The sequence below is a fragment of the Microtus pennsylvanicus genome, chromosome 6, assembly GCF_037038515.1.
Source record: "Microtus pennsylvanicus isolate mMicPen1 chromosome 6, mMicPen1.hap1, whole genome shotgun sequence".
In the NCBI taxonomy this organism is placed as follows: Eukaryota; Metazoa; Chordata; class Mammalia; order Rodentia; family Cricetidae; genus Microtus; species Microtus pennsylvanicus.
The window spans coordinates 49997276-50068109 of NC_134584.1; the positions used below are offsets into that span (position 1 = coordinate 49997276).

General features: G+C 42.4%; 2 protein-coding genes and 1 pseudogene across 3 annotated transcripts in view; 2 read left to right on the forward strand and 1 right to left on the reverse strand.

Moving 5' to 3' along the window:
- The first annotated feature begins 834 nt into the window (after positions 1–834).
- On the forward strand, positions 835–42376 carry Ocln (occludin). The gene is made up of 9 exons (XM_075976204.1): positions 835–1261; positions 12605–12720; positions 15074–15740; positions 19589–19750; positions 32703–32851; positions 34594–34809; positions 37142–37313; positions 40834–40875; positions 41328–42376. The coding sequence occupies exons 2-9, from the start codon at positions 12671–12673 to the stop codon at positions 41427–41429; spliced, it is 1560 nt and encodes a 519-aa protein (XP_075832319.1). The 5' UTR covers positions 835–1261; positions 12605–12670; the 3' UTR covers positions 41430–42376.
- Positions 37792–39307, reverse strand: LOC142852676 (guanine nucleotide-binding protein G(I)/G(S)/G(O) subunit gamma-5 pseudogene; annotated as a pseudogene).
- A 5955-nt stretch (positions 42377–48331) lies between the features above and the next one.
- Positions 48332–70834, forward strand: part of LOC142851960 (general transcription factor IIH subunit 2) — a 22883-nt gene continuing 380 nt past the window's right edge. The window contains exons 1-16 of one of the 2 annotated variants that reach the window (XM_075976205.1): positions 48332–48477; positions 52134–52219; positions 52870–52947; positions 53243–53279; positions 53471–53557; positions 55030–55080; positions 55419–55473; positions 56866–56971; positions 58261–58351; positions 58496–58583; positions 59021–59128; positions 61657–61720; positions 63648–63751; positions 64505–64607; positions 66407–66446; positions 70815–70834. The exon at positions 70815–70834 is cut by the window's right edge and continues 380 nt beyond it. In XM_075976205.1, the coding sequence (XP_075832320.1) occupies positions 52164–52219; positions 52870–52947; positions 53243–53279; positions 53471–53557; positions 55030–55080; positions 55419–55473; positions 56866–56971; positions 58261–58351; positions 58496–58583; positions 59021–59128; positions 61657–61720; positions 63648–63751; positions 64505–64607; positions 66407–66446; positions 70815–70834 (1088 nt within the window). In that variant the 5' untranslated portion in view covers positions 48332–48477; positions 52134–52163. Of the gene's footprint in view, positions 48478–48536; positions 48727–52133; positions 52220–52869; positions 52948–53242; positions 53280–53470; positions 53558–55029; positions 55081–55418; positions 55474–56865; positions 56972–58260; positions 58352–58495; positions 58584–59020; positions 59129–61656; positions 61721–63647; positions 63752–64504; positions 64608–66406; positions 66447–70814 lie in introns of those variants that run through there. The other variant, XM_075976206.1, reaches the window with a different exon arrangement.

The window sequence follows — 70834 nt, forward strand, 5'->3', positions numbered from 1 at the left end:
AACTCTGCCATCGTTTACCGGCAGCGTGTATGAGTAAAAAAAAAATGCTCCTAGCAGTCAGAAAGGTTTTGTTTTGGAGCCAAAAAAGAATACTGCGAGGGTTTAAAAATCCCTTTTGCCCCTTTCGTGTTCTTTATTTTTTTTTTATTTACCTTTTATTCATTTCACACGCGGACCACAGTTACCCCTCCCTTCCCTCCTCCCGCTCCTCCCGCCCTCCCTCCAACCTCTCCACAGAGAGGGTAAGGCCTCCCACCGGGAATCAACAAAGCTGGCGGCACAGAGTTGAGACCTGACCAAGTCCCAACCCTTTGCGTCAAGGTTGAGTAAGGCATTCTCCCATCCCTCCCCCACCCCCATAAGGGAATGGGCTCCAAAAAGCCAGTTCAAGCACCTGGGATAAACTCTGGTCCTGTAGACTCGATCACATGGTAACTACACTCAGTGCGCGCGTGGGCAGGGGGCCCTTTGACCTGGTGACTCTGCGTGCAGAACCGGCCCACCTACAGTAGTCCCCTCCATTTGAACCAGTTCAGAGGACGGTCTTTTCCCGAATCCACTGATTCCGAAGGGGCTAGAAATTAGCCCTTCTGAAAATGTTCCCAATCTTTCGTTGGAAGAAGCAATAGGATACTGCTTTCCAACAAACATTAAATTAAACCCTGGAAACAGGATAGTGAAGTGAGAAGTCTCTCTCTCTCTCTCTCTCTCTCTCTCTCTCTCTCTCTCTCTCTCTCTCTCTCTCTCTCTCTCTCTCTCTCTCTCTCTCTCTCTCTCTCTCTCTCTCTCTCTCTCTCTCTCCTTCCTTATCAGCGATCCAGGCACCCAGGGACCCTCTCTTTCACGACCCAAACAGCTCCCGGCAGCCCTCTCCCGGAACCAGCACTCCGCAGGGTCCCTAAAGCAAACAGACCTCCGAGCACCCCCAAGGTGGTCCGGGATCATCCACCCTTTGCCACCACCATCCTGAGCCCCTCCCCTCCCTGAACCCCAGTCCCCTCCAGCCAAAGCGTCGCTGTTCCTTTAACTCCGCTTGCTGGGGAGGGTGAGCCCGACTCCGTCCTCCCGCCTCCTCCGCCGCTCCCTCCCTCTCCCATCGGAGTTTCAGGTGAATGGGTCACAGAGGGAGGAGGCCCGCCACGCCACACCTTGTCGCTCGTGCCCACCTCCCGCTCCCTCCTTCCTCAGGCGACGGAGGAGCGGTGGAGTTCAAGGAGATCTGGCCAGCACGCGGCCGAGCAGTCGGCCCGGGGCGCAGCAGGTGGGTCCCGGAGCGCGCAGCCCGGGCAGGCTTGGCCTGAAATTGGTGCGCATGCCCGGGGGCGGGGGAGTGGGGGAAGGACCGAGCTCCGGGCTCAGTGCGAGCCTTTGGCTGTCACTGCGGGCGGCGGCAGGTGCACCCGCCAGGTGAGCACTCGGGGTTTCCGCCGCCCAGGTGGCCTGGGCCTTGGCGACTGGGTGCGAGGCAGGTGCGGCACCGGGGGTCCCCTCCCCAAGGGCGACAGCGCGGCGTCTGGGAGGCGCGGGGAGGGCGCGCGGAGTTAGTTTCGGTGGCAGTTTCGCCCTGGACTTGGGGTTCCCGGGAACCGGAGAAGCGCGGGTTCTTGGACATAGCGAGGGAGGAGTTAGGGTCTCTCTGTCTCTCTCTCTCTCTCTGTCTCTCTCTGTCTCTGTCTCTCTCTCTCTCTCTCTTTCTCTCTCTCTCTCCTTTCTGTCTCTCTGCCACTGTCTCTCGAAGCTGCGAGCGACACCCTCTTCACCACAAATACCTGGGCAACTTTCTGCAATTACAGAGGCGGGCGCCTCGTGGGCCGAACCCACGCTCAGCTAGGGCGATAGAGAACTGTGGGCTTCTCGGGGTCCCTAGTTAGGGCTGGAGAGAGGTGATGCAGGACGACCTAGATCCCCGTGGCCCTCCTGGTTTCTGCCCCTTTGGGTAATTCATCCTAGGGAAAGGGGAGGCCAGGGGTCTTCTGCAGTGTCCCCAGAGTCTCGGCGTGTATTACTTGGCTGTTTGAAACAGGGGGCGGTGCGTGCGCCCTTATTGATTTGAGCTGTCGGAGTTCTTTTCGAGTGATGCTGGATTTCGAGGGAAGCTGCTCACACAGGACATTCTCATCCGTGACCGCGAGCTGCGGATCTGCCCCGGGGCAGATCCTGCTCGGCCGCGCTGCCCTGGTCCGGCTGCTCGCGAGCGTAGAGCCGCCGTGGGGCGCACGCACGGTCGCGGGGTTCCCGCAGCTTGCCTAGGCTATCCACTTTGCAGATATCCCGGGCAAACCCGGCCCCGCGAGTACAGCGGCGAGTGGCCAGCGTTGGAGGAAGTATGCAGGGACAAGTGGGTGGGGACCAAAATGGCCTCTGCGTCTTGGCGCCGTAACAGCTCTGAGCCCCTTTCGTCCTAGGTGGAGCGACTGAACCCCAGCAGGAGTGGCAGTATCCTTCGGTCTGCCCCGGGCTCACCGGGCAAAGTGCCACCAGGGGAATTACCTGGGGCGGGAAGGAGGCAGTTTTCCAGGCAGGTTAGTAGTGTGTGGCTCTCTGGCACAACAGGTGTGTTATGGAGATCCCGGGAAAAGAGAAATGGTTCCCAGTGCGGTGCTTTCTGGTGAAGCCTTCTGTTGCTGGTGGGCTGTTGAGCTACACGTCCCTGTGTGTAACAGTAGTTCCTTAAATTTCCACTGGTGGTGTTTTTCTCTTTTCTTCTTTGGATTTATCTACTTGTTAGTGCTTCCTTTGTTAGGTGATGGGATGGCCAGATCAGCGAGCTAACTTTGGGCTGGGGGGGAGAGGGGGGACACTCTACCTTATGGCGACTTCCAGGAAGCACCTCTCTGTATAAGGTTCTTTGTTAAAGCAGATCCTTCTAGACCTTTCTTGTAAGAGTTTGGGGTGGGACATTGTTCCAGGGTTGGGTTTTTTTTTTTTTTTTTTTTTTTTTTTTTTTGGTTTTTCGAGATAGGGTTTCTCTGTGGCTTTGGAGCCTGTCCTGGAACTAGCTCTGTAGACCAGGGTGGTCTCGAACTCACAGAGATCCGCCTGCCTCTGCCTCCCGAGTGCTGGGATTAAAGGCGTGCGCCACCATCGCCCGGCTCAGGGTTGGAATCTCAGCACGAAAACAAACAAGCAGCAACAGAAAACCCCAAACCAAAACAAAACAAAATGCCTCAAAAATTTACAGAATACAGAAAACTTAAGCCAAGCCATAAGGACTAGTTAACCCTAGAGAATTCCAGAGAAAATGTCTACTATAGCGAGCCGAGGAGGCACCTTTCAATTCAGCCTGTTTGTACACCTGGAGATTTTGGTGTGTCACTGGATATTGAGAATAAGTTTGCACTTTGGGGAATACAGTTTAGGGCTCTGCTAGCAGTATAGCTCAGCTATGTCCCAACTCTCAAGCAAGCTTGTGTTAGTTATAGTCTTCTTGGCTTTTGTATGTAGCACCTAGGGTTGTTTTTTTTTTTTTTTCTCTGAAATACTTGTGACTTGTAGTTTGGGATGGGGCCTTTCATTCTTCCTTTCTAACAAGCTCACAAGTTGAGCCTATACTGTTGTGTGTTTGTCCCCCACCCCCATCTCAGAGTGTAAGCACGGACTTTCACCTGACCTCGATTTGATATATTTACTGTTCACGTAGTTCGCGTAGTTCAAGAGATTCACTGCCGGGCTGAAATTCCAGCTCACTAAAATGGAGCATCGGCTTTATTATCCAAATATTGATGGGCCATCCCTTTGTGCTCAGGACCAGCAAAGCGACTAGGGAAGATGATGGGGAGGAGAGGTCAGGCCTGAGGTCAGGGATGGAGGAAAATTACTGAGTGGTCTGGAGAGCATCCCTAAAGCTACCTTTGAGCTGTGAGCTGAACTAGGGAACTTGACTGGCAACATCAAGATCCTCTCAGGGGGTGGAACATAGTGTCACAGAACTTGGGAGACAGAGGCAGGTGGAGCTCTTGTGAGTTCTAGGACAGCCAGTGCTACATAACGAGATCGTATCTCAAAAAGAAAAAAAAATTTAATCCCAGCACTTGGGAGGCAGAGGCAGGCGGATCTCTGTGAGTTCAAGACCAGCCTGGTCTACAGAGCTAGTTTCAGGACAGGCTCCAAAGCCACAGAGAAACCCTGTCTCGAAAAACCAAAAAAAAAAAAAAAAAAAAAAAAAAAGAAAGAAAAAAAATAAGTTTTGGGGCTGGAGAGATGGCTCGCTCAGTGGTTATTCTACTCTTCCAGAGGACCCAAGTTCACTTCCTAGGAACCACGTGAGATGGCTCACAATTGTCTCCAGCTCCTGGGGGATCTAGCTGCTGGCCTCTGTGGGCACGGGCACTCAAATACACATGCCTAAACACAGATACATACACATAACTAAAAATAATAAAAATAAATCTTTACAAATCCTCTTTGGGCTCAGTGGGTAAAGGCACTTGCCAGCAAGCCTATGACTTCAGTTGGGTCCATGGAGGGAATAGACTGCCAAAAGTTGTCTGACCTCGCATGCCATGAGACATGAGTGTAAATTAATGTAATTAAAAAAGACTTAAAAATATTCTTTGGGGGGCTGGAGAGATGGCTCAGTGGTTAAGAGCATTGCCTGCTCTTCCAGAGGTCCTGAGTTCAATTCCCAGCAACCACATGGTGGCTCACAACCATCTATAATGAGGTCTGGTGCCCTCTTCTGGCCTGCAGGCATACATGGAGGCAGAATGTTGTATACATAATAAATAAATAAATTTAAAAAAAAATATTCTTTGGGCCGGGCGGTGGTGGCGCACGCCTTTAATCCCAGCACTTGGGAGGCAGAGGCAGGCGGATCTCTGTGAGTTCGAGACCAGCCTGGTCTACAGAGCTAGTTCCAGGACAGGCTCCAAAGCCACAGAGAAACCCTGTCTCGAAAATCCAAAAAAAAAAAAAAAAAAAAATTCCTTGGGGGGCTGGAGAGATGGCTCAGAGGTTAAGAGCATTGCCTGCTCTTCCAAAGGTCCTGAGTTCAATTCCCAGCAACCACATGGTGGCTCACAACCATCTATAATGGGATCTGGTGGCCTCTTCTGGCCTGCAGGCATATACACAGACAGAATATTGTATACATAATAAATAAATAAATATTTTAAAAAATATTCTTTGGAGTTGAAGATCTAATTCAATGTTAGACTGCTTGATTAGAATGTATAATGTCCCTAGGTTCAAGCCTTAGCAGGGGGAAGATCCTAATTGGAGTCCTTAATTATATATAGAGATTTTTTTAAGTTCTTTTTTTTCTTTATATGTATGACTGTTTTTGTCTACATGCATATATGTGTATGCACATGTTTGCCTGAAAGCAGGGTTGCAGATGGTTGTGTATCGCTATGTGGGTTCTGGGAATCGAACCCTGATCTTCTGTAAGAGCAACAAGTGATTTTTTAAGCTGGTCAGTGGTGGCGCACACCTTTAATCCCAGTACTTGGATAGGCAGAGGCAGGTGGATCTCTCTGAGTTCGAGACCAGCCTGGTCTACAAGAGCTAGTTCCAGGACAGGCTCCAAAACCACAGAGAAACCCTGTCTTGAAAAAACCAAAAAAAAAAAAAAAAAGAGTTCCAGGGTTCCAGCACAGACTCGAGCTACAGAGAAACCCTGTCTCAAAAACAAAAACAAACAAAAGGAGCAACAAGTAATTTTTTTTAACGTTAGAGAGAGATTCTTAATATATTACTTTAGATTTTGTTGTTGTGGTCTGTTTTTGGGACAAAATCTCTCTGCTAGTAGCTCTGGCTGTCCTGAACTCCCTCTGCAGACCAGACTGATCACCAGCTCACAGAGATCCACCTGCCTCTGCCTCCCAAGTGCTGTGATTAAAATCATACACCACCACACTTAGCTTAAAAAACAGTACGTGCACACATATGCGTACATACACACACATAAAAGCATTAGCTGGGAATGCTGGTTTTCTGTGTAACATGTTCTGTAAGGATTTGTCTGTCCTCCATTAGCTAACTGGTCTTCTAGCCCTGCTGGTCTTGCTCTGGTGATGAAAGAAACCAGTGGGGCCCTTAGGCCAAGCCCTAGAGGCCTTTCCACTCCCTTTTCCCCTCTGTGCGGCAGAAACTAACTGTTCCTTGCTCTTTAGCTGCTGGTTGTGTTTGTCACTGATTTAGGGACCTTGAAGTGGCATCCCTAAAGTAATACTAAGTATCTCCTGCCTTTGGGCAGGAACTGAAATAGTTATTTGTTATTCCTGGAGGGGGTGGAGTCAGGGCCACTTCCCACTAGGGGAAACTTCCCAACATTGAGATGAAATCCGATCCTGCGGTTTTGGGTGTTTTGTTTTTGTTTCAAACCATTTCTAGGACTACAAAGACAGCTCTTAAAATGTTGCAGGTCTTTTAGAGTAGTCTAAAAGGACATTAAAATCATCTCATTCTCCAGGTCAAGTTCTACAGGACAAGCGTTTCCTGTTTTCCAGCTATTTTCTTAAGACGTGTTTGTTTGTTTTGTTTTGTTTTAAGATCCTGAACTGTTATAGTCGCTGTCCTGGATCTGTACCCAGGGTGGAACCTGATGTACAGATTCAGGTTTTGTTTCTTTTCATTTTCGGGGTTAGGGCTGGAATCCAAGGCCACCGAGCTCCAGCCCCAGCTCCTGTTGGTTCCCTTACAGCATTCCTAGACACTAACACTGTTTCTGAGTGCTCTCTAAGATTTGGACAGCCTTTGCTAAAATTTAGCAAAGGAAATTAGCGAAGGAAATGTTCTTTTTGCTGGGGTGGGGTATGTGCCTCTAAGATTGAACAGAGACCAAGTCGGATCCCCTTTCTTCTGTATTCTCATATAGATTTTTGTGAATTAAGTTTTTTATTTTTCCGTCTCCTCTACCACCCTCGGGCTGTCAGTTTTCAGGGAAGCAGGCAGTGGCAAAATCTCTGGGCTTTAGCAGCAGGTTTGCTGTATTTTTTTGGTGCTGGGTATTGAACTTGGGACCTTGTGAGTGATCTCACTGAGCTACAGCTGCAGCCCCGAGTGTTCACATCTAAGTGACTTATTTATGTCCCCAAACACCTGAGTGCCTGAGCGCTTACCTTACTCACCTTTCAGGGAACCAAGGAGTATGAATGCATCTGCTTCTTATTTCTGCTTTATTTACCCCAGTCAAGGTCAGGAGCTGATGAGCTAATGAATGAGGCTGATGGAACTAGTTCGTGTCTTCAAACTCATTTTGATCTTGCAGAGAGACCTTGCTCATTCTCGATGGATTCCTAGCCCTTGGGTTCTTAGTTATTCTTTCCAGTGTTTGGTCAGCTGCAAATCTGGATAACCTTGTCTGCGGTTACCACTGGAGACCTCACTCCAGGTGAACATAAATGCTCCATTCTTTGTGCTAATTAGATGTTGTTATTTAGCTCCCTGGGTCTCTGCCCAATCCTACAAGTTTGTACTCCAGATTCCCTGGATTCTTTCTCTGTGCTCTTGCCTGGTAACTTTCTTCAGAGGAGAAACCAAGGTGTAGCAAGAGCTGTCTACAATCCGCTTTCTCAAATTGTTTCAGTTTAGAAATCCTCCCTGTTGGAGGAAACATGACAGCCAAACTCCAACCTCTAGGAAATAACACTTAGAAAGGGATCTTGTTTGAACTTCTGACAACTAAAACTTGAATTGGAATTAATTTAGCTTTTTTTTGGAGGAGTTTTGAGACTAGGTTAATTTAGTTTTTAATAATTGATATAGAGCCTGGAATTCGGGGTAGTCGTTGTCAATCTCCTCCTCCTCTTTTTTTTTTTTTTTTAAGACAGGGTCTTACTATGTAACCTTAGCTGCCCTGAAGCTTGCTCTGTAGACCAGGCTAGCCTTAAACTCATAGATATCCTCCTGCCTCTGCCTCCTGTGCTGAGACTAAAGGTGCATGTCACCAACCATTCCTGGCTCATCTGTTGAATTTTAAGAAAGAAAAGATGTATTAACGTGTAGGTGTGTGTGCCAGGATATGTTTATGGGCACCACACGTATGCTGGTATCTGAAGAAGCCAGGGAGTGTTGGGTCCCTGGAACTAGAGTTACTGGCACTTGCTGCCTGATGTGGAAACCAAACCCAGTTCTGCTAGAGCAGTAAGCACTTTAAATTGCTGAGCCATCTCTCTAGCCCCTGTATTGCCTTTGTGTGTGTGTATGTGTATGTTTTGAGACAGGGTTTTTCTGTGTAACAGCCTTAACTGTCCTGGAACTAGCTCTGTAGACCAGGCTGGCCTCGAACTCACAGAGATCCGCCTGCCTCTCTGCCTCCCAAGTGCTGGGACTAAAGGTGTGCTCCACCACTGCCTGGTTCTTGTATTGTCTTTTGAGACAGAATCTCATGCTAAAGCCAAGTTGTACTCAACTTATAGCCCAGACAGACCTTGAACTCATGCCTCAGCCTCCCAAATGCTGAGATTTCATAGGCTAGCCACCATGACTGGCTTTGGGAGTAGTCTTGAGTGACTGAGTTGTAGGTCACTTAGATCACTTAGAAGATCTCTTAGAAGAGGAATCACTAAGTTTCCTCTGAGGTCAGTATTTGTCACTATCAGCATCAGTCTTACATTTATTAATGTTTGAAGTTTTCCTTAATGTTTTTTTTTCCAAACATCATTTAGGAAGTCCAAATGGGCTTGAATTGCTCATATATGTATTTCAGCATGAGATGAAGAAGTGGACCGTGGGCTAGTTACAGGGCTGCACACACAGGATTTAGATGTTTGTTGTGCATTGGCAGAGTGGTTTTAAAGAAACAAATGACTGGCGGAGGCACTCTAGTTACTTCCTGGACTCTTGCCTCTTGTTTACCCGCAAACTATTCTTCTTTAAAAAAATAAAGTGAAGAAGTCGTCTTTCCTGTGCTGCTGCCATGTTGGTATTACCTGGATTTTCATCTTGGAGATTTTGTCTGATGTTCAGAGAGTTTTATTCTGAGATTTGGAACTGACTATTGAGTGGCGTGGAAGAGAGTTACTATCTATGTAGCTTACACGACACATTTAAAAGTTTAAATTGACTTACTCCTCCTGATGGAGCAATGGACAGTTGTACAGACTTTACTTGAAAATGAAAAACAAATTTTGCTTCAATATACTCAGGTCATAGACCCTTCTTGACTGTTATTTGAAGGCAATACTCTGTCAAGTTCTGATATTTTCTCGTCCCCTTCAGCCTGAAAGCACATGGGACAGAAGTACCCATGGTCCAATCTGATCCATGTAAATGTTGAGCAAATATTTGCACATCTACTGTGTGCCAGGTGCTGTTTTAATCAGTGAACAACATGCAAAGAACTGTTTACATGGAGTTTACCTAGTGGATCTAAAGTTCTCTTCCTTGTAATCAATTACTAGTGTTGCTCGGAAAGAACTTAGTGTTGCTTCCACATACCCTACCCGAGGGACAGGAAGTGCTGGAAACTGAGTTGGGTGGTGCTGATGCACGCCTTTAATCCCAGCACTCGGGAGGCAGAGGCGGGTAGATCTCTGTGAGTTTGAGGCCAGCCTAGTCTACCAGAGCTAGTTCTAGGACAGGCACCAAAGCTACAGAGAAACCCTGTCTCAAAAAAGCAAAAACAAAAACAGCCCCCCCCAAACAAAAACAAAAAACAAAAAAGAAAACTGTAAAACTGAAGTTCATTTGTTTGCTCGCTCCTTCCTACCTTCATCTTCTGCACACACGTGTGGGCAGAGGACAGTATGCAGGTGTTGTTTCTCTCCTTCCACCATGCAGGTCCTGGGGACTGAACTCAGGTCCTCATCGCCGGTGACAATCCCTTTACCTGTTGAGCCATCTCATAGGCCCTTTCTTGGCTTTTCTGGCACTGGATTTTCTAGGATAAACTTCAGCTTTTGAGTCTCACCAAGATCTCTTGGGTGCCATGGCAGATCGTGCCTAGATTCACTGCTTCATGAACATTAACACCACTTGTCCGCTCCAGGGAAACTAGCATATTCCAAATGAAATGGACTGAAAATCTGCGTGGAAAGGGTAGGGGCTGTGGGTCAGATGACATGTCAGTGACTCATTGACTTCTTTATGGCATTGGGCACATTGCTCCCCATGTCTTTCTCATCCTTTCTGTGTTTGTAAAAATGGGTAACCAGGGTGCTTTTGAGTCTGAATTGGAATTTTGTGCTAAGTGCCTGGCACGTGGGTAGGTACCCAGTGTGGCTTTTCTCCTTCTTCTCCCAGCTCCTCAGCCCAAGCTTCACAATTCCAGGGCGTGGCGGCAGCTGTTTCTGGATGCCCTTTCCTACCCGTCCTTATACATCCATTGCTGAGGATCATAACTCGTTTATGAGTGAGGAAGAGACTCTCCATGCACTTTGTCCTCTCAGCATCATCTTATTTTAACAGATTAACAATGTTTCTATGCAGCCCCACCCCCATGTCAACACCTCACCAGCCTGGATGCGCATCCTTCTTCCCAGCTGATGGTCTTCATCACCTTTGTTTTTTTTGTTTTTTTGAGACAGGGTTTCTCTAGCTTTGGAGCCTGTCCTGGAACTAGTTCTTGTAGACCAGGCTGGCCTCCAACTCACAGAGATTCGCCTGCCTCTGCCTCCCGAGTGCTGGGTTTAAAGGCACGTACCACCACTGCCTGGCATCACTCTTGGTCACATAGTTCAGCCTGGAGACGTTCCTGTTCTGTGTGTGTCTCGTACTTCCACAGGCTCCGCTGTGTAGTTAGTTAGGACCTTGGTAAATAAATGTGCGTTGATTGAGTGAAATCGCCTTTCAGGTGTGCAGACACTCTGCTTTAAGGAATTCTAGAACACAACTGCTCTGCTTTTTCTCCTCTGGAAGGACTCTTTAATATGTATTTTCTTGTTTTGTAAAAATGATATTTTTGGAGACTTAGAGAAGGTGATAAGAGAATGGGATAGCTCGAAATTACACCATCTGTGCCTATATCTTGCAACCACCTTTTTTTTTTTTTTTTTTTTTGAGACAGGGTTTGTCTCTGTAACAGTTCTGGCTGTCAGGGGCTCCTTGTAGACTGCGCTGACCTTGAACTAGCAGAGAGCCAAAGTCTCTGCTTCCCAGTGATGGGGTTAAAGGTGTGTGATGCCACCACCTGGATATTATCACTTTTAATAAGGGCACACTTTTAAGTTGTGCTTTAGGTAATTCTGGAGCACTAACAGGTGCTGCACTGTCATGTGCACGCTCATCGTATGTGAGCATTAAAGGTAATAGGAAGTTACCTTCTTTTCAGTGTTGGGGATCAAATCTAGGACCCTGGACATTCTAGGCAAATTCTCCGCTACGGAGCTATAGTCCTAGCAAATCCTCCATTAAGGAGCGACAGTCTTTGGCTTTGTTTGTTTATTTGTTTTGTTTTATTTTTGTTAAGGGTCTTACTGTATTGGCTAGGTTGGTCTCCCACTTGAGATCCTTTTGCCCCAGATTCCCGAGTAGCTGGGGTTTCTGATATATACTACTGTACCTGGCATTGAAATTATTATCACTTTGTTTTTGAGACAGGGTTTCTATTTATAGCTTTGGAAACTGTCTTGGAACTCTTTCTGTAGACCAGGCTGGCCTCGAATTCACAGAGATCCACCTGTCTCTGCCTCCCAAATGCTGGGTTAAAGGCATGCACCACCAGCAAAATTATATTATTTGTTTTAGAAATTTAAGGGGCTGGAGAGATAGCTGGCTCAGTGGTTAAGAGCACTGGCTGCTCTTCCACAGGACCTTCGTTCAATTTCCAGCACCCACATGGCAGCTCACAACTGTCTATAACTCCAGTTCCAGGGGATCCAATACCCTCACAGAGGTAAAACTCCACTGCACAAAAATAAGAGAAAATAAATCATTGAGCCAGGCCTGGTGGCACATGCCTTTAGTTCCAGCACTCAGGAACCAGAAGCAGGTGGACCTCTGTGAGTTCAAGGCCAGGCTGATCTGCAGAGTGAGTTTCTGGACAGTCTGGACCACACAGAAAAACCAAAAAACCAAAAGCAACAACAACAAAAAAGTAAATCATTACTTTTTTTTTTTAATTTAAACTTAGGGTGTGTGTGTGTGTGTGTGCTTGCCACGGCACACGTGTGAAGGTGAGAGAACAACCTGCGGATGTTGGTTCTCTCTTTGTAGTATGTTATTCCAGGGTTTGAATTTAGTCGTCAGACTTCGTGGCAGACACCCTTACCCACTGTGCCAGCTTGCTGATCCATAATAATAATAATTTTGTGAAATAAATCCTTCCTTCTCTCTTCCCTTTTCCTTTATCTTTTTGAGACAAGATCTCATGTTAACCCTACATTTTTCTTTTTTCTTTGTATGCCTTTGTTCTTAGTAGTGACTGTTTAATTTTTTTCCCTTCTATATTGTAAAGTGATGTGAGGTGGTCATTATTGTAGCTCAGAATTTTAAGTTTAAAGATACTTGTGTGCCAGGCCATGCAGAATGCAATACTGGCGCCAGGAGAAATGCTATTTTTTTGTGCCTGCGGAATTGAAGGTCTGCCACGTGGAAGTGGCAGTGGAACAGAGAATTAACGTGGGGTGAGCGGGTGCTTGGAGACTGGATTCTGTACGTTTCTTGGTGGTGTAAACTCCTCTGGTCTCAGCAGTAATTCCATCGGCCTACTTTTGTTGCTTAGGTTTGCTTATCTTGGGAGCCTGAAGTCTTGCTCATCATAAAGATCAGGTGACCAGTGAGATCAGCCATGTCTGTGAGGCCTCTTGAAAGTCCTCCGCCTTACCGACCTGATGAGTTGTAAGTAACTCAATTTTCTTTCTTCTAATGGGGCTTGTTATATGTAAAAGAAACTTCCATCCATTAAGTCTTTGTTTTTAAAGATTAAGCCAGGGGATTAGGGCTCTAGCTCAGCATTTGGGCCCAAACCCATCCCCAGTACTGATTCCTCCTCCCCTGTCCCCCTCCCCCCCCATCACACACTTTGAGGCCGGGGACATGGCTCAGTTGGTAGAGTGTTTGCCTAGCAATGATTCAGGTGGTGGCTGGGTTTGATCTGTAGTACTGCATAAGCCAGGCATGGTGGCATACACCTTAATTCTAGCATTTTGGAGGTGGAGGCAGGAGAATCATCCACATAATGAGAGTGAAGCCAGCCGGGGCCACGTGTGATCCCATTTCAAAACAACAAGCAAGCAAGCAAAAAAATCTAAGCCCAGGATGGTGTGCACACTCGCAATCCTGGTGCTTCCGAGGCAGAGACAGAACGATTACCATACATTTGAGGTAGTCTGGGTCTCTGTGTAGATCACAAGGCTGGTTAGGGCTATGGAGTAAGACTGTCTCAAACAATCTGAACAGTTTGCACTTAATGATGTGAATTGTACCATAGATTTACAATGAAAAGTGAATTTCCTTCTGCATAACTTCCAAAATGGTCTGTAGTTGCCTGTGGAGGCAACTATACCGTCTATTTTTAATATTTGCCTCAAGATACTGTCTAGGGCTAGGTGTAGTAGCTTATGCCTTTGATCCTAGCGCCTGGAAGACAGAGGCAGATTCAGGTAGATACCTCTGTGAGTTTGAGGACAGCCGGGGCTATGTAGAGAGACTGCTTCAAAAAAAAAAAAAAAAAGAGAGTAACACCCACCAAGATATTATGTAAGGCTCAAAGTTCTTAGGTTCAATTTGGTCAAATGACAGTGGTTCTGATACAAGTTGTCAATTTATAATTAAATTATTGGAATGTGCAGAGTAATTTTTATAACGGAGATTCTTAGTGTAGAATTGGTTTACTTTGCCACTGTTTTTTGTTTTTCAAGACAGGGTTTCTCTCTGTAGCTTTGGAGCCTGTCCTGGAACTCGCTCTGTAGATCAGGCTGGTCTCAAACTCACAGGGATCCACCTGTCTCTGCCTCCCGAGTGCTGGGATTAAAGATGTGTGCCACCACTGCCTGGCACTTTGCCACTCTTGATGGAATTAACTATAGATTATGTAGTATTTTGCTCAATATTTTACTCCTTGAGTAATAAATATATAATACATATTATAAATAATTTATGTACCACACGCGTGTGCACACACACACACACACACACACACATTCTTCTTGATGGTCCTGGGGATTGAATGCAGGGTTCTACCTCTTGTTATATAGCATGAATAATAAAAAACCCAGAGACAGATATTGGGATTCAACCTGAAGATCAGAAAAGCAAAGCAGCTGAACCACTAGAGAGCTCCTACCTCTATGAAATCTTCAGACTGAAGAGAGTGAGTTCCTGTCTCATCCCACCTTATATTCCTCTCTAGTGCTGGGATTAAAGGCGTGCACCACCACCACCTGGCCTCTATGGCTAACTAGTGTGACTGCTGGATTAAAGGTGTGTGCAACCACTGCCTGGCCTGTATGGCTGACTAGTGTGGCTGCTTTGGACTGATCTTCAGGCAAGCTTTATTTTTTAAAACACAAATAATATATGACTGACTATAATACTACATCTCGTTTTTCCTCCTTTTCTAACTTAGGTCTTTCCACTGCCAAGCACAGTGCCCAACATAAGCCTGCCTGGTAATTCCAGCAGTTGCCTTCAGAGACCAAGTCCTGAGAAGAACAGGACTGCTAGGAACTGCACAGGACACCCAATAGGCTGGTGTGGGCGTTGTGTTTAAATGCAATTACCTTGTGCCACATAGACAAAAAAAAAAAGCTTGATATCATTGTTCTGAAGCTGTGTGGGTCCCACCCACACATGCTGTGATTTCACTGATAAGATGTGCAGCCTCTGAGGTTTTTTTCTCTCTCTCCCAGTACTGGGAGTGGAACAAACATGGCCCTTACCAGGCATTACTCTACCACTGAATTACATCACCAGCCCCATTACCTGACATTTTGCATGTTTCCAGATGATCGTTATATGGAGCAACATCTGGAGAGCCATTGCCCTTTAATGTCGTAGAGTGGTTATTGTCCAGTACGTTTCCAAGACCAGTGGTGCCTGGATCAGCCGGAAACTCAGTCCATCTCAGATTTGTCCTGCAGAGTCAGCTGTGCCCCTTTAGTCTTCAGCGGGACATTTGAAGTAGTTTCATCCATGTGGCTAATTTTATTCCAAGCAGTCTTTCATTTGAGATCTTTTATTTCCCCTTTAGCAAACCCAATCATTATGCACCAAGCAATGACGCCTATGGCGGAGAAATGCACGTTCGACCAATGCTCTCTCAGCCGGCATACTCCTTTTACCCAGAAGATGAAATTCTTCACTTTTACAAATGGACGTCGCCCCCAGGAGTGATCCGGATCCTGTCCATGCTCATCATTGTCATGTGCATCGCCATATTTGCCTGTGTGGCTTCCACGCTCGCTTGGGACAGAGGCTATGGAAATGGCATCTTTGGTGGCTACCCTTATGGAGGAAGTAGCTTCGGTGGCTTTGGAACTGGCTATGGCTATGGTTATGGCTATGGTTATGGCTATGGAGGGTATACAGATCCAAGAGCAGCCAAAGGTTTCCTGTTGGCCATGGCAGCCTTTTGCTTCATTGCCTCCTTGGTAATATTTGTTACCAGTGTTGTAAGATCTGGAATGTCCAGAACAAGAAGGTTTTACTTGATTGTGATCATAGTCAGCGTTATCCTGGGCATCCTGGTGTTTATTGCGACCATCGTGTATATAATGGGAGTCAACCCAACCGCCCAGGCCTCGGGATCTATGTATGGTTCACAGATCTACACCCTCTGCAGTCAGTTCTATACTGGAGCTACTGGACTCTACGTGGATCAGTATCTCTACCACTACTGTGTGGTGGATCCCCAAGAGGTATGAATTGCTTGTTGGTTTTTCAAGACAGGTTTCTCTGTGTAACAGCCCTAACTGTCCTGGAACTCGGTCCATAGACCAGGCTGGCTGGGATGAAAGGCGTGCGCCACCACCTCCTGGTAGTATGAGTAGTTTTTGTTCTTTCCCATAACCCATCCTTCTCTTCATGAGATTAGAGACGCTCAGAATAGTGAGTATGGGAACATTTAAAAATAATGTCTGAGGCCCTACTTTTAATGATGCCGTAATGTCGGGGAGAGACTGGATGTCATTGTTAAGGCATGGTTAACATACCGTCTGTCTGTTTAGAGAGTACCTCAGTGGTTGGCGCAGTCACAGAATTGGGCAAGCATCCCTACAGTTGTGGAACATTTTCACTGTCTCCCGAGGCAATGTCTGTGTCCATTAGCGTTTGCTCACCATTTTTTTGACCCACTCTGAGCAGCAGCCCTCTGCCTGTCCAGCTTGGCCTGTTCTCTGTTGTTAAGAATTTTCACAATATCTGGCCTCTTATGATTGGCATCTTTCACTTAGCATGATGGTTTTTTAAAATTTAATTTAATTTTTTTTATCTGTGTTTTTGTCATGGTAAGTCCTTTATTTCTTTTTATTGATGAATGATTTAAGAACATATATCACGTTTTATTTACCCATTATTTATGAACATTAAGGCTACCTCTGCATTGTCTGTGACTTCTGTTATTAGGATCCTTGATGCACAGGTTTTTGTGTGACTCCTAATATTTCTTGAGTTGTGAGTATAGCCGCAGGGAGAATTGATGAGCTGTGTGTGGCTCTAACTCTTTGAGGTACTGTCTGTTTTCCAAAGAAGCCATTTTACAGTCTCTCCAAGAAGCTTGTGGGTCGTAACCGTCCCCTGCCTCACGTAAGCCTGTTGTCAGTCTGTCTGATTCTAGTCATGTTAATGGGTGTAAAATGGTACCTCATTGGGCTTTTTGGGTGTGTGTGGTTTGTTGTGTTTTTTTTGAGGTAGAGTTTTGATATGTATCTCAGGTCATCCTTGAACTCACAGCATTCCTGCTTTAGCATCCTGAGCCCTAATTATGGGTGTGCTCCTATGCCCTGCTTGTATTTTGATTTGTTTTCTGTGATAGCCAGTGGTACTGAGCATATTTTCATACATGTATTAAACATTTATCATCATTGTATAATCAAAAGCTTACTTTTAAAATTGGCCTGTTTTTAGTCTTTATAATAGGTATATAAATCTCCTATGAATGATTTATATAAATATTTGTTATTTTGCCCACACCCCTTTTAAGTTTTTTTTATGATATTCTTTACACAAAACTTTACTTTTGATAGGCTCTTGTATGATTTTTCTTTTGTTGTTTTTTGCTTATGGTATCTTACCTATGAAAGTAAATATTCTCCATAAAAGTTGTTTTTTCTTTTTAATTATATCCCCCTCTTTGGAGCCAGGGTCCTACTGTATAGCCCACAGTTGCCTGTAAATTGTGATCCTGCTGTAGCTCCAGCCTTTTGAGTGCTGTAGTTACAGGCATATGAGCTACCTCCTCTGGTCCATTGAATTTTCTCTGTGCAGTGTCCCAAATGAGTTGACTGTGTGGGTGATGGTCATAGCTCATTGGTGGAAAATTTGCTTATTCTGCACAAGGCCCTGAGTTAGAAACATTGGGAATTGCAGATGGCTCAGTGGGTAGATGCTTGCACAATCATGAGGACTTGAGTTTGGATCCCCAGAACCCATGCCAGAACCCCAAACATGGTGGGTGTGCACACATGTAACCCTAGTGCTGACGATACAGAAATCGGCACTCCTAGGAGTTCACTGGCCAGCCAGTCTAGGTGAATTGTCAAGCTCCGGGTTTATAGAGAGTCTGCTTCTTGAAAATTAAAATGAACAGTCATAGAGGAAGATACCTGTTGTTGACCTTTGACCTTTTCCTCGTAGACACACACGTATATAGGCAAGTATACCCACCTGCACACCCAAGAAAGTACACTCTTGCTTACACTTGCGTGTACACACAAACACACAAAATTGGTTATTGATGTGAACATTTTGGAGTCTCATTTGATTCCATTAATCTATATTTCTGTCCTTACACCCATACCACACTGTCTTTTTACTTTACTGTTATAGTAAGTTTTTGAAGTTATGAAGTATGGATTCTCTAACTTTGTTTAAAATTATTTTGACTAGATTGTATAGATTCTGTGTTTCTTGCATTTCTATCGGCATTTTAGGATTATCCTTTAGGATAGCCCTTGTGCATGGTAGGATAAGTTTTGGGTTTTGCAAGCTACCTGCTGGGACTTTGAAGTGTTGCCCCAAATCTGTAGCCCAATTTAGGGGAATTTTGTAATTATTGCAATTTTAAGCCTTCTTTTTTCTTTTTCTTTTCTTTCTTTCTTTTTTTTTTTTTTTTTTGAGGGGGAGGACATGCATTTTTCAAGACAGGGTTTCTCTGTAGCCCTGGTTGTCCTGGAATTCACTTTATAGATCAGGCTGGCCTTGAATTCACAGAGATCCCTCTGCCTCCCGAGTGCTGGAATTAAAGGCATATGCAATCATTGTCCAGTGAGATTGTAAATCTTCTAATCAACGAACATAGAATATATATCCATTTCTTGTGGTAGTTTTCAGAATGTTGGTACTTTTGCCAAGGTGATTTTATGTGCTTCGGGGGCGTAAACCCTACCGTAGGCAGCTGTGAGTCACCTCAATTACTCCAAACCACGAATGCCACTGCTCTTTTCCCTCCTCTTGACTCAGGAGTTCTCATTCTTCCTCCTGGATGAGTCACTCTCTTGGGTTGACTTTCTCCACTGTCTGCCTATCTTGACTTAGAAGACGGAGTGTTTTCCCTGCTGGTGTAGGTTTCAGCGGGCTTGCTGTTACTGTTCAGACCTGTCTGTGGTGAGGACTGCGAATCGGTAGAATCGGTTTGCCTATCTCACCACACTCCGGTCCCTCGTAATCCTCTGGCTACTTGAAACCTATATTCTTTGAAAAAGGATGTCACTGCGAGGTAGACAGTGGGTAGGAGAGCCTGCTCTTAGCCGTGAGTAGATAACCAGTACTGGTCTTGTCTTCAAGTGTGCGCAGACCAGTGTGCCACCTTATACGTCTGCCAGAGACTGGGTGGGCCATCAAGAGGAGGCATTGTCACAAGGCACTGAAACCGAGGAACTTGCTAGATCGAAGGACTCATTCGTCCATTTGCTCTAATTTATAAGTTGGTTAGATTCATAGTGTTATCATTTATGTTAAGACAGATGGCACAACTTACATAGAGTATAAAAAGGTCGCCAAGCGTGCGTCATGAAGAGGGTTATAGGTATGATTCTGAAATTAGCATTTTCAAACCCTTTAGAAGAAAGACATTGATTCTTAGCACTGGGGAAGAATAGGCAGGAAGACCAAGAGGTTAAGATCATCTTCGGCTACATAGAGAGTTTGAGGCTAGCCTGGGCTATTTGAGACACTGCCTCAAAAAACAAACAAAAACCCATTGATTTCATTACTGTACCAGCTATTTTCGCTTTTTTATAAAAATCTGACAGCGACTGAGGCGTGGGTGCTGACGGGTCTACCTGGAAGCAGGGTTTGAGCACGGAGTCACTTGGTGTGTGTCCATTTCTGTTTATGCGCACCCAGGCACACTTGGCGTGTGTTTTGCTAGCTTTGTCCAGTTGGTGTGGGTTAGTTTTTAATGACAGAACTAATCTGTAGAAGTTTAGTTTTGTACCCGTTAAATCACAAGTACTCAGGCCTGTTGGTAAGGGTTTTAGTTCTTAGAAGGTGGATTTCAATTAAAGCAATTAAAATTAATTATGTCCATATCTTTCTTCCCTTTTAGGCTATAGCCATTGTCCTGGGCTTCATGATACTCGTGGCTTTTGCTTTAATCATTTTCTTTGCTGTGAAAACCCGAAGAAAGATGGACCGGTATGACAAGTCCAATATTTTGTGGGATAAGGAACATATTTATGATGAACAGCCCCCCAATGTTGAAGAGTGGGTAAGTGTAAACAGAACAAAACACTTTTAACCTTTTGTTAAATTTCTAGTGTCTGTCCCTAATCTTTTTGTACTTTGTTAAACTTTATGCTTAGAATTATTGTGTTTGTACATTTAATAAGTTGTTTGTTTTTTTCTCAGAATTTTTAAAAGGTTGGTAAATGGAAATTGCTTCTTTAAAGGGTGAACTCATTTCTGTTTTCAGGAAGGAATACCCCCTAGAAAGTCACAGAGACCTCTTGGCCTTTGCAAAGTGCAAGCAACTCCCCTCCACCCCTTTATTTCTTTGCTTTACTGTTTTGGAGAAAACACTGTTGCCCCAGGGTTGGGAGCGGCTGGGGTCAAGCATGGCAGACGCATTTTGGGAATGGGATGGCCACTGTTGGTAACCTTATCAACTTTTTACTTGATAGCAGCATGTTCAACCACAGTGACTCATTCTGTCTCCCATTTACCTATCAAATACTTCAGTATGACAGACAGAGATTACAGGAGTTTCTCTGTTAGGAGGGATGGTAATATATTGCAAATCTTAACAGCCTTTAGCTGGGCAATGGTGGCGCACGCCTTTAATCCCAGTACTCTGGAGGCAAAGACAGGTGGATCTCTGTGAGTCCAAGATCAGCCTGGTTACAGAGAGAATTCCAGGACAGCCAGGGCTACACAAAGAAACCCTGTCTTGGAAAAAAAAAAAACCAAACAAACAAAAAACCTGAGCAAGCAAGCTGGCGTGTGTGTGTGTGTGTGTGTGTGTATGTGTGTGTATGTGTGTGTGTGTGTGTGTGTGTGTGTGTGTGTGTATGTGTGTGTAAGATGACAAACTCCTTTAATCCCAGAACTCTGGAAGTAGAGGCAGGCCAATCTCTGTGTGGAAACAGACTTTGTTTATGTTGGGTTGCTGTGAGGAGCACCTACAGAAACTTTTTTTCCCTACGTTTTCTTCAATATTTTTTCTTCAGTCCTGGAGACCGAACCCAGGGCCTTGGGCTTGCATGCTAGTCCAGTTGTTTGCTGCTATATCGGTAGGTTTCTGTGCTTGCTCCTTTTGTTTGATCTTTGTGAGTTCTTGTGTAGTGAATTGTGTGTGTGTTCCTGCTTGTGAGTGCGGGCATATGCACTTGTGCACTGTTTGTGGATGTCACAGGACAACCCAGGTGCTGGCTGACATCTTCCACCTCTTTGGGGCAGCGTCTGTTTGTGCTGCCTTCCTGGGATTTTCCTGACTGCCTCCGTCTTACCTTAGAAGAGCTTTGATTATAGATTTCCTATTGCATTTGGCTTTTATCCGGGTTCCGGAGATCTAAATTTACATTCTCCCAATTCCAAGGCAAGGGATTTACCCATTAAGCCGTCTTCCCACATTCTTGTACTTCCTGTTTTTGAGATAGCATATCCTAACTTGCCCAGGCTGGACCTGAACTCACTCTGTAATCTAAGCAGGCCTCCCAAGTAGCCAGGACCTCGGGCCTTTACCACTAGATCTGATTCTAGCCAGACTGTTTTCGGCTATGAAATTTAATTGTGGATACTGGACCCTGACTGGCGCTAGGGTAGGCTTATTGTGGCTATTGGCAATGGGGTATAGGAGGACTTTCAAAAAGAGCTATGGGTTCCTGATAAACTGTCCCCTTAGCTCTAGCATTCTGTATGCCAGAGTTTTTAGGAAATCTGCAGGCTTAGCTAGAAACTGTTTCTAGCTAGTGAAGGAAAAAGAGCCATGTTCAGAAAGCCAGAAAGAGAGTGACTTATTTGCTGCGAGTGGTGGGTGCTAACCTGCCTTCTGTAGGAAGCCACTTCCTCTGTGAGGTGTGAAGCTGCCTTAGAGGGAGATTGTCCGACCATCTGTAGCTCCAGGCGAGGCCACCTCTGGATGGACCGGGACTGTTCACCATGGACTATGAAGTCAATGTTTTGCTGAGAGTTTCTGGGTGTGTCAGTTGTTTCACTGACTGTCGGGTTTGTTTACTCAAGGTTTCGAGAGAGCTTTAAAAAAAATAAATAAACCAGCTCCAGGGAGCCCAGCACCTGTAATATTAGTCACGGTGAACTTTAGCCTCTCACCTGATTTAGTATCAGGAAGGTTTAATCAGTTATTAGCTCTTTTGATACCTTGGCGGCAGCAGGTAGTCACTCATGGGAGTGGTGATGAGGTGAAAGATAGTTCTTTAAAAGGCATCCTCTTGGCTGCTGGTGTAGCTCAGCGGTAGAGCTCTTGCCTAACACGTCGAAGGCCCTGGGTTCAACCCCCAGCCCAATATATACCCACAAATAAAGGCAGTACCTTATAATTAGCGACTTGGTATTGTAGCCTCGAGTAGTTTGTCTTTTCTGCTATCTTCCCTGGCTACCCAAGCTCAGTCCACTGAGTTCAGCTGCACATTTCAGTTCTACCCCAGATGAAGCTATTTGCTTCTCGTTCTCAGCTCTCTGTGCCCTTCTTCTCCTCAGTGGCTTCCATGTGCCCTTGCGCTGCCTCGGAGATACCAGTCTGCGTGAGAAGCTCAGCAGTGAGTCTTTGTCCTTCGGTCACTCAGCTTGTGCTGAGTGTGGATTAGAGTTTGATTTTACACGTGCAAGGGACCTTGAGTTAAGTCTCCAGTGCTGGGGGAAAATGGGAATCGTAGTAACTGTGGAGTGCTGAAACAGGGGACTTGTATATGGGTGGGACTAAAGTGAGTGTTACTTAGTGGAAATTTATTACCATTCGAAATCTTGCCACCTCTTTTGATTTAGGATCACTCTCCATTCCCTAGATCCTTTTGCATACCAATGGGAACATTTGCAACTTTCTAAGTTCCTAGTCCTGCATCTCTTGCATGTTATTTCTTCTTTTAGGAAGTTTTTTTGCGGGTATCTTTTCTGTATGTGTTGTTCATTGTAAATGAGCCTACATTTGCATATTTGTCCTTCATAGTCACTGAAGTGGATGCTGTTTGTCTTGGTCACGCTTTTATTGGAAGAGACACCATAACCATAGCAACTCTTACAAGGAAAACACTTAATTGAGGGGGCTTCCTTGCAGTTTCAGGGGTTTGGTCCATTATCATCAGCCATCATGGTGGCGAGCATGGAACATGCAGGCAGACATGGTGCTGGAGAGGGAGCTGAGAGTTCTACCTCTTGCAGGCAACAGAGTTGACTGAGACACTGGGCAGTATCATATTTATGTGCTTGTTTGTTTCTGTATGTATACACGAGGTCAGAAGTAAAATTTCAGGGGGTCTGTTCTCTCCGTCATGTGTGTTGCAGGGATCGAACTCAGGTTCTCAGGCTTGGTAGCACGCTCCCTTACTTGCTGATCCATCTTACCAGCCCTGTTTTGATTTATATATATATATTTTTGAGATAGGGTCTTGTTGTATATCCCAGGTTGGCTTTGAACTCTTTATGTAGCCCAGGCTGGCCTTAATCTAACCTGCTGTCTCAGCCTTCCAAGTAGCAAGGATCACAGGTATGTGGACTACCACTTTTGTCTCACTGTGAAAATAAGCCCTCACCAGCTTATCGAAACTTTCTGCTTTCATCTTTTTTTTATTTTTTTTATTTTTGGTTTTTCGAGACAGGGTTTCTCTGTGGCTTTCGAGCCTGTCCTGGAACTAGCTCTGTAGACCAGGCTGGTCTCGAACTCACTGAGATCCGCCTGCCTCTGCCTCCCAAGTGCTGGGATTAAAGGCGTGAACCACCACCGCCCGGCTTTCATCTTTATGGGGTATCTTGCTGAATTTTCCTTACCACCACAACTGCCAGATGGTGTGACTATGCCGTGGTTTGCTGATGGGTAAATTTGCCATTTAATATTGCAAACAGAGATAAGAATAAAAAAGAACTATTTTGTATACCTTTCATACATGTCTGTAGTTATATAGGGTAGATTCTCCATTGTAGTATTAGCAGGCTAAAGGCTATACTCATGGAGTCATTAGATATAAAAAAAATATTGCTAATCTGGGCGGTGGTGGTGTACGCCTTTAATACCAGCACCCGGGAGGCAGAGGCAAGCAGATCTCTGTGAGTTCGAGTCCAGCCTGGTCTACAAGAGCAAGTTCCAGGACAGGCTCCAAAGCTACAGAGAAACCGTGTCTCAAAAAACAAAAACAAAAACAAACAAACAGAAAAAGAGACAGTGTTAGAGAATGGAGAAGATTGGTGTCGAACCTGAGTTGTATCGGCTGACAGCTTTTTCATTCACATATACTGGGTCATAGAGTCTGTGGCAAAGCTTGACTTGAAACTATTTCTCGCTCTTGGGGCCACCTTTTACTTGGGTTTGTTTTGTTTCTACTGGGGCTTCAGGCCCACAAAAGTACAAGAATACAGTTCTTGGTTCATTATATTGTTGTCTTTGTTACCTGCACAGCGTTCTTGTTACTTTGTTTCATAATTGAGGACACACCTTCCCGGCCAAGAATTATAATAATAGCCTCACATTGTGCTAGTCTATATATATATATATGGTACTTTCTCATCGCCCTCCTCACATCTGCCTGTTAGGAGAGCTGGGCGGTGTGTGAGGTGTGTGTGTGTGGCTATCCTTGTATGGATATGGATTGTCTTATCACTTGCCTTTTTTAATTCGATCCTAGATTGATTGTATTTAACTAGAGGCAACACTCCGAGCCCCTGTATTCCACAGTTTCGTGGCGGTTTCTCTAGCTCTTGTCGGTGGGCTGTTACGTTATTAAGAGCAGCATTGCTAGCTAGACCGGCATTGTGTAGCTCAGCTGCGGAGAGTGCCCGGTGCACTGCGTGTGTGCGCGTGATCCACAGCACTGCCACAGTGTAGGACACAAACACCAGCGTTCTTGCTACAAACCTCTCGACTCTCCCACTCTTGTGAAAATTTCTCTTGGCTCTGGACCCAAGTGTGGAACTCCTGGGGTGAAGAGCTTGTGAGCGCACTTTTTTATAAAATAACGGCAAATGTTTTCCAAAGCTTGCCCACTTACTATCTTGATACTGTTAGACTTGATTTTTATTTATTTATTCATGTTTTTCAAGACAGGGTTTTTCTGTGTAGCCGTGGCTGTCTTGGAACTCACTCTGTAGACCAGGCTGGCCTTGAACTCACAGATATCCGCTTGCCACTACCCCCCCCCCCCGTTAGACTTTATAATGTTTGTCTATCAACAGAAGAAGTGTATCACTATTGTCTTTGTTTATATACATGTGTGTGTTTTCTCTCTACTTTATATTTTAGCAACCGTTGAGGTAGGAAAAATCCAAGCAGTGTCGCTGATATCTTGATTTTTTAAGAGTTTTGATGGGAGCAAAGGGCACCTTTTATGAGGCACAGAATAGTCTGAGCCCCCTGTTTGATGAGCGTGTGTCATGCACGACTGACTAAGCATTGTAGATATGGCAAGCCCAAGTGCCTCCCTCACCTCAGCTGTGGGGACATGTTCCTTCTCCAAGCCCAAGTGCCTCCCTCACCTCAGCTGTGGGGACACGTTCCTTCTCCAAGCCCAAGTGCCTCCCTCACCTCAGCTGTGGGGATATGTTCCTTTTCCACCATTGCCCTGATTGTGTGAGGGAGGTGATTTTCAGTGTTTGTGATGAGCTGGGGACTGGGTCAGTGTGCCGCCTTCAGTTCAGGCTCCTGAGGGGATGGATGGAGGCAGGAAGGAGGCTTGAAGCCAGGAGTTGAAGGCCAGCCTGAATAACCAGTGAGAACCATCTGAAAGAAAAAAATCAACAACCAAAAGGAGCCCTCAAATGTTCTTGCATCTTTAATGCATTTCCTCACTATTAATTGAGATTATTTTCCTACACATGAGCATACAAGAAACCAGGCTCTGGAGAGTTTGTGTATCATCAGTAGGCAAAGCAGATCCCTTGCTGTGGGCTTCAGTTCTTCGATAAATGGAGTAGTGGGAATCTTAGCGCCCCCTCCCTTCCTTCCACTCTTGGTGTGTAGTGCTGGCTTTTGTACTTATGGAAGTAAGTGGTATATTAGGGAATTATTGTGAATTCTGATACTATGCCTGGTTTTAGGTAGATGAATTCTGATGTCTTTAACCCACATGTTTGGTTGGAGAGACTGGTTCTTTGTGGACATCTCTGATTCCAGCATTCCCTGGCAAGCAGATGGAACACCTTTGCATCTCCGTTTCTTTGTGCAGTCATTTTGTCTGCCTCTCATTCTAGTGTAGGATGTAGCTGATTCAAAGTGTGGCTGTTTAACTCCAGGGATTTGGAAAGGAAAATAACTGGCAACAGAGAGGAGAATTTTGATGTCTTGGTTACAGGTGGCAGAAACAACTTGAATTCGCTTAGGTAAAAAGATTTTATTTAAAACACACGAAATCTTAGAAAGAGTTGAAACAGCTTATCCTCAGTGGGCAATGGTGAGGCTGTGTACCCCTGATAGCCGAAACCAGGGGTTTTCTAAAGGTCCTTAGGACTTGCGAATTCACCTTGATCTCTTCCTGCCGGGGTTGGCCTCACTTCTTGGGAACACAGGCAAAAAGCAGACACTTGAGTCCTTGAGATTGTTTTTCTGTTTCTTTTACAAGATTGCATGTGGCTCAGGTCACTAAGGATGACTTTGACTTTATGATCCCCCTGTTTCTACCTTCCAAGTGCTGGGATTGTATGTGTTGCTGTATCCAGCTTGAGTACTTCATACTATTCCTCTCAAACAGGCTGGAAAGGGACTATGGCTGAGTTTGGTTGGATCACAAGGCCTCCTTGCACTAACCTGCTGTGGCCACATGGTATGACTTTTGTGTAGAACGAGGAAAGAGTGTCTAGGAAAACATTGCTGAGGACAGTATGCACTCTAAGTATGCTACTTGAATTAATTGTGATTTCTCCTTTGTGCTTATATGGAGTCATCTGAGCAGGTGTAAGTTCAGGATGCAATTTGAATAGCTTATGAGCTTCTGAGTAGGTTGGAATGTGTTTGTTGGCTTCTCTTATTGAGGCCGCCATGTTCCTCTGATCCCTTTCTGCCTCTTTATGAGAGCAAGCACTATGCTCTAAGGGATCAAGAGTGACAGAGGAGGGACTACTTGGCTGTGGCTGTTAGTGTTGAGTTGAGAAGGTCTAGCACCTTGACTCCTCAAAGACAGAGTCATTCATGCTAGTTTTTCCATTCAAATCCCTTTACCAAGCCTGTAGTCTTAGACAGTTATAACTATAGTAACATGAGTATTAAATGCGTATTCACGTTCTGGATAAATACAACGCCACAGGCTTGGGAAAAGTTTACACTTCCATGGTAAATATTTAAAAGTTCACTGTGAACATGTGCTTGAGATCAGTTCTTGTTTAATTTTTAATTTTTCCGAGGTATGTGCCACCACGCCTGGCCTTGAGATCAGTTTTTATTGCTGCATTATCTAATGAAGTGGCAATTGAAATTCAGAGCCGAGTTTCAGGTATTCCCACTGTGGTTAAAAAATCTGTGACTAAGGGTCTCATGAGGATGATGAAAATCTGAGAGGCAGGTTGCTTGTTGTGGCGACAGATGGGCTTAGATGCTGATCACTCAAACTCTCTCTAGTGGAGGGTATCAAAATGACTTGGGTTTGAATTTTATAACTTAAATTTTTTGACAGAAGAGGGTTTTTTTTTGTTTTTTTGTTTTTGTTTTTTTGCCGTGAAAGTCTAGAGTTGGGGCAGGATTTGTGCAGTCGTACCTTGTTGCCTGTGGTCACCCCAGAATAGCTTTCTGTGTCCTTGACTTCTAATGAGGGTTTTAAATAGAATAGGTTAGTTCTCTAAACAAGGAAAATGAAAGTTCCATCCATAGTTAAGCTGGTGTAACAATGAAAGGCTAGCCAATATAATTATACCCAATAATTTTTAAAAACAGCTTCAAAGCCTGGCGGTGGTGGCGCATGCCTTTAATCTCAGCACTCGGGAGGCAGAGGCAGGCAGATCTCTGGGAGTTCGAGGCCAGCCTGGTCTACAAGAGCTAGTTCCGGGACGGGCACCAAAGCTACAGAGAAACCCTGTCTCGAAAAACCAAAAAAAAAAAAAAAAAAACCAGCTTCAAAGAAGTTTATTTGATGTACAGTAAACTATACATATGCACTGAATGTGCCTTGATTTTATATGGGGGGATGGGGGGTTATATCCTGATAAAATCATTGTACATTGAAATTATAAGTAAGACATATATTGAATACATCTACACCCAATACATTTCAGTTAGGACAGTAATTGTAACAGTAACAGCGTGGGTAAGAGTATCCAAGATGTAAATACATAAATGTATCATTGCGGTGTGACTTAGTCCTATCTACCCTGCTACAACCTTTCAGTGAAAACAGATTTTTTTTTGAAGGCTTCCCATGTCACTTCCCGGCAACACAGAAGTCCATAGTGGGAGACAAATGAGCATGGCCAGGCTGGAGTGACTAGGCATGGCTGGTTATCAGCGTCACACAGCTGACAATACTTGATTAGCTTTCCCACTCTTGCTCGGTACAGCATTCTTGGCTCTACCATTGGTATACTAGACTCTCACTGTGGAAGAGATGACGTGGTGGTCATGGTCTCTGGTGGAACAGAGGGTAGCAGAAGTAGCAGCAGCCTCTCTGGCTTTCTGAACCACACGAGTGGAGTGGTGGAATAGACCCTGACTGTTCCAGCCCCATTGTGAATGGAGAGAGGTTGGAGGACAAGAAAGGGCTGAGCGTTCTTCGGGGAGGAGGAGGAGTTTGTGTGAGAGCTAGAGAGTGCTTTAGTGGTTCTCTGAAAGCTGGAATTCCTAGATTTCCAGCACCAAGAGTTAGTGTTTCTAAGCTCAGCCATGTGGATAGGTGTAATGATCTAAACAGGCCATGGCTGTCTGTAGAACAGCGTCTGTCCCACATCAGAGGCTCTCCTCCTCCTCGCTGCCTTCAGAATCCCCTGGAAGGCTTGTTAGAGCAGTTTACTCTGCCCCACACCCCCTGATTTCCGACTTAGTGGGTTTGGAATGGGGTTGAGCATGATTTGAGAACGCCTGCTCCCTGAAGTCTACCCACAACGATTACACTGCAGGCCTGTTTAGCCTTTAGTTAATGTAGACGGAAGTCCTCTCTGCACCACGGCATACTTTGTACACTGTACTATAGTAGAAGGGTATTTAGAAAATCAGGTGATGGCTGACTCAGGGATATTTCTGGCTTTTGAGCTTCTCTGTAAAGAGCCATAGCCGGAAGTGCCTCTGTATTAAGGTACAGCCTTCACCAGGATTTGTTTCTGCAGCAAGCAGCCATGGATTAGATAACCAATGTGGTTCACTCAGTGAGAATAAGGTGGTTTCTCCACCTTGCCTGCTAATAGCCCCTGACTTGCTTCCAAAGCTCTGATAGCCCAGTGACTTAGAATTTGCCCTTGATACATGGACAGTTTCTTTGGGCAACCTGCCACTGCTGCTGAGCAAAGGCCTTGGTGCAGCTGAGCAACTTAGACCAATCCGTCTTTCCAACTTGGTCTATGGAGTCTTAATTCATGGGATTGGTTCACATGGGAACATTTCAAACAAACCCAAAGTGAAAAAAAGAAATAGGAAAAGAACTTTGAGAGGCATTCTGAGCTTTTTCAGGGGTGAGCATCTGCAGGTATAAAACACCAGGAAACGGGAAAAACAAGTTGGACCACTTACTGTTGAGACCTTGTAAGGACAGTCACCCTTGAAGGTGGGTTGGGCAGGCTGTAAAACTGGAGATGGCCCTTTGAGATTAGCCTGCTTCTCTCTGTGCAGGGCTTTCTCCGCAAGTCTCCGACCTACCAAGCAGGAAGAGAACCATCTGAGGTGGATTTCTCACAATCACTAGTGACTAAATTCTGTGTAAAATTTACTGCTCTCACAAAGTTAGACAAGTAGAGGTTTTTACCTTGCAGCTCATTAGTGCACAGCGACGTTACCGCCCTAAGGACGAGCTTCCTTTGTTTGGGGGGGGGGGGGTGCATCTCAAGCTGAGGTTGAGCTTAATGGGAACAGCTTGTAGTGAGAAGGGACAAGGCTTGGATTCCATAGCAACCATTTCACCTGTTTTACTCTGAGCAGGTTTAGTTCAGTTTCCTCCTCAGAAAATGTTGACATCTTATCCACCTGGGTGGTGCCAAATAAACGTGATTAGACTGCTTGGCACATGAGAGACACTCAACAGATGAAGTTCCCTTTCCTCCTTAGAAGTAGATGACTTTTGTCGCATTGCTAGACTGGCTGGATGTGGGTCCAGCCTGACTGTCCGCACGTGAGCGTGTAGTGAAGGCAGGGTGGGGAGGAAAATGGAGGATGGCTGTCTGTAATTGCGGCATCCTACTCATCACAAATAATAGGAGATTGATTTTGATGAGAAAAAGTGTTTTCCCCAAACTTTGAGCTTTTTATTAGCTCTGCCTTTAGGGGGTCAGGGTGGAGAAAATAGGGTTCACAGAGCCCCCGCTGCTCTGTCTTGTTTCCAGCAAGGAAGGCAGAGACCGGGTAACACCGTGCCCCTGCACTGTATTACTCTGAAACAAAGCCCTCCGCTTGTTTTCCTCCTGGTATTCCACAGGGTGCAGGATGTTTTCATTGACTCTAGGAGGAAGAGGGGGGCGGGTTAAACGAAGTCACAAGACTTGTTCCCAGGCGATAATTGTCATCCTTCTAATGAGTATAATTAAATTTTGATTAAAATTTGTCCTCATTATACTTACTTCTTGTGTGGCTCTTTGAAATAATATATTGTATTTTGACATTTCAGAACAGGTTTTTTTTTTTTTTGCGGGGGGAGGTGGGAAGGCGCAGGGTCTCGCTGTACAGCCCTGGTTGTCAGGCTGGCTTTGAACTTGCAGATATCTAACTGCTCTGCCTCCCAAGTGCTTGGGATTAAAGGCGTGTCCCATTATGGCCAGATATACTTCTTTTCCTATTGATGTACCTTGTGCACCTCCAAAAATTAATTATTTCATTCTTTAATGGTTTGTATGAGGTATGTTTTTGAGATAAGCTTTTCCAGTTAATCTCAAGAGCGAGTCTGCGGCAGGCATTCCTTGGTTGGTTGGACTCTGTGGGTGGATTTCCATTTCCTTTCTCTGATTTTTTTCATGCGTGAAGACCCTGGAGTGGAGACTTGGCCAAGGGCTTGCCGCAGGCTAGTGTGGAGTGCATGCAAGGTTCAGGGCTTGCCGCAGGCTGCTGTAGAGAGGCAAGGCCAACATTTAGCCCCGAGAATGATGACTCTTGAGCTTTGCTTCTCCCAAGACAGATCTTAATTTGTATTTTCGTTCTACTTTCTTTACCTCTCGTTTCCCAGGCAATCTTTTTATAGCAAGCTCTGAGCTTCTTTTTATTACATTTATTTATTTGTGTATCTTTGTGTGCATCTGGGGGTGCACGCGCTTGTGACACAGCGTGTGTCTCCCAGTCTGTGGGAGTTGGTGCTCTCCTTCCTCCGTGTGAACTCAGGTTTACCTTGAAGGCCAGGCTCTGGGCCTCTGACTTGTGCAGACACTGGGCAGGGCTTGCAGACTCAACAGCAAGGCTGTACACATTACCATTTTTATTGGGTCTAGGTCCTTGGGAAAGTTATCCAACCCCCCAGCCACAGCTTCCTCATTTCTGAGAGAGGTGTCACACCTGTAGGACTGTGCCTAGGAAAAGGTCTGCTGGCTGAGCATTGTTAGCTGTCCTGTCTGCTCGGTAGCTCCTAAACAGGAGTTAGAGATAAGTGAGTGAGCCATTGGCGTGAGTAAGCGACTGCGTGGCACTGAATAGGCGCTCTGACTGGAGGTTTACGGAGATAGATGTGGGGGGATAGAGGTTTGTACCTCACCCTGCAGCCCCCCAGGAGCAGGCTGCACTTGAACTAAGACTTGGAGCAAATCTTGAGGGATTCGCAGGCAAAGAAAGGGGGAAGGGCACTCAGGACTGGGGCTCTGATAAAGTTCATGCTGGAGGGGCAAGGGAAGGGAGTGGATCCTGGAGAAATGAAGCCGGGCTTTGAAGAAAAGGAAGCCTTTTATAGTTCTGATGAGGTCTCTAGAGTAAGGGCAGGCCCTTGACTTGGCAAAGCATTTGCTGGAGAGGGTGTTTTGTTCAGTTGTAAGAAATTCACTGGGAGCCAAGAATGGCTCCCACCAGGGCCTCCTGCGGTGGAATCTAAGTCCACTCCCTGGAAACCCACCTGCTGGCTTGGCTGTGGCCCTGAATTCCACTTTCAGAGGGAAATGATTCCATTCCTCTCTAACCCTGAGTAGGAAACAGTGAAGGAAGTCACTGAGTACTCCCACAGCAGAGGACACAAGGTAGAAGGGGCCCTGTTGCAGAGATGCACCCTATAGAGATGTTGATAATAATTGCGAGGGCATAAAATAGCAGAATAATCCAAAAGCTCAATTGGATCTAAAGGATTTTTTTTTTCTTTCTTCCCTCACCCTCCTCTCCCAAGTCGGGTTTCTTCTCTGTGTAGCCCTGGCTGTCCTGGAACTTGCTTTGTAGACCAGACTGGCCTTGAATTCACAGAGATCCACCTGCCTCTGCCTCCCCAGTTCTGAGATTAAAGGCATGTACCTTCCCCCATTTCTTTTTTTATTATTAGTAATGATGTAATGATTTATTTTTTAAAATATCTTTTTTGATTTTTAATTGTTTTTATTGAGCTATATATTTTTCTCTACTCCCTTATCTTCCTCCCAACTCCCCTTCTACCCTCTCCCATGATCCCCACACTCCCAGTTTACTCAGGAGATCTTGTCTTTTTCTACTTCCCATGTAGATTAGATCCATGTATGTCTCTCTTAGGGTTCTCTTTGTTGTCTAGATTCTAGGTTCTCTGGGATTGTGAATTGTAGGCTAGTTTTTCTTTGCTTTATGTCTAAAAGCCACTTATGAGTGAGTTCATATGATATTTGTCTTTCTGGGTCTAGGTTACCTCACTCAATATGATGTTTTCTAGATCCATTTGCCTGTTCCCCCATTTCTTTAACCCTTTGATTATGAGTAAATGGTCTCTTGGGTTTTTTTCCTCTAGGTTAAAAATGTGTCTGCAGGCACACAAGACATGCCTCCACCGCCATCTGACTATGCAGAGAGAGTTGACAGTCCGATGGTGTACTCCTCCAATGGCAAAGTAGATGGCAGGCGGTCCTACCCAGAGTCTTTCTATAAGTCAACACCAATGTAAGTAGCACCTTAACTGGATAGCATTTGTCTAGAGAGGAGTATTGGATTGGTTAATTAAGGAACTGCCTTGGCCTGTTGATAGGGCAGAACTTAGGTAGGCAGGGAAAACTAAATAGAATGCAGGGAGAAAGGAGGTGGAGTGAGGGAGAAGCCATGAAGCCCATTGAACTCAGATGGAACTTTAGCTGGTAAGCCATAGCCACGTGGCAATACACAGAATAGAAATGTGTTAAATTAAGATGTAAGAGTTAGCCATTAAGAAGCTAGAGCTAGGGGCTGGAGAGATGGCTCAGTGGTTGAGAATACTGACTGCTCTTCCAGAGGTTCTGCATTCAATTCCCAGCAACCACATGGTGGCCCACAACCATCTGTAATGAGATCTGATGCCCTCTTCTGGCTTGCAGGCATACATGCAGACAGAATATTGTATACATAATAAATAAATATTTAAAAAAAAGAAGCTAGAGCTAATGGATTAAGCAGTGATTTAATTAATACAGTTTCTGTGTGATTATTTTGGGGCTAAGCAGCCGGGAACCAACGAGCTGCCCCCGCCCCTTACAACAAATTGGCACACCCATCCCCCAGAGCTTTAGGGTCAGTAGAGCTTAAGTGTGGTTAGAATGCTAAGGCCCTGACAGTAGTGAGAACCAAGCGGCCCTAGAAACCGGTCAGCCTGGGAGATGGAATCTCAGCTTCTGGATTCTGTAGTTTGGAAGCAATTGAAAGGGAGAAAAGAAACAGCTTGATGGTTGTCTAGCATTCATGAGGCCCCAGGTTCAATCTTGAGCATCAGCCACAAAGGGAAAAAGGAAAAGTGTGAGGGGGGGGGCGCAAAGCTTCAGACCTTTTAAATAGTGGATTTGAATAGCCAGGCTGATAACTTAGAAAGCCTAGCCCTTCCTTTGTTCATTTCTGTTCTTGCTGTTTACAGAGCAAAGTAAAACTGTTTCTGTTACTTTCTATTGCTGCATTGGGCTTTGTTTTCATGCTCATGGCAGGAACATTACATGCAATTTAAAATCTGATGCAACGTGAAATAATTACATTAGAAACATAATGAGTGTTCTAGTAAACCTCCTGTTGATTCTATGTGGCTTTAAGATCAACACAGAGAGAGCTAAAAAGCATACTTAATAAACTCCTTCCTTTGAAAGGCGGGGGGTTTAGACAGGTCTCACTGTGTAGCCCACCCAGCACGGCCCAAAGAGTCTCCTGCTTCAACCTCTTGAATGCTGGGGTGACAGGCATTTGTCACTCAAAAACCAGGAAGCATCTTAGTTTAAATATTGTAGTTTTTCAAACTTTGATAATCTATACGCAGTATCATAAAATTAATGTTGCGAAGAGCCTATCTCCTTTGGATAAGCTGTATCTTTGTCCTCACACCGCATTCCAGGGACTGGAAGAACCTGTAGAAAAGAATTTTCCTAACAGCCTTTTGTAGAGTCTCTGGCACAGGCCAGATAAACACTTCTTGTTTGAACTTCCTAAAAGGAAGCATGAGATCCATTTTTCTTAGGCGTTTAAGCACGGACTCCCTCCCCCAATGAGAGCTTTAAAGCTACTTGTATGTTAGAGGGTTCTTTCTGAATTAGTGCCAGACTGAATGCAGGAAGCCAGGCGTCTGTGCTCAGCGGATGAGCTCCTCGGATGGGTGCCCTTTCGGGTGCGCGCAGGGAGGTGGCAGAGTCAAAATGTACTCATCGGTCTCTGAGAGTGGCCCATGTTTCCACTAGGGTGCCTGAAGTGGCTCAGGAGCTTCCTCTGACCTCACCGGTGGATGACTTCAGGCAGCCTCGATACAGCAGCAGCGGGAACCTAGAGACACCTTCGAAAAGGGCTCCCACAAAGGGACGAGCAGGAAAACCGAAGAGAACGGATCCAGACCACTATGAGACGGACTACACGACTGGCGGCGAGTCCTGCGACGAACTGGAGGAGGACTGGGTCAGGTAGGGCCTTTCTCCTCTCCTAGAGCCACCTAAGAGTTCTGGTTATCGTTATGGCCGACCACCCAGGTTTAGGGTTGTTGCCTTTGAAACTGGGGTCATGTTGCCGTCTTATTTTTTGCCCCCAAGACCTGGAAACCCAGTTTTGGGGTTGCGTTTTTCTTTGATGCCCTTTTATAAAACAGAAGCGGAAGGGTCTATTTGACTGTAAACCATATTTCTCAAATACGTACGTCTTCCTGAATTGACTCTTCTACCAATAGACACTCAAGGAAGCCTTTCAAAGAAATAAAACTTGGGTTTAGGGAAATTGTGTTGGACTGATTATAAAATTTCCAAGTCATACAGGCTTTCCTTCAAGTTACACTTTCATGGTGAGTCCCTGAGTTTCTTTTAAAGTTTAATCCAAAGAACTCTTGTGACAGTTTCGTAAGCAGTTAAGGAAAACAGTTTAGTGTTGCGCCAAATATATTGTGTTAGTCTACCATCACCAAACATACAGGTGTGATATATACTATGTAGCCTTTTCCTGTTAGGTGTCTGACACTAGAACAGACATCGATTTTTTTTTTCTTGAGACAGGGTTTCCTGTGTAGCCTTGAGTGTCCTAGAACTTAATCTGTAGACCAGGCTGGCCCGAACTCAGATATCCACCTGCCTCTGCTGCTCGTGCTGGAATTAAAGGCGTGCGCCACCACCGCCCCGCTCATCAGAAATTTTTGCACTGTGAATGGTGGTTCATAAACCTTGCTTCTCAAGGTGTTAAGAGCATAGATAGCTTGACATCCTTTACTTTTGATTCTCATACTTTGCATTCTGTGCTCACAGAATCTTTTTGACTGATTTATTTATCTATCTGTGAAGTATTTATTGGTCTAACTTGTATAATGGAGCATCTAACTAAAAACTCTGAGAAATCTCAAGTTTCTGATTCCTTTTAACTAAAAGATAAATTTTTTCTGTCTGTCAAATGAAGACATTTTACTGACTGTTAGAGCTAAAGTTTAAGTCCCATATTCCGTGAAGCTTCATCTTCCTGTGAAATAATTCCAAGTTTTTTCCCAGTGGATGTTTTGATGTGTCAGCTTCCTATGCAAGGAATAGCTAGCACATTCAGAGATACAGAATCCGTTTTAGAGATTTATGCTTATTACATTTTCTTTATCTGGATTGGACACTGTGTGTATGTGCATGTGTGTGTGTGCATGTGTGTGTGTGCATGTATGTGTGCACGTGTGTGTATATGTGTATTTGTGCGCATGTGTGTGTGTAGGTCAGAGGACAATTTGAGGGAGTCACAGTCACTCACTTCTACCCACAGAGCCATCTTTCTGGCTCCAGAATTCCAGCATTAATTCATCATATTTTCCTGACTTGCAAGATTATTTATGCAATGAACATGTTTTCATAGTTTTTTTTTTCTGTTTGGTTTTGTTTTTTTAGTGCTGGAGATTGAACCTAGGATGTTACACACACTAAACACACACTTTAGTGCTGAGCTACGCCTCCAGCCTCTGTGTGTACATTTTTAATGCATACTTTTCTAATGACAGAACAAGATAAGCTGTTTCCACTTGGGAAAAATACGACCAAAAATAAACAAATAAGCTGGGCTGAAGAAGGTAGGTGGTGGCAGGAAAGAGCCACTCCCAGCCAGCTCTTCTGCAGTGCTCGAGCATTTGTGTTAAGACTTTAAACCTACGTGTTCTATTACCCTGTATCATCCTTAGTGAGAATTAGTGCATTCTTATTGACCGGGAACCTTAAATTTTATGACTTTTGCCTTTATTTGTAAAGACATGAGGAGTGTTTATTTAAAGTGAATGATTACATAAAAAGTATGATTATTCTTTTTGTGTGATAGTGGAGTTTGAACTCAGAACCTTGTGCATGGTGTAGGCAAATGGTCTGCTTATGAGCTGTATCTTCAGGTCTGAAGTCATTCCAGATGGTTTATCCAGAACATTTAGCAAGGGAGCACAGCCCTGTGACCAAATGATGTTCTCCTTTGCAGGAGGACATCTCCTTGACAACCACTTAGCCACTTCAGACTAGGTGCCTGTGCAGCTGATGGGGGGGACAGGTGCTATCGGCCGTGCACCCGTACAGTCTCTGAATAGTTCTTCATAGAATTTAATTGCATCCCTGCTCTGTCTCCTTGGACACGACAGAAAACAAGAGAACATGCTTCCGTACTCCTTACCAGTCAGTGTGTTGCCTTTGAGGGAAGCCACCAGCTTTTTCTTTAGCCCTGAACCATCTCTCCAGACCCAACCACACGCTTTTTGTGTGTGCAAAGGGTGCTCATGTAACCGTGTCCTCCTCTGCTTCTCAGGGAATATCCACCCATCACTTCAGATCAACAAAGACAGCTCTACAAGAGAGACTTTGACTCAGGGCTCCAGGAGTACAAGAGTCTACAAGCTGAGCTCGACGAGGTCAACAAGGAGCTCTCTCGTCTAGACAGAGAGCTGGATGACTACAGAGAAGAAAGCGAAGAGTACATGGTAAAGACCACGCCTCATTTGTTTTGTCTGTCCTTTTGGTTTTGTTTTTACAGGCAGGGTCTCACGTTCCTCAGGCTCCCCTCGCACTGCACTCACTGTGTAGCTGAGGGCAACGTTGAGTCTCCCCTTCCCAAGACTGGGATTTCAGACATGTGCCCCACCTTGCCTAGCTTCAGAACACACACACACATGCACACACGATAAATAAATTGATTAAAAAGTTACAAAGCAACAATCCAGACACATAAATGTATTCCTTTCTATTTTTCTATTTTGTATGCTGTTTTATTGTATGCTACAGCCAGTGTATATAAAATAACTAAACCTTGTGAAACAAATCCATGAAGATTCAGAGAGGTCGATGTTAAGGATTGACAAGCACAGACTGTGTATTATGGCACGTGTTAGAGAAGCTTCTGTACAGACTTCAGATCTAGTTCTCTTGAATATCTACTGGTCCATGAAAAGTGGCTTAAGAAACCTCAAGATCGCTGACTACAAAAAGGAGCAGACTTTCTGGGGTCTGAAGTGATTTGTACTGGAAGACATTTTGGTCAGCAGAGGGTCATGTTGAGCATTCTGCAGACAGAACTGTTTCAAGTCTGCAGCTGCCTGGGAAACCTTGATGCGGTTGAGCCCGGCCTCCAGCCGGAGCTGCTGAACCACCTTCTTCATGGCGGCAATGCTAGAGGAACCCGACGTGGCGCTCGGGACAGCTGTGCCAACCCCTTTCTATTTTAAAAAAAAAAAAAACTGGCAATATTAATTTTTTCCTATTTATAAATACAATTCATTTTTATTGTAAAAACCTCAATTCAAAATTGGCCCCATAAAAATATATCCCTTACAAGGGACTTTAATCCCAGGACTTGGGGGGAAAGGGCAGACTCTCTGTGGGTTTAGCCCTTCTAGTCTGCATACTGAGTTCTATGCTAGCCAGAGCTATATTTCTACCACATACTCCAGAAAAGCTTTGTTTCCAAGAGAATGCCAGGAGTGCAGGTAGGCAGACACAGTCCGAACAGTTAAGAGCACTGGCTTGTCTTCCAGAGAACTGAGGTTCAATCTCTAGTACCCAGGGTATCTGATGCCCTCTTCTGGCCTACTTAATGACCAGGCATAAATGATGTGTGCAAACTTAACCTGCAGGCAAAGCACCTGTATGCAAAAAATTTAAATTAAAATTAAGCTGGGTGTGGTAATGTACACCTTTAATCCCATCGCTGAGGAGGCAGAGGCTGGCGGATCTCTGTGGTCTACAAAGTGAGTTCAAGTACAGCCAAGGCTGTTACACAGAGAAACCCTGTCTTGAACTCCCCACCCCTCCAAAAAAAGAATAAAAGAGAAAGACAAGAAAGCATCATTAAGCAGGCACTGGAAGCATTCACCAAACATTGACTGGGGAAATTCCTGAAGGCAGCCAGCTGGAGTTCCTGAAAGACTCCCAGGGCAGAGCCGCTGTCCTCTTGTCAGGCTCCAGCAGAAGAACAAATAACAGCAGGGAGGTAACTTCGTCATACTAGGCCTTGCAGACATCCAGCAGAGACATTGGGAAGCCTCTTTAAAGCTGTTGTTCCTAACTGAGCTTTCTCTGCCTGGATGAGGCTCCCAAACTGAACTTTAGCTTCTGGGAGCCCCAGGCAGACACCGTTACTTCTGGGCTAAACAATAGTCGCCTCTGTTGGAATGGTTCACTCTTTAGCTCTTCTCAAGGACACGTTCTTGTTACTCTTGGGCTGTTTTGCTGTTCGCTTCCCTCATGGTCACACAGTCTGAGGCTGGCCAGTCCATTCCCTGATAAGGGGTTTTGGAGGACATGGCACAAACACGCTTGGTCTGAAGGGAACGGGCAGCCCTGCTTCCAGAGCCAGCTTCTCACCGAGCTCAAGCTGTATGTGACAGTTACCAATATAATGCCCATTGTAGTGGCCCAGATTGTTCTGATTTGACCATGGGGATGTCTTTGGTTGCTCCCTATGTCTCTTTACCGTCATCCTTTGGGTTCTCATCTTTATGAGACAAGGTCTCATATGTCGCTGTGTAGCTCAGGTGAGCTTGAACTCTTCTTGCTTAGTACCCTATTAAAGGCATGTGTCCTCACACCTGGCTTTTCTTTAAAGATTTATTTGTTTATTATGATACAGTGTTCTGTCTGCATGCATGCCTGAAGGCCAGAAAAGGGCACCAGTTCTCATTACAGATGGTTGTGAGCCACCATGTGACTGGGAATTGAACTCAGGACCTCTAGAAGAGCAGTTAGTGCTCTTAACCTCTTAGCCATCTCTCCAGCCGCCTGGTCTTTTCTTTTGCAGATAGATAATGCGCTAGGCAAGCTCCCTGCTGGCTGGCACTGTTTCTTTCCTTCTCCTTTACACAGAAATGGTTTGTGGTTATTGTTTCGTATCAATAAGGAATGTCTCCTTTTATTGACACGGGATCTGGGTCTGTAGCATAGGCTGACCTTGAACCTTGTATCCTCTTGCCACCTACCTACTGGGATTTCAAGTTTGTGCCATCAAGTTTGACTTCTTAAAACGTTTATGCATAAAAGTAGCTATACAATTTTCAATTTTATGATTCTGTCATAATTTAGTGAAGGGTGTATAAGGCTTTGAAAATGTGTGTTCCTATGTAGTGACTACAAATGCCAGACTATGAAACTGTTTTTCTAGAGAGCATGAATTTAAAACATTTCAATTGTCTGTCAGGATTTTACTGAGAACACTTCCACAGTAGTGTGCTAGGGGCCATTTGACTGTCTTGAGCTTTAGTAAATAAACCTCTGCCATCACCCCGTATGCTGCTCGGGTCTTTGTTCTCACTGAGTTCTTCTTACAGTTCTCAGTTGTGATGATCTGTGTGCTGCTACTGTACCTTGATTTATATGTTGTCTTATAGCTTTTATCTGATATTTTGGTAAGCCTTTCTCAATTTATCCAACATTTATAAATCAGTTACTGTATATTTGATTATTTTGAAATGCTAAAATTAGAAAGATAAAATCTTATGTCCCTCTCGACAGAGAATTAAAATTCTCATCAGGAAACTGCCATCTGAATGCTGAAGACAGCATGGCTGACACCGTGTTCACATTCTGTGTACAAAGGACTGTCTGAGTAAATGCTCAGAGTGGGAATCGAGGCAGCCCAAGGCCTAGACAGTTTAGGGGAGGTTTCACTGAGCTGTGATTGTTAAGAATCGTGTAAAGTGAGTGTGTGGGGTTTGCTTGCCCTTTTAGATACTTGGAAGGCCCACATTTTCAACAACTGAGCCGTCTCTCCGGTTCCAAAAAATGCTATTCTTTTTCTGTTTGTTTGGGTTTTTTTTAGACAGAATTTCTCTTTGTAACAGCCCTGACTGTCCTAGAACTCACTCTGTAGACCAGGCTGGCCTCGAAATCATAGAGATCTGCCTGCCTCTGCCTTCTGAGTGCTGAAATTAAAGACGTGCACCACCACCGCTAGGCAAGAACGCTAGAGAAAATGCTTCAATAAACATTGTCTTTTTTTCTCATTCATAGGCTGCTGCTGATGAATATAACAGACTAAAGGAAGTTAAAGTAGTAAGTATCTAATTTTAAGATTCTTTTTTATTTAATGTTTATTATAATGACTACACCATTCATGTATATGTACACTGTTTATAGACAAAGTCCCTGCCATTTACATATAAGCATTATAACTGAGAAGTTGGAACATTAATTTTATTTGTTTGTAGCTACAGCTTATACTGATTTTCTAAAAACTTTTTTTTTTTTTTCCGAGACAGGATTTCTCTGTGGTTTTGGAGCCTGTCCTGGAACTAGCTCTTGTAGACCAGGCTGGCCTTGAACTCAAAGAGATCCACCTGCCTCTGCCTCCCGAGTGCTGGGATTAAAGACATGCACCACCACTGGCCGGCCTGCCTACCTATTTTATTGTTAACAATTATTTGGTTCTGGAGTGAGTTGATATTCCCAGTGGAGACCTATTATTCAGATTTTTGCATTCATGCGATTCATTTTCTCCCTTCTAGTCTGCAGATTTTAAAAGTAAGAGGAATTACTGCAAGCAGCTGAAGAGCAAATTATCGCACATCAAGAGGATGGTTGGGGACTACGACAGACGGAAAACTTAGGCAGGTGCCTGCTACTGGGGAGATGCGGCGCATCTGTCCGCCGGATGGCTCTGCAGTTCTCTTCGGAGGAAAAGTGACTTTGGACTCTAATCTGGGAAGTTAAAACTTCGTGATCATTATTACCAAGTTTCCGTAGCGTTAATACCATCAGTTTCATATCGTCAGTATTGAAACATTTTATAAATGGCTTTTGATAATCCACTGGGCCGAACACTCCAATTAGGAATTTCACACTTTACACATTGATTCTTGTATTAAGAATGAAATGTTGTTCAAGGTTGTAAATTCAAAGACAGGTGCTGGTGTGGACTGTGCTGTGAACTTTCACACATGCCAGACAATGATGTCTTAATACCCAAGTGTGTTCCTCCAGGTGGAGGCCATCTCCTTAATCATCTCAGCAGCCCTCCAGGTGGCTTATTTATAATCACTTTTCAGGTGAGGAAGTTGGGTCCCTGCTGTGACATCTCCACAGCGAGACTGCTTGCTTCCCAGAGGCGGTGTTGGCTAAGTCTGTTTTATGACTCACAGCGTTTCCCCGCCTTTTGTAATTCCCTACTGTGTACAGTACATTCTGTGGGCCACCTTCCCTACTGTGTTTTTCTTGTATTGACTTTAACATAAATGATTACGCATTATTTCACCTTCACATTTTTCCTGATTTCTAAGATCATGTAACATTAACAAATGTGTGAAATTTAAAAATTGTAAATATATTATTTACTTTTGAAAGATCATTTTAAAAGGGTTAGAGTTTTGTGTATTTTTAAAATGCTCTTTATACTTGATAGTTTACATGTTTATTTTATTTTTTTTGTAACCCACTAGATCTTTTCACTGTATCAGAGTATCCAATTACATTTACAATTATGGCTTGAATTGTATTTCACAGGAACGTTCAAGTTTTGTACATATTTTGTAAGGTATTAAAGCCTGGTGTTCTGTAATGTGCTTGTTTGATGTCATTTGTGCTGTGGTGGTCAGCTGTGCAGAACTAGACTCAGGCGTTTCAGTTGTGTAAGCTGTCTTGGGTTCTGTGCCAGCTAGTGATTCCTAGTCCTTGGGCAGTGAAAAACAAATCTGGATATGGAATAATGTTCATACAATAGCAGTGTCTCAAAATCCATGATATTCTTTAAAAAATAAGATTCTTGTTAGTAGCATAAAATTAGTTGATAATACTGCATACACCAAATTGATTGTGTACATCGAACTCAGTTTGGTCTATTTTTTTTGTTTTTTTGAGAGAGGGTTTCCCTGTATAACTTTGGCTGTCCTGGAACTCATTCTGTAGATCAGGCTGGCCTCGAACTCACAGAGATCCGCCTGCCTCTGCCTCCCGAGTGCTGGGATTACAGGTGTGCACCACCACTGCCAGGCATTTGGTCTATTTTCTCTGAAAATATTTTACATATCTCATGTTTTTGTGAATACAATTTTGAATTTTTTTTCCAGGATAGACTTTTAAATAATGTTTTTGTACAACCTTGGTTTATTTTTTTTTAATTGAAGAAAAATTTTACTTTTTATGTGCTAAGCATAATACAAAAAGCATTTTCATAACTTTGGGATTGACAGCGAGTAGAAAGGGTTGCAGGGACACCCTTCCTTGCTTTATGGTAACTAGCCCTTTGTTCTTGGAAATCAGTATTTTTGTGTTGTTTTGTTGTGGACAGGATTTCATGAGGTAACTCAAGCTGGCCCTGAACTAACGATTAATTCAAGTTGGCTCAAATTTTCAATCCTCCTGCTCCCACCTTCCAAGCGGTGGGATTACAGGCTCTACTCTATGCCTGGCTCATTTAGTTTATGAAGCCAACTTTCTGGTGTCCTCACAATGTTGCATGAATTCTAATTGGCCTTAATAATAAAAACCCAGAGCCAGATATCAGGATAAATGCTGAAAGATCAGAGAGACAAAAGAGCAAGCCACAGCCAACTCTTACCTTCTAACTCCTTAGTCAAGCAGAGGGTTGAGCTCTCCTCTCCTCCTGACTTATACTTCTCTCTCCACCCAGCCACATCACTTCCTTCAGACCTCTATGGTTAACTAGTGACTAGCTCTGCCCTCTGATCTTCAGACAAGCTTTATTTATTAGAGCACAAACAAAATATCACCACATCACAAAGCAAACCTGTTTTGTTGAGTGAAGAAAATGAAGTGGCAGGAATTATAAAGCTGTGCCATAAAGTTATATGTTGGAATAAAAATAATTATTTTCCAATGTGGTGCTACCACCATAGGCCTGAAGCCAGTTCCAGGGTGTGTCTGTTGGTGCTGATATTAACTAGCGGGGTCTAACCTAGAGAAACCACTTAGGCAGTTTTCTAGCAAATAATGGGATTAGATTAAACTTCAGAGGTTTTTTATACTTGCTGACCCATGGTTCTCATACCCGCTCTCTGCTAATCAACTGTTCTGGAGTTTGTGAAAACATAACCCTTCTGATAAGTTCCCTGCACAAAGTGATGCCTTATGTGTGTGATTTTATTTCAAAATTAAAAGTATATAGATGGTTTCCATTTGAAAAGCTGAAAAATTAGTATAAACATACATGAACTCACCCTCTCCCCCAAAGAAGAGGTGATACTGTTTTGTTGCTTGTTTCTTTCTTTGTTTCTGACACAGGGTTTCTTTGTGTAACAACCCTGGCTATCCTAGAACTCACTCTGTAGACCAGGCCTTGAAATCACAGAGATCCATCTACCTCTGTCTCCTGAGTGCTGAGATCAAAGGTGTGTGCCACCACCAGCTACCAATACTGTTTTGTTGTATGTGCTTTATATTTTTGAAATAAAGTCTAGTATTTATAGTAAATATTAGCCCAGTATTTGCAGTTAAAATTGTATAGACAGACATAAAGGATATCTCATTTAATTCTTGTAACAGTCCCTTGGCATATAACTGTTCCTTATTCTTATTTTATGGATAAGGAAATTAATAATTTGATACATTAACTGACTTAGTCATATGCTAGTGAATTTAGAACTGAGGGTGGACTCAATCCGGTGGAGTAGTGCATTCTATCAGGTCTTCCTTCCTGGATTGACAGGATAAGCGGGGCACTGTATACTGTGGGCTGCTCTGTGAATAAGGTGTCTTATTTTAGTTTGAATACTTTAACACTAACAGGAAATGGTTCATCTGAATCTGCAGACTCTGTAAGGATCTGAATGGGTCAAGAATGGTCAGGGCGGAAACCTGCTGTCATCGTGGACTGTGAGACTCTGGTGTATGGGAATTCTTCATACAATGACAAATCCCTGCCTCAACCTCGAAACAGAAGTTTCTTTTGTCTGAACTTTGTCAAAGTTTTCTCTGGGGGAAACTGGAATAGGATTTATACTTGATCTCCTGTCTGATTTTACTGCCCTATACTAGCTTATCTGCAAGGATAAATTAACCAGGCAGAGTTTATCATCTATTGAGAGGTAAGGTCTCACTTTGTTCCTCAGGCTGGCCTTGAACTTGTGACCCTCCTTTCTAAGCATTGCAGGTGGTAGGATTGCAGGTGTGTGTCGTCACGTTCAGCTCTCCTCCAGTATTTGATATTAGCCTTTCTCATAGTGCGAGGGAATGAGCTAATGTAAATAAGTTGGGGTAGGTTTTAGAAAATACTCTGCTAGAGAATTGTAATGATGATTGGAGCTAAGGGAAGTATCGAATACACAACCTGGATGTTTTTATGTGCTGTGAAAGACACGGAAGAGTGTGCCCTCCTAGCTCCAGCTGTTGCCACAAGACCTGCGAACAGCTGTTGCCTGTGTATCTTGTCTCATTCTTCCTGTGCACCATCCAGCAAACTCAACTCCTGTACCTCAGGCTTTTGGTATCTCTAAAAGATATCTGAGAGCCAGGTATGGTTATATACTCCTATAATCCTGTCACTTGCTGAGGTAGGAGGATCACTTTGACTTTGAGGCCAGCCTGAATCACCTGATGAAACTCTCAAAATGGGGTGTGGTGAGGGCTACTGGAGCAATGGCTCAGTGGTTATGAGTACTTCCTCATCTTCCAGAGGACCCAAGTTTGATTCTCAGCATCCACGTAGGGTGGCTGATAACTACCTGTAACTAACTCTTCTGGCCTCTGCTGGCAGTATATCTGTGCTCAAACGGACACAGACACAAATACACATAATCATTGAAATTTTTTTTAATGGTGTTCTTGGGGTAGAGCTACAACACCGTGCTAGCACATACATAGCTCACTGTCCGGTCTGCAGAAATGCAAAGATACTGGTAATCTTATTATGGAAGTAATGTGTGATTTAGAACTGATCTTGTCAAAAGTGAGATAATAAATATGTCCAAGCAACCCTGTCTTCCAATGTTAAAAACTTTTAAAAGTTAATGAAAGTTTTAGAAAAGGAAATTGTATTTTATTTTAAAATTGTATTACTGGTTCTGGAGAGATGGCTCAGCACTTAAGAGCACTGTCTGCTCCTCCACAGGTTCTATGTTGGATTTGCAGCACCCACATGGTGGCTCACAACCATCTATAGTGGGATCTGATGCCCTCTTCTGGCATGCAGATGTACATGCAAATAGAGCCCTCAATATATAAATAAATAAGTCTTTTTAATCTCAGCATCCAGGAAGGCAAAGGTTGGCTGATCTCTGTGAGTTTAAGGCCAACCTGGTCTACAGAGCAAGTTCCAGGACAGCCAGGGCTACACAGAGAAGCCTTGTCTCAAAACCAGCCTGACTCCTGCTCCTTCCACCAAAAAAGTGTTGGAAATGTTCACTTCTCTCAGTCTTTCAAGTTAAAACACTTTTTGTATTTCAATTACATTCTATTCGCCGAGCTATTCACAAACTTTCCAACTGCACCGTGTCCAGTTGTCCATATAAAAAACAGCAGATTATCGGGCTGGGGGGAGACTTAATTGGGGGAGGGGGAGGGAAATGGGAGGAGGTGGCGGGGAAGAGACAGAAATCTTTAATAAATAAATAAATTAAAAAAAACAGCAGATTATATATATATATATATATATATATATATATATATATATATATATATTTTATTTTGAGACAAGGACTTAGGATATAGCCCAGACCAGTCTTGAACTTGTAATCCTCCTGCCTCAGCCTGCCTTCATTCTGGCATAATAGGAATGTTCCACAATATCCAGTTCTTTACAGTTGTTCTTAGTTTTACAGACTGATAGTCTTTCACTAGGTAAGATAATTTTATTGTTATTTTGTACGTGATTGGAATATTAGCCATAATTACACTAATATTATATCATGAATTTGTGCATATTTTGTTTAGCACCCCCCTTCTTTTTGGTTGTTTTGTTTTTTGTTTTTCATGATACAGTTTCTCTGTGTAACAGCCCTAACTGTCCTGGAACTCTCTTTGTAGACCAGGCTGGCCTCGAACTCAGAGATCCGCCTGCTTCTGCCTCCTGAGTGCTGGGATTAAAGGCATGTGGCACCTGGCTGCTTTTTAGTACTCTTATTAGTATAATTTTAGTGCAAAAGCCCCACAATCCCAGGAGTTCCAGCAGACTATGTTTGGCTATCTGTCTCAGCTTGTGGAAGAGACAGTAATGAATGGCAGAGAAAGATTTTTATTAAGGTGGCCACGATGAGAAAAACAGATAAATGGGTTTGCCGATACCAAGTCTGTCTTCGGGAGGCTGAGAGGAACTTTGAGATTTTATAGAAAAGCGAAGTGGGAGAGGCTTGTGGTTTGCGTAGGTGACAGAGCTTGTGATCTGGGTCAGGGCATGGGTCTGATTTCTTATGCTGGTTCAGTTCTGGTTCTGCAAAGGCTTCTAGAGAACTTGTTAGTGATGTCATCACTCTGGGGCAGTGTTTGCCATGAGCTGATTTCTCCAGTGCCAGCGTGCAGCCTCACATTACAAGTAATTGCCCTTGTTTGGGAGGTGATCTGTCCTGCCAGGCTTGCTTTTGCTTGGGAGGAGTTTAGTTTTGGCTTCTTGTCATAAAGATGTTTACAGATCAGTCTTGTCATTCCTGGAATCCAAGAGAACTGCAGAAGGGAGTGAGTTAGCAGGAAAAATGTTTTAAAAAAATGAAAGAGCCAGAAGGCTTATGGTTAGGGACTGGTGCCCTTCATCCTCCTACTTTAGTCTTAAAACGCCTTTCTAAAATTAATACAGAGCCAAAGTTAATTTAAACAGAGCTAACGTTATGATTGGGAAAGTCTGAATGTGTTCTACTTCTACAAATATACTTTAAATGTAGTGTGGGGGGGAACCTCTTCTATTTTTTGTTTAAGGTGCGCGCTTGCGGTGTGTGTGTGTGTGTCGGGGGACGTGACAGGAGAGATGGCTCAGCTTTCAAAAGTCCTTGTTGCTCTTCCAGAGGGTCTGGATTTGATTCCTATCATCCACATGGCGGATAACAAACACCTGTAACTTCAGTTCCATGGGATCCGATGCCATATTCTGTAGCCCGCCCCAACTAGGCACATACATAGTGCATTCAGGCAAAAACACCCACACACTTAAAATTTAAAAACAGACTCCCTAAACAGATGTATAACATATCATATCCAGAACTTGTCGTTTTAACCGTTTGCAGAAATGCACCCCACAGTAGAAATCTTGGCGCCAACACTAGTTTTTTAGCTACAAGTTCAGCTGCCCCGGTGCTCACACGCGCGGTCCCTCAACCACATCAATGTGCCTCTGCCTCCGAGGCTGCACGCGGTTTCCTTTATCCGTAGAGCGTTCCCCATCGGCTGGCTAAACGTTCCTGTTCTGGGTGATTCCTCAGCTGCCTCTCTTTGGAAGATTCCCCTTGCCTTATTCTCCCAGATCCGGCACAGCAAACAAGTGGGCACCATAAGTCCCCAGCTCCCCCATCTGGCAGCCGCTTCCCGCAGCCGCCGGAACGTTTGTTTTGCGTGGCTCCAGTGCGCTGCGGAGGAATTTTGACAGCGCTCCCTATCGACGCTTCCGGTGAGGGTCGTCTCCCCTGGGCCCGTGAGTGCACAGCTAGGGGCCTGCGCGGGAAGCATCGAGGCTTTGGAGGTTGGAGTGTGGACCGGAGGAACCTGTAGGAGAAGACCGAGGTGCGATGCCCGGGTTGGCCTCGGGGGGACCTGGAAGGCGGAGGGAGGGGCTTGTGCAGGGGGGCAACTTCCGTCTGCCGAGCCTGGCTGCAGGCCGAGGAAGGTTCTCGCTGCCTGGGCTCTCGCTTACCGCATCCCTCTCTCTGCCCGTGTGACCTGGAGCGAGCGTGCAGCACCAGAGCTGGTCATTTCTGAGAAACACGGGCAGGGAGCGCCCTTGTCAGTCATCCTCGTGCCAGCCAGGATAAGGTGAGGCAGACTCTTGCCAGGTGCCGTGCGCGCGGCGGCTCTCGTGTTTGCTGAAAGTGTTTCCAGCCCTTTCGCCTGGACTCCGTGGACCTACTTTTAGCTTTTCGAGGGGTGGGTGGGTGTGGTGACTGAGATTCCAGGAACTGGATTAGTGTATCTGCAGTTTGGGGAGTTTTAACTCTTCCCCTTTGTAAGATTTTTAATTAAGTTGCCCTGTTAAATGCCCTTTTAAGAGCCAAAATTGGTGCAATTTTTACCTATTGGCTTTTATTTTCTCAGAACGTCAAAGAATAATAAAGAGATAAATAATAAAAAGTAATAGTATAATAAAATGTATATAAGCATAAAATAATATATAAAATGTAATAAAAATAATAAAGAAAAATACAAAGTATTTTTGATGTGATGGAACCACATTATAAAAGTTTAAAAGCAAGGTTATGCGAAGCGTGTGTGCACTCGCTCCCACTTGTCCTGGGCTCCCAGGCGTACTCCACTAGGCCCATCTAGAACAAGGTGTCGGAATGTTGGGTTTCAGTCACTTTATTTATTGCTCGAGTACATTCACCAGATGGACAGTCCCAAGATAGCGTTGAAATAGTTCATGTTGTAAAATACTGTCCCTTTAGGTTTTCAAGAGATGAAGGCTGTTAAATTGGGATAGAGGGAGACAAAGTGAAATAAAAGACAGAAGACAGGCATCTCCCAGAAGCGGGATTATCTTTTAATCAGAGCAACAGAAGGGTTGCCAGTCTCTGTGGAAGTGGAGATTGCCCTGTGGCGTTTGGGGCTTGAGAGGGAAAGGGTCTATCAGGGCGAGGGGTTCAGTGGATCATTTTCTGGCCTTACGTCTACCCTTGTGGTTTCAGATAGGAACTGTCCGTGCTGGCAGTTACTCTTGGCTTGGGGGTTTCTAGGCAAGCATTTGCCAGACAGGCAAATTGTCAGGTTTTCTGAGACAAACAAATCTCTTACAGAGATAATAAAAGACTTCTAAATTAAATGGGAAATAAACAGAATTTAAGTAATAACATTCGATTGTGGCGGGTCTCATAAAAAAAGTCCCTTGGAAGTCGTCTCCAGCCCTCTAATCTATCAATAGATTCCAAATTCCAGAAGTCTGTGTATAGGTCTAGATCTTTAGTGAGCAATTTTTTGGTGTGTGTGTTTTGTTTTGTTTTCTGAGACAGTCAGCTATGTACGTCACACATTGTCTTCAACATAGACCTGGGCACACACCTTTAATCCCAGCACTTGGGAGGCAAGAGGCAGACAGATTTCTATGAGTTTGAGGCTAACCTGGTGTGCATACAGAGTTCCAGTCTGGCAGGGCTACATAGAGAGACCCTGTTTGAACAAAAGAAAGTAGAGACCCTCCTGCTTCTGCCTCTTGAATGTGGGTGGCTTACTCACCTCATTTCTGTAGATTAAAAAAAAAGTTTCCAAGCCAAGTACTTATACCTGTAACCTCAGCGCTTGGGAGGCCGAGTGAGTTCCCGCCCACTAGGGCTACATAGTTTTAAACATTCACCGCATTACCATGACCCCTCCATATGTATGTATATATTTTCTGTTTTTGGTGTATGGTTTATTTGTGTGTCCCCTAAAAATTGATGTCTATTGTCTTTGTGTAGTTTTTACATTTTTTGAGATAGGGTCTCTTATTGAGCCTGGAGCATGTTCAGGTTTGCTAGACTGGGTGGCCACCAAGATCCCTCCTCTGCCCAATCCTGCCTCTGTCTCCTAGGGCGAGAATTACAGATATGTCTGTATGTGAGTAGAGCTGGGGATAAGAGCTCAGGTCTTTGAGTCTGCAGGAACCTCCTTCCCCTTGAGGCAGGGTCTCCTGCACCCCAAGCTGGCTTTGAACTCACGAGACCCACCTGCTTTTGTCTTTCAAGATCTGTGATAAAAGGAGTTAGTTCTCACTGCCTTTAACTTTGACCCTCCTGTCTCCACTGAGTTACAAACCTGTGCCACCTTTCTCAAAATGAGGGCTTTGTGCATAGTAGACAGTACTCTCTCAACTGAGCTGCTTCCCTAGCCTTTTTCTTTTCTGTAGAAACAGTGTTATAAAAGGAGGATAAAGTATTGCTTATAGTCTTCATTACCTTTGTCCCGGTCGGGTGTTAGAGGATGTGCTTTTGTCCTTATAGGCATGTGGTGGGGAGGGAACCTCTCCCTGCCACACTGGTCTTAGACTTGCTGCTATCCTCCATCCGAGATTATACTTGTGAGCTATCATCATCCCCAGCAATTTTGTCTTTAATTAATAAGGAAATAGATGTAATGTGAATATATATATAAAACTAAAAAGCAGAGGAGTTCAACTAATGTTAATTCTCTCATGCAGATGAAATCACTTGTAATACTTACTATGTAGAGCAGGATGGTTCCCCAATCATAGATTTGTGTGTCTGTCTGTGGAGTGCAGTGTTGAGATAGATTAAAGGCATATACTACCGTGCCCAACTAATACTTATTGAATGATCAAAAAATTCCTTTTATAGTTTTTCCTTTAATAGTTGAGATCATATTCCATATGTAATTTTGTGTCTCATTGAATTATGAGTTATAGCATTTACCTATATATAAATGATAAATTTCTATTCTCCCACCATGCCCCAAGACAGTTTCTCTGTGTGGCCCTGGTTGTCCTGGAACTGGATCTGTAGAACAGGCTGGCCTCAAACTCAGAGATCTGCCTGCCTCTGTCTGGGATTAAAGGCATACACCATCCCTGACTGGCTGATAAATTTCATTTTGCTTGAGATTTTTTTTTCCTGGTTTTTTGGGACAGGGTTTCTCTGTGTAACAGCCCTAGCTGTCCTGGAACTAGCTCTTGTAGACCAGGTTGGTCTCTAATTCACAGAGATCTGCTTGTCTCCTGAGTGCTGGGATTAAAGGTGTGTGCCACCACCACCTGGATAAATTTCATTTTAAAACATGTGGTCCTGAGACAATTCAAGCTTACAAAAAGGAGAGAAAGAACAATGAATTGGTCTCTCAGCTATAATAATTGTTGGTTATGGTTAATCTTATTCTTATTTCTCAGAATTCTTGTCTGGTGACATGTTCATGAAACAGTTTTTTATTTTTTTACATGTTTCAAATATATATATTTTTTTGTTTTTGCTTTTTTGTTTTTTGTTTTTTGAGACAGGGTTTCTCTGTAGCTTTGGAGCCTGTCCTGGAACTAGCTCTTGTAGACCAGGCTGGTCTCGAACTCACAGAGATCCACCTGCCTCTGCCTCCTGAGGGCTGGGATTAAAGGCGTGTACCACCACCGTCTGGCTAAATGTTTTCTTATATTCTGATATTTTAACTTTGTCCTTAACTATCACATAATTAAATCATTTTGTAATAACTGTCTTTAGAAAACGTGTGATCCACTTGTTTGTTTACAGTGTTGAATAAGCACATATCATTATACAAGCATGGATGAAGAGCCTGAGAGAACTAAGCGGTGGGAAGGAGGCTACGAGAGAACCTGGTAGGTAGAGTGTAAATGTCACCTGTTGTGGACATTGTCGCTTTCCCTTCAGCTTCAGTTTACATGCACCTCATGTAGAATCTCTTTTGTGTAGCTTCTGCCGTAAACTGTTAGGACATTTTAATCACAGCAAAGTCCGTTCGGACTCACTCCGTTTCCACCACCTGTAGACAACTGTGAATCTGTGACCTATAGACTCACCTTTCTTGTACATTTTATATAATTTTTTAAAATATCTTTTATGGTTTATTTAACTTTATTTTATGTGCATTGGTGTGAAGGTGTCAGATCCCCTGCAACTGGATCTTCAGACAGTTGTGAGCTGCCATGTGGGTGCTGGGAATTGAACCCTGGTCCTCTGGAAGAGCAGTCAGTGCTCTTAACCACTGAGCCATTTCTCCAGCCCCTATAAATTTTAAAGCTCATTCACGTGGATGTTTCTTTGTAATTGCTGTATAGTATCCCATGTACTGTTTTGCTACATTTTTGTTTATACATTCAGCATTTGATGGACATTTAGATCTGTTCCAGCTTTTGGCTATTGTGGATTGTACTGCTACAAAATTATATATACAAATTTTTATACATTTTAATTTTTTTGGGTTAGTACTTTTAGTTTATCTTTTCAAACCAATAAATATCGACTACAGGGAAATTCTTAAAGAAGATGAAAGTGGATCACTTAAAGCCACGATAGAAGACATTCTCTTCAAGGCAAAGAGGAAAAGGTATGAGATGCTTCTGTGAAAGAGTTACAGGAGGGGAGATATATTCCTGAAGCCTTCCTGTCTCGCTCCAGCTGTCCCTAACCCTTCCTTTTACTGTGTGCTCAGTAGGAAGCTCATCCATAGTTGACCAGGGTAAAGGACTAGCAGCGAGCCCTGCCCCCAGGAAAGTAGTGTTCAGAAACTGTCCGTGTGTATTCCAAATTTAATAATTCACTAAAAGGTACAGATTAGTTGTTTTATTGGGTTTTTGGTAGCGTGTGGTGTTGAAATGAATTATTTTTTATGATTTTAACAGAGTGTTTGAGCACCATGGACAGGTCCGACTTGGAATGGTATGTTATGATTTTTTCCTTGACTTGTGCAGAACTAGTTTGGATCAGAGGAATATTCTGACTTGATAGAATAAATGGTAAAACAACTACTTCTTAAAAATATATTTAAAATATATGGGATATTTGAATATTAAATGATATTTTTGCTTCTTCTCAAAAATGTACTTGGGAATTTCATTTGTATTTGGTAGATGCGCCACCTGTATGTGGTAGTAGATGGCTCAAGAACAATGGAGGATCAAGATTTAAAGCCCAATAGGCTGACTTGCACTTTAAAGGTAGAGTAAACGCATTTAAATCTGTGCTAAGTGTAGGGAAAGCATTTACATACACACATGTATATATGTTTAAGAATGTAGGAAATGTTGTTTTGCTTTGTTTTTCTAACTAATAATAAATGTTAGCTATGTAGAAATGCTGCTAGATCATTTTCTAAAGTATTTTTTACCCCAGGAACTAGTCTATAAATATGTTTTGAATTCTCCAACAATTTTTAAAAATTATGTATGTACATTGGTGTTTTGTCTACATGTATAAGTGTGTCAAATCCTCTGGACCTGGAGTTACAGACAGGTGTAAGCTGACATGTTGGTGCTGGAAATTGAACCCAGGTCCTCTGTAAGAGTAGCCAGTGTTCTTAACCACTGATCCATCTCTCCAGCCCACTTTTTTTTTTTTTTAAAACAAAGATATGAGCCAGGAAGATGGCTCCAAAGTGTTCGCTGTACAAGACTGACAACCTGAGTACCACTAGTTGCTCTTCCAGAGGACCCAGGCTCAATTGCCAGTGCGACAGTTCATAACTGGCCATAACTTATTGTTTCAGGAAACCAGCACCATTTTCTGACCTCCACAGGCATCAGGCACACAGGTCATGTGCAGGTATACATGCAGGCAAAACACCCATATACATAAAATAAAATAAAAATGGTGAAAGGAGAAAACTGACTAACTCTAGAAAGTTATCCTCTGACCTCCACACGTACACTGTGGTTTGTTTTTTCTCTCTTTCTCTGTCTCTGTCTTACTCACACACACACATACAAACACACCATGATAATAAAAAATTAACTTGTTTTTAAAAAAGACTTGAAGCCGTGAAGTGGTGGCTCACACTGGTGGCACACACCTTTAATCCCAGCACTCAAGAGACAGGCCAGCCTGGTCTGGTTTGAGACCAGAGTGAGTTCCAGTACAGCCAGGGCTATACAGATGAATCCTGTCTGGAAAAACAAAATAAAAACAAGATCGAAAAAACAAAACAAAAGACTTGAATAAGTAATTGCTTTGATTTATTATTTCCCTAAATTACTGGTTCTTAACTTTCCTAATGGTCTTAGGTGACCCCTGTGAAAGTGTCATTTGCCCCCAAACGGGTCACAACCCTCAGGTTGAGAACCGCTTTCTTGAGGCTAGTTATCCCCTGCCTCCCCAAGTGGTTTTCATTCTCCTTTGACTTTTGAATCTGTACTTTCAATTTAACAGATTAGATTAACAATATTCTAACTTATTTATTTAGTTTTTTTCCAGACAGAGTTTCTGTGTGGTCCTGGCTGTCCTAGAACTAATTCTGTAGAACAGACGCAGAGATCTGTTAGCCAGGGGTGCACAGTGAAACACTGTCTCACCAACACCTTGTATTTCTTCAAAGAAGTGCTACTTAATAAATAGATTCTACAGAATATTGAAATGTTCTTTATTGTTGTTATTTTGCCTTTTATAATACTTCCTTTTAATTTCCTTTTAACAGTTGTTGGAATACTTTGTAGAAGAATATTTTGATCAAAATCCTATTAGTCAGGTATGTAGATAAATGGTAGGATTCAAAACTAGATTCCCTGCTGTCAAATATAGTTTATTTCAAGAAGATGAGGCATATATTGTATGAGGTATTAAGGAAACCAGATCATGTACCTATTTTTGGTGTACTTGATAGTGAAGAGCAAGCTAGCTCAGGGTTAGACATATGCTGGGTTAATAGTGTGTAGTCAGTTCATAGCCAGATTGTCAGAAACACCATGAGGAAAAAGTTCATGTGTGTTCCGTGTTTCTTTTGCAGTTACTAATTGATAGTTCATGTATTTCTTTATGAAGAGGAAATAATTTGTTATATTAAAATATTTTTGTTTTCATTTTGAGATTGGAATAATTATAACTAAGAGTAAAAGAGCTGAAAAACTGACTGAACTCTCAGGTATGTATAAAAGTATCTTTACAAGGCTCAAGGACTGTCTTACCTAACTCTGTAATCTTCCCGTGTGGCTTGCTGATAAAGTGAAACTTTCCTCTGCATTTTAGGTGAACAACTTACTGTCCTTTTATTGAACTCTTGGGACTTACTGTTAATTGTTTCAAATTGAGTTCTGAAGTGTTGGCTGATTGCATTGAAATACACATCCTTATCCTGAAAATAATAAGATAGCCCAATTGTTAGCGATTCATAAAATTCATATAATGTTGAAATTAAATGTCTAATTAAGAAAGCAAAAAAGTATAAAAATTGAATTGGGCTATTTATGAATAGCTATAGAAATGGCTCAGAGCACTTGCTCTTTCAGGGGATCTGGGTTTGGTTCTTAGTACTCACACAGGGACTCCCAACTGTCTGTTACTCCAGTTCCAGGGGATCTGACACCCTTTTCATGTGCAGGCGAAACTCATACACATAAGTAAATAAATAAAAATTTAAAAATTAGTGGCAGTTTCTTTTGCCTTTATTATATATGCTGTTACAAATTTGTATCACTGTTTTTTGTAAAATATATTATCCCTTAAATTAGGTTCTCAGTTTTCTGTTAGTACACATAAGGGAGATGGCATACTTTCTTCACTAATAGTTCTTCCTCTAGCCACAAGGAATCAAATATACATTTGTCAAAAGTGTGCCAGGAAATCAGTTGACAATAATCCCTACTAAATAGTCCTAGAGAATGTTAGGGATGTAGCTTAATAAATAAAGCCCTGGGTTTGAATACCAATACCATAAGAAGCAAAACCAGGGGGAGGAGAGATGGCTTACTAGTTAAGAGCATTGGCTGCTCTTCCAGAGGATCCAAGTTCAATTGCTAGCACCCACATTGGCCCATAATCATCTGTAACTCCAGTTCTTGCAGATGTGATGTCGTCTTCTGGTTTGTAGGGACACCAGGCACACACATGGTGCATAGATATACATGCAGCCAAAACAGCCATTCACATTAAAAAAAAAAAACAACAAAAAACAAAAACAAAAATGCAAACCAACTCAAAGCAATTTCACTGCAAAAAGGAAATTGGCATATATTCAAAAGTGGACTGATTTCTCATGTAACTGTTATGTATACTAATGGATAAAGATTTTATATCTATATATAGCAAAATATATAGTAATATATGTGAATAAGTAATACATATATATATATATATATACATATATTCTTTTCAGTATGAAATAAGACTGTCTACCAGATATCTCTGATAAAAATACAAACTGATAGAAATTGAAGGCATTCTGTTCTTTAAAATCATAAATTTGTAGTTTGGAAACAACATGCTTTTCTATATTTCTGTATAGAATTTTATTGAAAGTTATTTCATTTTACTTTAGGAAACCCAAGGAAACACATAGCATCTTTGAAGAAAGCTGTTGATACGACCTGCAATGGAGAACCGTCTCTCTATAATTCCTTAAGCATGGCTATGCAAACCCTGAAGTCAGTATTTTAAAATTTATTTATTCTGTTTTTGATTGTGTGTCTGTGTGTGTATATGTGTGTGTGCAGGAGTTCAGCAGGCTAGAAGAGAGTGTCAGATCCCTTGGAATGGAGTTACAGGCGTTTGTGAACTGCCCAACATGGCTGCTGAGACTCGAGCTTTGTGCCTTTGCAGGAACATATCTTCCTGTAGTTGCTGAGCCATTTCTCTAGGCCCCATTTCTTTCTTTGTTTCTTTTTTTTTGTTTGTTTGTTTTTCGAGACAAGGTTTCTCTGTGGCTTTGGAGCCTGTCCTGGAACTAGCTCTGTAGACCAGGCTGGTCTCGAACTCACAGAGATCCGCCTGCCTCTGCCTCCCGAGTGCTGGGATTAAAGGCGTGAGCCACCATCGCCCGGCTTCTTTCTTTGTTTCTTCCTTCCTTTTTTGCTCTTTATCTTCGCCTTTCCCTTCTCTTTCCCCTTCCTTTCTTTCTCAGGACAGTATTTCCCATGTTGCCCAGGCTGCCCTCCAGCTTGATGTGTATCTGAGGATGACCTGAACTCCCGATTCTTCTGTCTCCACCTCCCTAGTGCTGGGATGACAGACATGCACAACCATAGCCAGTTTATATTATTATTTATAATTGTTTCAGAATTTTTTTCTGTGAGTTGTGTTGGGTTTCATGAAGCCTGTTTAACAAGAGTTAAGTAGGAAAAATCTGAAATGTCATGTATGATGTTTATTTTGATGTTGCTTATTTTTAATTTGTATTTTATCAGTTAACATGTATCTGCAATGGATTTAGAAAAATACAACAAAATTCACAGTGGTATACAAGAATTTGAAAAAAAATTTAATTAAGAATAAATTGAATGGCTAGGCATGGCATTGAATGCTAGTAACTGCAGTACACCAGAGGCTTATGAGTTTGAACTATATAGTAAGACTCTGTTGAGAGAGATTGAAATGAGATCTTTTTTCTTTCTTTTTCTTGTTTTTTTTTGAGACAGGGTTTCTTTGTGGAGCCCTAGCTGTCCTAGAACTCACTCTGTAGACCAGGTTGGCCTTGGTCTCAGAGATCCACCTGCCCCTGCCTTCCAAGTGCTGGGATTAGAGTATGCCACTACTGCCCAGTGAAATTTAGAATTGGATACCAAATAATAATCGTGAATTGACTGTAACTTTTTTTTAACATTTATTACCTTATTTTGTAGCTTAGATGTATAAACAATATGTACTCCTCATTTTGGATGAATTTTTAGCTAGTATAATTTGATCTATTGTAATGTATCCTCACCTCTCTTTGTAGACATATGCCTGGACATACAAGTAGAGAAGTACTAATCATCTTTAGCAGCCTGACAACCTGTGATCCGTCTAATATTTATGATCTCATCAAGGTAGGACCACAACTGAAGCAGACTCTAAAGAAAGTGTGGTAGTGAATTTATCACTAGTTTTCAGAACACTATTTTTCAAAGTTATTATTCATAAATGTTTTTCTTTCTCTTATGAAATATTTCATCTTTCTGGATCTTATGAAGACCCTGAAGGCAGCTAAAATCAGAGTGTCTGTTATTGGATTGTCTGCAGAGGTTCGAGTTTGCACTGTACTTGCTCGTGAAACTGGTGGTATATATCTCCATTCTCCAATAATTATAGTTACTGTGTAAGAAGAAGTTTATTAATTAAGTAGGATGTTTTGCACTATTAAACTGAAACCATTTTATGTCTGTAGTTGAGAATATAGCTGTAATCTTAAGCATATTGATTTTACTAAACAAACACTTAAAATGCAAGGAACTTTCAGTAGGTCAGTGTTTAGAGTTACAGCTTTCAAAACACTAGTAAGCTCACTTTATGTAATGCTTTGTAAAGACTGTAGCTTGGCTTTAATTTTAGTTACTATTATGCCTAGAGAATTGGATTGAGAGATTTATTTAAATTATTTTTAAATGATAATTTACTTAAAATGGTTATGAAATGTATATTTTCACATGATGAGACTTCCTTAGACTGACAGAGAAGCTCTTGTCTTTATAACTGCTGTGTTTTGCTTTGCTTGTTAGGCACATACCATGTTATTTTAGATGAAACCCATTACAAAGAGTTGTTAACACATCATGTTAGCCCTCCTCCTGCCAGTTCAAGCTCCGAATGCTCACTCATTCGTATGGGTACGTGTTTCTTCTGTGTTGGTTTACGTGGTCATTTGTGCAAGCTATTTAACATTTAAGATTTTTCTTACTTAAATCCTTTATAATAAAAAATTGCATGCTGAAGTGTGTGTTTTTTTAAAAAATATTTATTTATTTATTATGTATACAATATTCTGTCTGTGTGTATGTCTGCAGACCAGAAGAGGGCACCAGACCTAATTACAGATGGTTGTGAGCCACCATGTGGTTGCTGGGTATTGAACTCAGGACCTTTGGAAGAGCAGGCGATGCTCTTAACCTCTGAGCCATCTCTCTAGCCCCTGAAGTGTGTTTATAAAATGAAGAGAATTGATAGTTAGCTATAGTCATGACATACGAAAACACTTCTGGCCTTTTTTAGCTAGAAAGGTACAAAGGTGTTTTATTTAATGAAAAGTACTTGTGGTAAGGAATTTCTTAAATAAGCTACAAAATCTTTATTATATAATCAAAGTATGTCATACAAACCGCAAAGACAAAAGTTGCAATGAGTACACCAGTTACTCATTGATTCTCCCTCCCCCAGGAAACAGGAAATGATTGGTCATAAAAATGATCATTTCATGCTTTTTTTTTCTTCCTTCCTTCCTTCCTTCCTTCCTTCCTTCCTTCCTTCCTTCCTTCCTTTTTTCCTTCCTTCCTTTTTTCCTTCCTTCCTTTTTTCCTTCCTTCCTTTTTTCCTTCCTTTCTTTTTTCCTTCCTTCCTTCCTTCCTTCCTTCCTTCCTTCCTTCCTTCCTTCCTTCCTTCCTTCCTTCCTTCCTTCCTTCCTTCCTTTCTTTCTTTCTTTCTTTCTTTCTTTCTTTCTTTCTTTCTTTCTTTCTTTCTTTCTTTCGAGATAGGGTTTCTCTATGTAGCTAGCCCTGGCTGGCCTGCTTCAAACCCATTGATATCTACCTGCTTCTTCCTCCAATGTGCTGGGATTAAAGGTGTACATCACTATGCCTGGCATTTATAAGAATTTTTTGCTTTTATTTTCTAAAAAATTTATAATGAACACATGTTATATTGATGTTTTTAGAAGGTATGCATATATTTTTTTAAACATTAAAAAAGAATCTCCTTGCTTAATTTGCCTTTTTAAAATACCAGTGAAATGAAATGCTTTTCTACCTTTGTTTTGGCTATTTGTGATACCAGTAACTTCTTTCTCCTGTGGGTTTTTTTTTCTTCTGTTGTTTTTGTTTTTGTAAACTATGTTAATATATACTTAACTGTGTGTTGGAAAGATTGAGAGATTGAGTTAATATAGATGAAGCATTTAGAATTTTTTTTCATGTAAAGTGTATTTTATTTTAGATTTAGATTTAGGTACTTTATCTGCATGTACATCTGGATATCAGAAGATGGCACCAGACAGCTGTGAGCTACCATGTGGGTGCTGGGAATTGAACTCAGGACTTTTGGAATAGCAGTGAGTGCTCTTAACCACTGAGCCATCTCTTCAGCCCTAGAATAATTTTTATTTTTATGTGCATTGGTATTTTGCCTGCATGTGTATCAGTGTGAGGGTACCAGATTCCCTGGAACTGGAGTTACAGAATTGCTGGCAATTGAGCCCAGTTCCTCAGCCAGTATTCTTAACTGCTGAATCATCTCTCCAGTTCCTAGAATAATTCATGATGTAAATATTTAGTAATTTTTTCAGTGATATGTTTGCCAGTCTTTTAAATTTAGTGATATATTTTTTTACTCCATTTGAAAGTTATTATTTAACTTATAGTTTATTTGAAATACTTTCTCTTCATGCATCTAATGCAAATAATTTACCTTACTTTAAAACAAAAACTAGCAAACAATATCTCTTTATGATGCTCACACTGGCCTCAAATTCCAGGGTTCATGAAATCTTTTTGCCTTTACCTCCTAAGTAGCTGGAACTACTGGTGTGTTGTATTGCACTACCCTTGCTGTTTTTGTTCATTTGTTTAACTATTTTGTGATGCTGGAGATTAAACCTCAGGCCTTCTACATACTAAATACATGCCATACATACTTAAGTTTTTCTTAAGTTTGTTTTTATTTGTAGATCCATTTTTCAGTTTTATGTAATGATCTCTCTTGCTCTCATCTTTCTGGTTTCTGCTTTTCCTGAAATTTCTTCCATATCTATTCCCTTAAATTTCAAAAATTTAAAATTTAAAACAAATATGTACTTAAAGAGAAACTATATCATGTAATGTATATTTATTTCTATTAGGAGCTATACAAAATGTGCGAACTGTTTCTTTTTAGATGCAGTATTAGTAAATTAAAATATAGATAGACATTTTGGAATGTGAGGTCATATGTATAGCTAGATCGTTTCCCTTTTCTCTACTTTTTCTTATACCTTTGAATTAGAGTTTTATCATATTATGATAGGCAAATATATCCTGAGAGGTAGGAAAGAGCTTTCATACAACTTTGTTGATTTTCTAGTAGGACTATTTTTAGATTCATAGTTCTAAAATTCTGTTCTTTGTCCATAAAAAGAAATTAATACTTTAATTTTTTTAAATTTATAAAGGATTTCCTCAGCATACCATTGCTTCTTTGTCTGATCAGGATGCAAAACCATCCTTCAGCATGGCGTAAGTAGAGAGCAATTGTCAATGATATTTTAGCATTCAAAATTTATTCCTCTAAGTTTTAGCTTAGATAGAAGGTCTTAAAATACAATGATTTTTATAAACTAATAACATGTACATGGCCATAAAAAGAAATGATCCTTTTGTATATGTCTATGCTATGATAGTCAGGATATATTACTAAATAAAATGGCAAGGCTGGGTGGTGGTGGTGCACACCTTTAATCCCAACACTTGGGAGGCAGAGACAGGTGGATCTCTGTGAGTTCAAGACCAACCCAGTCTACAGAGCGAGTTCCAGGACGGGCTCCAAAGCTATAGAGAAACCCTTTCTCAAAAAACAAACAAAAAAACCCAGAGTGACAAACAAAGACAAGGTAGAAATGTATACTACATTACCAGTCACCTAAATTAAAGGTGGGGAGGGATACTGGCTCACACCTGTAATTCCAGGACTCAGGGAGACTGAGGCAAGGTGATAGTGTTTAGTTTGAGGTCACTCTGGTCTGTAGAATGAGATCCTGTGTCAAAAAGCCATAAAGAATAAATAAAAGAAAAATGCAGATATGAGTAAATATATTTACTTGTTTATTCTAAGGACAAAAAATAATATTGGGAATAGAAAGTAAAAAAAAAAAACCATTAACCTTGGTGGGTGCTTGGGTAACTTAGGGAGGCTCTTCTCAGAATAAAAAGGGAAAGGAAGGTTGGCTAAAGCTAAGTGGTAAAGTGTGTAACTATTCTGCATAAGGCTGCACAAAGGACATTTGATAGAGCCCATAGTAATGGGGTCACATTAGGTTAGTGGCTGATCTAGACCAGACAAGTGATACTAAAAACAAATTTTGAGTAGATCAGTAAGTATCTCAGTTACTTTATTCTAAAACAAAGCTCTGAATGTTAATGGAGAAAAAAGTTAGCACAATTTATAGTATCGAGAGCATGCAGAAGTGACCAGGCAGCCAGCTGTGCTGATGTATTGTCATATGCCAGCCAGCACTCGGGGATGAGATAGGAGGATCATGGCAAGTTTAAGGCTGGCTAGCTTGGGTTGTAAAGAAAACTGGGAAGAGAGGGAAGGAATAAAGGAGAGGGTGGGAAGGAGGCAGAGAAATTGGTGGTGGTGGTAGGGATTTCCCTAGAGAGAGAATATGAGATAATGAGAAAAGATAGAGATAAAGAAAAAATAAAGAATGGAGAACACTTACTAGAATTAGGAGATGAGTATTAAAATAGCCAATGTAAATACACTTTATAATTCTCTAAGCGAAAGAGAACTTGACAATGTATTAAAAGACTTTTAGAAATGAAATCAAACTTCTAGAAATGAGGAATATAATGTCTGTGATGAAAAGTGCATTGGAGGGCCTGAAGAGATGGCTCAGTGGTTAAGATCACATAACTTTCCTCCACAGGACCAAAGTTTGGTTCCTAGTACCTACATTAGGCAGGCCACAGCTGCCGGTAGCTCCAGGTCTGGGGGATCTAATACCTCTGGTCTCTGAAGGCACCTGTACTCATGTGCACATACTCACTCACAGACATACACACTCACACAAAATTAAAAATTAAGTCTTAAGAAAAGCACAGTGGTTGGGATGAACAGAGTAGTCAGTGCAGGAGAAGGTAAAAACAATGAATTCAGAGGCAGCAAGAGAAACTTCAAAATAAAGACAGAAAAAAGTCGAGCATTAGTGAGCAATGAAACATACATGTTTTCAAGTAAAATTTTACTCATTTATCTATGTAATACATATTTTTTAAGACCTGATCTCATTATGTAGCTCTAGCTGGCCTAGAACTCACTATTAGACCAGGCTGGCCTTGAACTCACAGATATCTCCTTGCCCTGTCTTCCGAATGCTGGGATTGAGTTACATACTTTCTTTAGCTTTTTTCACCTTTTAAAAATAACTGTTTTCTCCTACAGGCATTTGGATAATAGCACTGAGCCAGGACTTACATTGGGAGGCTATTTCTGCCCACAGTGTCGAGCAAAGTACTGTGAGCTTCCTGTTGAATGTAAAATATGTGGTAAGAACTCCATTATTTTTCACTCAATAAATTAGTATTGAATAACTTCCTATCTATATAGCTGCTGAAATAAACATAGAGTCCTGCTTATTATGAATTTAATTTGTACATAGAAAGTAGAAGTAGGGGCTGGCGAGATGGCTCAGCGGTTAAGAGCACTGCCTGCTCTTCCAAAGGTCCTGAGTTCAATTCCCAGCAACCACATGGTGGCTTACAACCATCTGTAATGAGATCTGGTGCCCTCTTCTAGCCCATATATGCAGGCAGAATATTGTATACTTAATAAATAAATATTAAAAAAAAGAAAGTAGAAGTAATCCACTTCTAAGAATAAACATATCATTATAAATGTTTCCTTATTCTCTTTCTGATAAGTATATTTTTTAAAAGCACCTTAATAGACAATTTTGGGCTCTTACTATAATCTATATATAAATAGAATGAGGAATTAATATAATTCTAAGACCTTTCATTTTTAAGTAAGCAAATTGTTTTCTAAGAGGGGGGTTGCATTTAGTGACAGAACAAATTCTATCCTGGAATCTTTTTTTATGGCTGCAGGTAAAAAACACTCAAGGTCCTAAAAATACTGAGTGCTGGGTGTGTAGCATAGTGTCAGGTTCTTAGTGTGTGTGAGACCCTAGATTTGATTCCCCACAAGAAAATAAAAATACTTTGTCTAAGTGTGTCGTTTGACTTTTCAGCTACTGTCTTAATGAGGTTGTGCTTATTATTTCTGTCTTTATGCATCAGGTCTTACTTTGGTGTCTGCTCCTCACTTGGCACGATCTTACCATCATTTATTTCCTTTGGATGCTTTTCAAGAAATTTCCCTAGAAGAATATAATGGAGAAAGGTATATGAGTTTTGATTAATTTTTATGTTGTAGTTGTAAACTAATATTTGAATAGTTACCACCTAATGTTATATTAATTTGTGCAAAGTTACATCTAATATAGAAAATGACATGTAGAATACTCTATATTTCTAGAAATCTGTTTATTTCCCTAAGCTCCCATATTGTAGTTGAGAGTGATGTGTACTGTTTCGGTGGGGAGTGGGGGTTGGGGTGGGGCCTAAAAATGGCTCAGTGTTTAGGAGCGTGTACTGCTCATGGAGAGGACCCTGATTGGTTTCCCAGCACCTTGGAGCTGCCTGTACTTCCAGCTCTAGGAGATTCTACGCGTTCTCTCCTACATAAACCCATATGTGTGCATATACATAATTAAAATTAATCTTTTCTCTTTTTTTTGTTTTTTGAGGCAGGGTTTCTCTGTAGCTTTACAGTCTGTCCTAGAACTCACTCTGTAGACCAGGCTGACCCCAAACTCATGGAGAGCCACCTGCCTTTGCCTCTGCCTCCTGAGTCCTGGGATTAAAGGTGTGCACCAGCATTGCCAGCTGATATGGCTGTTTTGTAATAAATTCTGAGAGCCTGTGGGCAGGCTTGATGCTATGCATTGATTTTAGGGCCTTGTGCCTGCTGAGGTTGTATTCTACTGCTGAGGTATATGAGGTATATACCAGTCCCAGTTCTAAGAACTCTTTCCTCTTTTTTTTTTTAATGTTTAAATGCTGTGTGTTTTCAAATTTTAAACAACAGATACATTAAATTAAAATTAATTAAAGTCAGCTAAACATAAGCCTCAGTCATTCAAGCCTGTCTCTGGATCTTTTTCTTTTTGCAAATGTGTGGGGTCATATTTTGTAAATAATTGCTTTTTTTTTTTTTGGTTTTTTGAGACAGGGTTTCTCTGTAGCTTTGGAGCCTGTCCTGGAACTAGCTCTTATAGATCAGGCTGGCCTCGAACTCACAGAGATTTGCCTGCCTCTGCTGGGATTAAAGGCGTATGCCACCACTGCCCAGCATAATTGCTTTTTAAAATTGTTTTTATTGAGCTATACATATTTCTGCACTCCCCTTCCTTCCTTCCCTGAACTCTTAACTCTTACAACCAGTCCTGGAAAACAAAGCCACAGGCATCCACTATATGTAACAAATTCCTTGGTGACCTCTAGGATTCTCTGCTATTCACTGTATTTTGGAGAACTGAAAAATAATAATTCAAATATTTTCTGTAGGGATCAAAGTCTCATAAAATTCTAGTTTAGAAAGCATGTGTTTATTTAATCATAATGAAAATAATAACTAAGCTTTGGGTTATGTGATGACCTGGGGCATATTGTATAATTTTTCTTGTTGTTCTGAGGAATTATAAACAGGGTTTATTGGGTATACTGCAAGGGACACAGGCTAGACTATAAGAAGAGTTCCGTAACCCATACTATATAGTTAAAAGAACTATTGACTTCTTAAAATGCTCCCTAAAAGTCAGGTATAAATACAATTATTTATTAAAGAATTCTAGGTTCTAAGATTTTGCTAAATCATTTTATTTATTTATTTATTTATTAAATTTTATTTATTATTTTTTAACATATGGGTATTTTGTCTGCCTGTATGCTTACAGGCCAGAGGAGGGTATCAGATTACATTGTAGATGGTTGTGAGCCACCATGTGGTTGCTGGGACTTGAACTCAGGACCTCTAGAAGAGCAGTCAGTGCCCTTAACCACTGAGCTACCTCTCCAGCCCGCTAAATTATTTTAATGAGTGAGAGCAAGTAATGATTGTCAAACTTTTTTTTTTTTCAGGTTTTGTTATGGATGTCAGGGGGAATTGAAAGACCAACATGTAAGTTCATTGGCTTTATCAACATTAAGTGATACATTAGAAATATTGAGACAATGACACTGTAATAAGTTGTAAATAGATTGGTGAAGGTCAGGCTTGTATCAGGTTGTTCTCTATAAGACAATAAGTAGAAAGAGTTAAGATGGGAACAAAGTAGTTTAAATGGTTTGTCATTCTCATTCTAACTCACTGTAGGGGATTTTAATACCCTTCAGTTTTTCAAGCTAAAATACATTTAGTTTAGAAATATTGTAGTATTATACTTTAGGATCTATTATAATTTATTTTGAAATTAGAACTATGGTTCATAAACAAAACATTGTGCTAATAAGAAAATACTTTAAACTTCTTTTGATGACAGAGCCAGGTGTAGTGGCATGCGCCTATAATTTCAGCTATTGGGACGGTAAGGCCAAGAAATACTTGAGCTAGGAATTCAAGGTCACCCTGGGCAGCAGAGTGAATAGCAGAGTTTAGAGCTGAGAGCACAGGCTTGTGCTCCCATGCCCTGCTTGCTTTCACAGATAGGTACAATAGCAAGTGCATAATGTCATAGCTGTTCGTTCAGGAGGCTGAGGCAGGAGGGTCTGAAGTTTAGGACCAATGTGGGTAATATAGTCCCATTTTTCAAAAATAAACAAGTAATAATAAAGAAAACAAGTAGAAAGAGAAATGTCTTTTTTCTTTTCATTAAATTTTATATCCCTTAGTACCAGTGGAGTAGGTCAGTGGTAGAGGCCTGGCTTTGAATCCCTGCACTGAACAAAAGGGTTTGCATTTTCTTTGTCATTAGTAGCTTTGTTCTCACCAGAACCACTTTAAAAAATCATTTGGCAGTATTAAAATTTATTATTATTATTGTGTGCGAGAGTATAATGTATGTGTGAGAGTGTGGGCACATGTGCCAAGTGCGTGTGTGAGGTCAGAGGACAACTTCTGGGAGCCATTTTTCTCCTGCAATTTTTATATGGGTTTTGAGGATCAAATTTAGGTTTGCGTGGTACTTTATGCTTTGAGCTGCATCCATCCTTCCATCTTTATTTTATTTTATTTTTTTGTAATTACACGAGGCTTTAATTGATGAGATGAGACTCATAACCCACGCAGGGGAAGAGTTCGACCCCGAGTGACCTGGAGAAGGGGTTTTTAGAGGAAGAAACCACAGCCCAATAATAGGGGCAGAGAGGGAGTCACAGAAAGTCACAAGGGGACAACTCCCTGCCTCTCAAGATCACTCAAGGTCATAATCAGCTAGTTCCCAAAATCACAAGGGGGAAACTCCCTGTTTCTCAAGATTATTCTCAAGATTACAATCTAACTTTATCTTCAGCTAGTTCCTGAAACACAGTCACTGAACCAGCTAATCCTAGATTTTTGATCTTCTCTTCCTGCTTGGATTTTTGGCTATTTTCATCCTGCTGGTGGGGTCTGGATTTATCCAGGTCTTTCAGTTCCAGTCCTGGTGGAGAACACTTCTAGAAACCTTGGGGCTGGAGAGATGGCTCAGTGGTTAAGAGCATTGCCTGCTTTTCCAAAGGTCCTGAGTTCAATTCCCGGCAGCCACATGGTGGCTCACAACCATCTTTAAAGAGGTCTGGTGCCCTCTTCTGGCCTTGGTCTGAGCAACTCAGAAAGTTTCTTGGACCCCAGAGTCCTGCCTGTTCTCTCTGGGAGAATGACCTTTCCCTCTGGTGTCCTCCACAACCCCTGGGTGTAGCTGTCCACTTCCCTCCCATGGAGGGAGTCTCAGGTAGTAGCACCAGGTAGGGCTATGTCATCATAATATAAATAGGCCCCACTGGTCTCAGGGCCGTTTGTTGGGAAGCAAGGTCAGTGGCCCAGCAGTGACACCAAATAGCTTCTTGGGAGGCCAAGGTTTTTCTTTTTTGTTATTTTTTTTTCCCAGAGAGGATTTCTCTGGCTGTTCTCCAACTCACAGAGATCCGCAGGCCTCTGCTTTCTGAGTCCAGATCCCATCCATCCATCTTTAAATGAACAGTACAACTTTCTCTGTCTGTATAATGCTATGTGTGTATGTTTTCAGGGCTGACCACTAGTCCTGGATAGCCCATTGGGAAGACTTTCTCCCACTCTCAGTGTTCCATGGTTGCTTATAGTTCTTTGTGTTGTTGGGTTGATGCCCCATGGGCTTGGCACATGTGCCCACACTCTCACACATACATTATACTCTCACGCAATAATAATAATAAATTTTAATACTGCCAAATGATTTTTTAAAGTGGTTCTGGTGAGAACAAAGCTACTAATGACAAAGAAAATGCAAACCCTTTTGTTCAGTGCAGGGATTCAAAGCCTACGTTCGTGTTAGCATGTCTTCTGATGTCCTTGTTCAGCTAATGTTTAGGCAGTCACATTAGTGCGACTTCATGGGTGTAGCTTCTCTAACATTTCTAGGAGATAGAATCTCACAACATACTCTCTATTTCTGGCTCTTAGAATCTTCCTATGCTCTCTTTTGCAATGATTCCTGAACCTTAGGTGCAGGAGTTGTATTGTATCAGTGGGATTGGGTTCCATAACTCTGCATTTTGATTGGTTGTGGTTTTCTGTAACGGTCTCTATCTGTTGCAAAGAGAAGTTTCTATAGCTGGAGACTTCTCTGTCCTTCTCGATCCTACTGGACCGGTTTCTCTTCTGCCTCTGGTCCCCACAGCCACTTATAAAATAATCATTTGGAGGCTTAATATTAATTATAACTATTTGGTCAATGGTTCAGGCTTCTTACTGGCTAGCTCTGCATATTAATAAACCCAGTTCTAATAATCTGTGCATCACTACGTGTCCCATGGCTTACCAGCAATGTTCTGGATCTTACTCCTCCCGTGACTGCTGGCATCTCCACGACTCCTCCTTCTTTTTCCCCATCTCTCTGCTTGGATTTCTCGTCTAGCTGCATTCTGCCCTGCCATAGGCCAAAGCAGCTTCTTTTTTTTTTTTTAATGTTTATTTATTTATTATGCATACAGTATTCTGTGTTTATGCCTGCATGCCAGAAGAGGGCACCAGACCCCATTACAGATGGTTGTGAGCCACCATGTGGTTGCTGGGAATTGAACTCAGGATCCCTGGAACAGCAGCCAGTGCTCTTAACCTCTGAGCCATCTCTCCAGCCCCAAGCAGCTTCCTTTTTAACCAGTGGTAATAAAACATATTTACAGCATACAGAGGGGCATCCTGCATCATGTTTCCTTCATGAGGACTACAGTTATCTGTGGGTATACAAATATTTAGAATTAGTATTTTCGCTAGTTTGGTAAACTGGTGGTTGTAGATTCTCCTCCAAGATTTAACTAACTCAGGTTGGTAGACTAGGTTTCTAGTACCAGGCGTAATTTCTCTCTTGTTGAGTAGACCTTTAGAGACCCGTTGATTACTACTGAAGTATGCGTGCTACTATTACACCCTTAGGGCTGTCGTGCCTTGCTGGTTATTCTTGAATAGCTGGGTAGGACTGTTGGTTGCTTTCCTCCTTGGAAAACAAATATGGATCCTAATGGTACCATGAAAACTGGGCCTCAGGGAGGAGGCTTCCAAGTCAGTTTCCTGAGGACTAGCTGTCATGTTACCAGAAGGTGCTCCATTGTCAGTTTTAAAGAACACATCTTAGTGTAGTGATTTGGAATCTGTGTGTTGTTGCCCTAGAAATCTTAGACCAAAGTGCAAAGATCCCCATATGTAATGTTGATAAAATAATGCATTTTTTTCTTTATGTCTTATGTGTTTCATTTGACATACTCTTGTGTTTGTTTTTGTGCTTTGCTTTTTTGAGATGGGATCTTGTAGCCCAGGCTGGCTTGGACCTTGATTCGTAGGCTAGGATGACTTTGAGTTTGTGATCTTCCTGTCTCCAATTCTCAAGTGCTTTAATTATAGGTGTGTATCTACCCTCGCTCCCAGATGTTTGCCATATTCCTTAAAGATTTAATAGGGGAATATAGCTTTTGTAATTGAGAGTTCATTCCCTAAGAATAATCAATCTGTAGTAAGTTTTTGTGCTTTTCTTTTTATTTTAATTGTCAAATGCCTTCAAATCTAGTACTGGTTTTAGATTCATGTGTCTTCCCCAAGTTGTTATTTAAAAGCAAGTAATCGTGACTGTCTTATAATAGAATAGACTTTAAGGTCTCAAAACAGAGTAGCTCCTTACTCCTAAGGGCCAACTTAAGAGGAAAATATGTATTGGATTTGAGAAAACTGTGTTATATTTAGTACTTGGAAGCAATACAGTATATAGGTGGGTAGGGAAGATTGATGAGAGCAGAGAGCAAGGCTTTACATGTCTCTGGCTGTGCTGCACTTGGCTTTTGGAAACTAGCTTGGTTCATTCACTTCTCCTTTTCATTGCAGGTCTATATTTGCACAGTGTG

Coding starts and splice junctions, on each gene's coding strand:
- Ocln (XM_075976204.1), top strand. CDS start 12,671: ATGTCTGTGAGGCCTCTTGAAAGTCCTCCGCCTTACCGACCTGATGAG. Junction 34,810..37,141: donor CTGGAGGAGGACTGGGTCAG/GTAGGGCCTTTC, acceptor TCTGCTTCTCAG/GGAATATCCACCCATCACTT. Junction 37,314..40,833: donor AAGAAAGCGAAGAGTACATG/GTAAAGACCACG, acceptor TCTCATTCATAG/GCTGCTGCTGATGAATATAA.